This window comes from Prinia subflava (assembly GCF_021018805.1).
Source record: "Prinia subflava isolate CZ2003 ecotype Zambia chromosome W unlocalized genomic scaffold, Cam_Psub_1.2 scaffold_41_NEW, whole genome shotgun sequence".
Classification (NCBI taxonomy): domain Eukaryota; kingdom Metazoa; phylum Chordata; class Aves; order Passeriformes; family Cisticolidae; genus Prinia; species Prinia subflava.
This window is the reverse complement of record NW_026960614.1, coordinates 1,531,949-1,604,037: the sequence shown is the minus strand read 5'-3', so window position 1 is coordinate 1,604,037 and position 72,089 is coordinate 1,531,949.

Below are 72,089 nucleotides of genomic sequence, written 5' to 3'. Positions count from 1 at the left end.
GCTGTGAAAGTGGTCTGCCTGGAGATCCATTGCAATGTTGCTGTGAGGCAGCTCCGTTGTCACCGCCCTGCCGCTGCTGATGAGAGGGAATGGGTGGAGCGCTGCTTGCGTTTGCTGCGGGGGGGCGGTGCCCAGAGGGAAGTCCCCACAGTGGCCCCACCTAGCCCCTGTCTGCACTGGCATGGGGGCGTGGGAAGAAATGCCTCCGGTGTGGTCATGCCCTATCACCGCGAGCCTAGCTAGAAAAGGACACTCAGGAGACAGAGGTGTTGGTTCAAACAGAGCAGCAGGCAGGAGAGCCCACCTTAGTTTATTCTTCCTATTATTTACCTCTCACAAGGTGACCATGGATTGGAGGGTGGTTATTCCACATTGGTCAAGGAGGCTGTCATTCAACCTCCCCTTCTCTTGGAGAAGGAATCCATAACAAGGGCAGTATTTAAAAAACATGATCTTGTGTTTACATTTATGAGCGCAAGAAGCTGCACACTTCTACTTTAATATGTACGCTCAGCAAACTAGGAAAACTCAGGGCAACAATGCCACTTCTCCGCCTGCCTTTGAAAAGAACAGGGCATATGCCTTTATTAATAGTCAGCTCTTTATTAAAGTGATCAGCTCATTATTAAAATCATCAGCAGGATTGCAAAGTCTGATCGGAGTTTTCCACGCTGCTGCAGCCATCTGAAGGAGCAGGTGCTGTCCCAGTGGATGCTGAGTCCTTGTTCCCATAGAAACAGCTGGCAGTTCTCTCTGGTCAACCATCAGAAGGCAGAGCAGTGGCAGTCAGCTCTTTGCCCTCAGGGAAAAGCTTTAAGAGTTTTCCATTCTCTGTCTCAGTCAGCTCAGCTGGCCAGTTCCCATTCCATTCAGGCTCCTCACAGGTCATGGCCAATCTTCAAACCAGGCCAGGGGGTGCATCCACTCCCCGCTCAGCCAGGGCACTATCCAATTCTCTTCTGACGAATCCAGCTTCCTGTCCCGGGGTGCAGTTTCTCCCAAAAAAACCTCCCAGGATCCACGGGGGCGGCCCTATCTGCATATCCAAATGCATATGTATTTGTCCTGGTGGTAGCCGAGGTTACTCTTGCTAAATGAGGTCGTTACAAAGGACAATAGGGCTATCTAGGTGTGGGCAGCTTCTTTTCACATTTCAATTAGGTAGGGAAAAGTTGCCAGGCAACTTTCTTTCAGGGCAGCTCTCCCTTCTCAGATTGGCTGGGGTGTGGGGGGTGTTACTCTAGCCAGGAGAGGGTCAGTTGTGGGGTAGTTTTTTTGGGGTTTTTTTGTGGGGTTTTTTTGTTGGTTTTTTTTTGTTGTTGTTGTTTTTTGTTTTTTTTCTTTCGTTCCTAACACCTTGGCCTGGCAGAGCCCGAGGAGACACCCTCTCCCTGCTCTCTCCCAGGGTCTGCCCTGTCCTGATCCATGCTGGCGCTCGGTACGAATCCTGCCGGCCCCCCCCCCCGCATCCTGGATCCGTGCCACCTGTGCTGGACTGGTTCCCCTGGTCCCCGCCTGGCTTTCCACGGTCTGCATCATCACCGTGCGTCCTGCGCGGTGTCCGGGGTTGTCCCTCTTCTCCACCCACCGCTGTCCCTAGATCCGCAAACCGCGCTGCGTGTCCGCAAACAGTTCTTCCCCGAGGTCCGCGTCCAGCCAGCGCAGGGCGTCTCCCAACTGCCCCCGCATACGCTGTGTGGGGCTGCACGGCTTGGTTTGGTGCAGCTGATCAGCCCCGCACCCTATGCTCCCGCCCATGGTGGCCGCAAGCGGGATGATCGCTCCCTGCGATCCCTCCGCTGCCTCCCCCTTTGTCTCTGCCATTCAAACTGTGCAAGGGGGGGGGGGGGAAGTGGCGCAGCCCTTTTATGTGGCGTTTGTCCCTCCGTGTTCAATTTTCGGGGGGGGGGGGGGCTGAAGGGACATGGAGGCGGGGTCTGTGTCACGCTCCCAGCGTCTCCTTCCCGGGGCACGTGCATCATGGCAGGGGAGACAAGCCTCAAAAAAAGACAAGATACATGTCCTCCTACTCGGGACAGGTGATGGGGTGTGTGGGGACTCTGGGGAATCTGGAGAATGCTGCGCCTGTTGAGATTTCCCTCCCACATCTCCTGTAGGAGTCAAGTGTGCTGGCTGACAGTGGTCTGATGGTGCTCTGATGACCGTGTTCCGGTGTTCCCACGCTCTGATGACGGTGCTCTGATGGCTCTGCCACCCATCGGGGAAGGACTGATTGCTTATCTTAATGTGTCCTTTCTGATGCCAAAGAGAAGGCCAGGGTTTTCCAGTAAATCCTTTGTCTCCTTTCTAAATGGAAATTCCAGGGTGGTGCCTGCCTCTGTCTCAGTGAATTCCAAGGCAGACTGTTATAAACGCCAGGACAAATTTATTGCCAAATTCAATAATTTGGTTTATTAACATCCAAATCACAAAATTTAGAATCAAATTATAACAATTTTAAACAATAAAAACAAAACAGTACGAACCCCACGAACAGCGACACTTACTTGACAGAAGTTCTCCCGGGAAAAGTTGAGCCAAGGGTGACCCCAGAGACACAGGACCTGGCAGTCGGTGTATCTAACCGGGTTCACGCCTTTGCCCACCTAAAGGCCCAACTTAAATACCCTTAACTTCCCCCTCGGCAACCTTTCTCCCATTGTTTCACTAATCATCGGCCATTAACTTTGTTTACACTAAATCCCAAAAGGGTCCCCGGGCACATTCAAATGCTAATGTCCAGAGTTAGTCCTTGCTTTGAGTAACTGTCTTAGAAGTGTGTGATGATCCTGTTGGCACCTAGCATTTGATCCCTGCTGGCACGTAGCATTTGATCGGTGAAAGTCCCTGTTGGCACGTAGCATTTGATCGGTGAGAGTCCCGATGAGTTTAGCTGCACGTAGGCAGGGGTAAGTCATCAGTGCCTCGTGTTCTCACCTTCTATTTTTGGGACCCGGAAGATCAGGAGAGGTGCTTTACAGAAGTTCGTGAAACGTGCGGGTTGAGCAGACACACATACCTTTATACAATATATTACAGTTCCCAATCTATAATTATTTATAGAACATGAATTAAATAACCCTATTTCCCACAAGACTGAAACTTAAGACTGTATTCTCATACAACATATATACAGTGGTTTTTATAATTTCTAACATGCCATAACCCATAAGAACATGAATTAACATCCCATATTTTTCACACCGCTCATTCACCCATCGCGACCGTGCCTCCTGTTTCCCCCAGCACAGTGACAGCGCCTGCAGCCACTTTCACATCTGCTTTGAGCCGTGTGGGCATGCACGGCCCCTGAGCCTGCCCTGTGTTTCTTGGTGTAAGTTGTATTTCATGAAAATCACACAGAAATGATTCATTCTCTTCACTTTCCTGCTCTGACCTCTCCTAAGGGGACTGTGAAACCTCGCCTTCTTCCCATTTTATTTCTTTACTTTTTGTTTCGAATCCTTCCTCTTCCCTGCTAATGTTTTCTTCCCCGTGTAGGACGTCTGCTGATTGCCCTCCCCCGTGCCATGTGTGCTCGCGTGGATCACGGCAGGGCGGCTGGTGTTCCTTCTCCTGCCCTTCCCCCTCTTTCCCTTGTTGTTTTGCCGTGGGGGATGGGGAGGGCAGAGCGAGACGGCCGCGCACCACCTGCCTTGCTGTTCTTGCCGGGGTGCGGGGTAGGGTGCGGAATGGGGCACTCAAATGTCTATGCCTAGGTTTACACATGAATGCAGAGGACTCGATTTGGTAAAATATCATATCAAGGCGTTCCTGCGAAGCAGGATGAATGAGGAGCTGTAATTTTCCTGGAGTTGTTGAGGAGGTTTGTGGCAAGCTTATAGATTGTGGGGATGTCCGGGAAACTGTTAGAGACTGATTTTGAGTGTCCCCTCCCTTTTCTGGGGTTGCGGTCGGCATGTGGGCTCACTGTTGCTCAGAGGGCTGGGAATCTGATTCCTTTTCTCCTCTCTGCTGCTGCGGGAATTTTAATTCTTCCACGGTGTGCTGTGATATTTTTTCCAGCAATGCTCTTGCTGGTGCCAACAATTTGAGAGCTGCTTTATCTCTTGTTGTGGCTTTTTGATACAGCTTTCTGTTCACCTCTTTCCAAAACTCTGTTTGTAACAGTAGTTCCGTTTTACAGTGTGGATGTTTGAGGCGAACCCATTGCAGAAGAGCTGGTGGCTCCTTGTTAAAGAGAACTGCAGTCTGTGCAGTGATTAGGCTCTGCAGAGATGATATGTAATTGCTCCTTAGAGAGAGATGCAGGCTGTGTAGTGATCAGGCTCTGCAGAGATGATAAGGTATGCAATTTCTCTTGGGATACATTCCCACCAATGCTCTGGGTTTCCGACCGGTCTCACCTAGGTGCAAGTTCTGCCGTTCTGTTGAACTCGATGCGGTGTTGCCCCTTGCTGTCTAGCAGCTGTGGGATGACGGAGTCCAGGCTCCAGGGCCAAATTCAAGGGCAGCGTCTCTGCAGACATTTTCCTATGATTTTTTCAGGAGTTCAGCTTCTGGCTCATCACCGTCAGAGGGCTAGCTGTGTGCCCACTGGGCCAGGCCTGCTGGGCCATGCCCACCGAAGGGACCTTATCCCTGAGATTCGGTGGTGATGTGTCATTTGCCCTCTGAAACACCTCACGCCAGAAGCAGGAGAAGAGTCAGGAGTCGCCATCTCAGGTTTTCCAAGGTTGGAGATTTGCTGTCTTCTTTTTGTCTTCTAGTGTTGAAGTTCTGGCATCTGGCTTTCTGAGGGTCCATGGCTGTTGAGATAATTGGGTGCCACTCTCTCAGGGTAGCTTTTCCCTGAGATTCACCTCAGGGTTGCTGTTCCCTGAGGTATATAGAGTTTTCAAGCTTTTCTTGCCTGAAAGGTCCAGTGCCAGAGCCAGAGAAGACAAACTGAGTCTGCCAGTCGGTGTTTCCAAGGCTGTTTATTCTTTCATTATCTCTTAGTTCTTTCAACATGTCATTTCTACTCTAAACCAGTCCTTGTGATCCAACTCAGCAGAAAATGGGAGACGAGAACAAGAACAAGGAGGAGAGGACCACTCCCCAATTCCTCCACTTTACCTCTTCAAACCCATGTACTAAAAATCCTAGATTCTGCATTCACACTGTGATAAACTAACTACTACTTATTTAGAATTCTCTCGGCTTGTGATTCTTTGTACAATGTGGGCATTCACTCCCATGGCCAGGGATCAAAAGCAGTGTCCTCCTGGGCTCTATGTGAGGCTTTCTGGCCCCCTTGTACAGATCCCAGACCCCCCTGTCCGGTCTCCAAACCTTCCAGGCTGGCCAGAGGGATGTCCTGGACTTCGACCAGAAAGGAATATTGTTTACTTAGAAATGTTATGGGAAGAATAGTTATTTACACAAAGCTGCCTGGGAAAGGAGAAACTGCTCAAAAGTTTTTCTTGGGAAAGCTAGCAATTCTCAGGCTTCAGAAAATGGGGCCCACACTTAGGTGTTGTGAAAACCTGATAAAGCAGAACCAGTTGATAAAGAAACCAGCAAGAACCAGGCTCCTGGTTTTGGCTAGGAAAAACTGACCTGGGAATTTGCCAAGCCTTCACTATGTCTGCTGAGAGAAGGATGACAAATAACGAACACTGAGGAAGACTTCTTACTTCTTCAGAAGACCCCTGCCCATGACCACCAGAAAGCGTGGCATCACAAAAGACTAATTATAATATGAAGCACAAAAAGGCGGAGAATGAGTGGAAAATGGGTGGGCAGGGAGGTGTGGTTTTGTGGGCTCTAAGTGTATTTAAACCTGGAACCTGTCTTGACCAGGTACGCATATTTGGTGGAAATATCCCCTGAAAAACGAGGTTAGGAATTAGAGACACGGGGTTAGGAATTAGAGAGGGATTGATTAGAAATAGATATTTAGATGATGTATATTTGGATGATTGGGACAGCTAGGGAAAAGCAAAGCAAGTGGTATGAGTGAAATGTGCTGAAAAGCACAGCATGAGGGTGTGAGTGTAAGCAAAGAGACAGCAGGCTTTCGCTCTCTGAGACACCGCAGGGGCGGTAGCTGGCGGTAGCTTATTCAGATGGATCTTACCATCTAGGAGCTCCCTAACCCCAGTTTCTGGTCAATTTACAGTTCTATATAGAACTTGCAGGTTCCAGAATTTGCAGGGACCAAATAGAATTTCCTGTAACACAACTCGGTGCATGGGCTTAAGTGGCCCCTTTTCGCGAAACTCGAGGGCACTGGCATGGGAGGAGTCACGAGCCCTTTGTGCTTTTGCTTTGGTGATATTCCCTTTCGATCTGTGCAGTTTTTAGGGTTTGTTTTGTGCTTTTTTCTGCTGTGAGTGCTTTGAGGAAGGAGCAGAGGCATAGCTGTGGGATGGCGGTCGTCCTAACCATGGCCAGACAGGTGGAAGGAGACCCTCTCTCCCAGTGGTTTGGACTCGATCCCTGGGAATTTGTAAATCCTGTGAATAATTGGATAGTAAGTGAAAATGAACAGGTTTATTTAGGACTATATAGGACCTCTGCAGGGAGATTGATAGCCCTAGAGAGGGAACAGCCTGTGCCAAAAGATTTGAACATCCAGACGAGTGGAAGAGGCAAAACAATCTGCTTCTGCAGGCAAGGGCAGCATCTTGTGTGGGTATTCATAAAGTGTAGGACTGGCAGAAGACATTGGTACTGTTCCTCTGGTAGGAGGGAGAGTGCGTGTTCCCAGTGTTGGCTGTAGGGCCAGGAAGACCCTGACCCAGAAATTTTGGAGTATCTTTGTGGAAAGTAGCATTTAGTCCTGGATATTTGGAGTGTAAGGGAGGAGAATTGGGAAAAGACTGTGCAAGAGTTTGAAAAACAATTTGGGTGGAAGTGAGATGAGACAAGACAAAGAGGAGAAGATAATCGGATCAGGGCAAAGTACAGAAGTCCCTAAGGCTAGCCTGTTGGGCTGTATTTTGGCCCACTGGAAAGAAATTGCAGGGACGGGGGGCACAGAGACCAAATGTGCACTGGTAAAATACTGCACTCACTGGTGGTTCTTGTGTCAATTGGAGGATGGAGCAAAATGGCCACCTACTGGAACTTTAGAATATAACACCTTGTTGCAGCTGATGTTTTTGAGACGCAAAGGAAAATGGAGCGAGGTTTCATATGCGGATATGTTTTTCTCCCTCTGAAATCACCCTGAGCAGCAGAGAGATTTTGTAACTAGAGCCCCTTCTGATCCCTTGGTATTAGCCCTTGAAAAGGAAAACAAAGCTAATAGAGGGAAACCTAAGCGATGCTGCAGTACGTGCTCAATAACCAGCACTGTACGGGTCATGATAAGGTATATCAGAGACACAAAAGCAAGTTAGTGTACCTGTTTGGGCCACCTCCTGAAAGGCAAGAGGGACTAAGGGAAGAAGTTGTCACCATGAGATTTCCTAGTTTTCTGAGCATTCATATTAAAGTAGAAGTCTTTCACTTTCTCACACTCTTTCATGTAAACAGGAGATCCTGTTTTGTAAATATTGCCATTGCTTTCACATTCCTTCTCCAACAGAAGGGGAAGTTGAATGGCAGTCTTTTTGACCAATGTGGTTGAGAGGTGGGGATTCCACTCTCCAATCCATGGTCACCTTTCTGAAAGTATATAATAGGATGTAATAAACAAAGGGCAGATTTTCTCTGCTCTGCTCTCTCTCAGAAGTTCCAAGTCTCCGTGTGTGGTCATTTGAGCATGGCAAACAGGGACAAGAAGTAGATTCATTAACTCCAACCCCTACTTCAGCTCTCTTAGAAAAGAGATGAGTATAGCTGTCTGCTCCTCCACTTACTTCTGAATTACATAAACAAATTAAACCATTTAGCATTATATCCCCTATTACCTAATAGTGATAGTGAAGATTAGGAGCCTTCCCCAGTTGGTTCCATAGCATCCGGGACTTAACCCCCCGAGATTAGGGTGATAAATTGTCTCTGCCCTTTGATGAGTCACAAGCCGGGTGCAAAGAAACACACGGAGTCTTCAGGTTTCTTGTGTTCAAGGTCTCGCTCTTTGTTTATTATTTCTTATCTCACAAGCTCTTCTCGTGCCCTGCAGAGCTCCGTGCAGCAGCAGGGGCAACAACACTCTCCTCCCCTCTGGGAGGGTCTTGACCTCTTATACTATATATTACGTTTTTATTTTTTACAATTAATCACCAATACCCAACACCTATGCTAGATAGGTCATATCTACTCTGACCCTATCCAAACATGCCACCTTCACAGCAGAAATGTCGGACCAGAAGAAGAAGGACAGGACCACACCCTGAATCCTCCATCTTGTCCTCTCAAGTCCACATACCCAAAATACATGCACCCCCAGTGATAAACTGATTACTATCTATTTCACACCTTGGTGACTTGTAATTCCTCCTGCAATGTAGGTAGTCTCTCCCATGGACTGAAGTCAAAGCCTGCATCTCTCTGGGCTCTGTGCCAAGGCTTACAATGCCCCTGTACAGATCCCAGACCCCCCTGTACACGTTCCAGACTCCCCTGCCTGGGTGGCAGACCCCTTTGACCGGGTCCCTGACTTTCCAGGGCGACCAGAGGGATGCCCTGGAGTCCAACATTGGACTAGAAAACAAACAAGGGAAGTAATACAAGCACCTTTATGGGAGGCAGTAGGACTTGGGGGAAAGACAATGTTAGCTAAAATCCCTTTTTCTACTACTGATTTAGAGGCAGGGGAAATAGTTGCCAAGAACTATAGAAGTGATCTGATAGGAACTGCTAAAAGATAAAAATATATCATTAACAACATAATCCAGATTGGTCCAATATCCAGTTATTGTTGAATGTGTTAACTGAGACAGAAAAGCAGTTAGTTCTGAAAACAGAGGGAGACTGTTGGGGGTTAGATTTGCCTCTTTTTCACTTACAGATTTTTTTCCCCATAAGTTTCTAAGAAACCTTAACGACAGTACTTAGCCAGAACAAAGGGAGTAGTTGAAGGACATGGAAGCACAAGGCTACACCTATTGTTTTTGAGTCTCTGAGAGTTTCCCTCAGAGGGGAGAGATAATGCGAACTTTGGGAAAGGTGGGAAAGGTAAAAGACAGAGCTGGGGGGGGGGGGGGGGCAGTTGCTCACTCTTGCTCTCAGCATCGAGGAGGACAGTCAAGCTGCCCCTCCCTGCTGCAGGAAGAGTTCACGGCCATCACTCCGTCTCGTCCTGGGAAATCTACCATCATATGCTCGTGTACCCAGGAATCCTGAGCTCATTTTCTCCAGCCCTCCCCCCACCGCTGCTGCTTCTTCGGAGCTTTGAGGCTTTCCTGCTACTCTGTAGCCCTGCACTGCCCAGCCCTGCCGGGACACCCCCTGCTGCTCCAGTGTTATAAACGCCAGGACAAATTTATTGCCAAATTCAATAATTTGGTTTATTAAAATTCAAATCACAAAATTTGGAATCAAATTATAACAATTTTAAGCAATAAAAACAAAACAATACGAACCCCACAAACAGCGACACTTACTTGACAGAAGTTCTCCCGGGAAAAGTTGAGCCAAGGGTGACCCAGAGACACGGAACCTGGCAGTCGGTGTCTCTAACTGGGTTCACGCTTTGCCCACCTAAAGGCTTAACTTAAATACCCTTAACTTCCCCCTCGGCAACCTTTCTCCCATTGTTTCACTAAGCACCGGCCATTAACTTTGTTTATACTAAATCCCGAAAGGGTCCCCTGGCACATTCAAATGCTAATGTCCAGAGTTAGTCCTTGCTTTGAGTAATTTAACTGTCGTAGAAGTGTGTGATGATCCTGTTGGCACGTAGCATTTGATTGGTGAGAGTCCCTGCTCTGAGCCGTAGAGGTGTGTGATGATCCTGTTGGCACGTAGCATTTGATCGGTGAGAGTCCCTGTTGGCATGTAGCATTTGATCGGTGAGAGTCCCGGTGATTTTAGCTGCACGTAGGCGGGGTAGGTCATCAGTGCCTCGTGTTCTCACCTTCTATTTTTGGGACCAGGAAGATCAGGAAAGGTGCTTTACAGAAGTCCGTGAAACGTGCGGGTTGAGCAGACACACATACCTTTATACAATATATCACAGTTTCCAATCTATAATTATTTATAGAACATGAATTAAATAACCCTATTTTCCACATCCAGCAACCACGCAGAGCTCCTCATCTCATCCACCAGCCTGGGACTTTCCACTCTTCCAGCTTGGCCTCTCGGAGTCCTGCAGGGACTTTTTGTGAAAGAAAACCCTCAAGGTTCTTGGTTCTGTTTATTATTAATGCTGTAGTTGTTGTTTGTTTGTTGTTTTGTCATATATACTAGTAAAGAACTGTCATTCCTATCCCCATGCCTCTGCCTGAAAGCCCCTTTAATTTTCTAAATTAGAATAACTTGGAGGGAGGGGAGTTGAATTCTCCATCTCTAGGGAGGTCCTGCCCCCTTCCTAGAAGATACCTGTCTTTCAAACCAAGACAGAGACTTAGCAGAGAACTTGTGTAGAGTAACACAAGATGATGTCAAGGAATTTTTCCCTCTCCAAGATCCACACTGGGATCCAAATAAATAAGAGGAATTGGTGAAATTAGAGAACTATCAAGAATGGGTAGCAAAGGGAATGGAAAAAGCCATCCCCAAAATTTTAAATTGATCAGCTTTGTATGCAGTTAAGCAGAGCCCCTCTGAATCTCCATCTGAGTTTCTAGATTGCCTAAGAGGAGCGATGCACCACCATACACCACTAGATCCCAGATCTGAGGTAGGGATACAGCAGCCAGTAAATTTATTTTTAGGGCAATCCAAGGGAGACATCAGAAGGAAACTTCAGAAGCTCCGGGGACCAGATGGAAGGAACTTAGAGGCTTTATTAGATGAGGCATGGAAGGTCTTTAGCAACTGAGAAGAAGGATATAAGCAAGGGATGAGAAAGTTAGTAGCAGCAGTAAAAGAGGAAGGAAAAGGAAAACGCGGACAGGAACCATCTAGGCAGGGACAGCCCCAAATGGGCAAGGATCAGTGTGCAATTTGCAGAAAATCTGGACATTGGAAGAATGAATGCCCAGAACAGAAAAGGAATGGGAAAGGAAACCTGGGACAGGAGGTAGTGATCACACATGCAGAAAACGACTGAGGGGGACCAGGGGATTTTACCACAGGAAATGCACTGGTTATAAAAATGAAGCTGGGGAAGGAGGGGAAGGAGGTGAAACTTATGGAGGACACTGTAGCAACATATACAGTTTTAAATAAAGCCTTGGTACCAGTGAGAAATGACTATGTTATGGTGAAGGAGGCATCTGGCCAATCTGAAATAGCATATTTTTGTAAGCCATTAAAGTATAAATATGGAAAACAATGGGGCATCCATAAGTTTTTATATATGCCTAACTCTCCAGAGTCACTCCTAGGGAGAGACTTACTGGAAAAATTACAAGCAACCATTTCATTCAAAAATGGGGAAATTACTCTGGAGGTAAATGATCAAAAATATGTAGAAGTGTTGAGTTTAATATTAACAGCTATCGAGGCTAAAGAGGAAATTAGCGAGGAGATACTGAACCAAGTGTTTCCAGGAGTGTGGGCCTCCAATGTACCAGGAAGGGCAAAAAATGCACCTCCAATACAAATTTAACTTAAGGAAGGAAAGCAACCAGTTCGAATTAAACAGTATCCCCTGAGAAAGGAAGATAGAGAAGGAATTAGCCTGATATATGAAAATTTCCTACTGTTGGGGTTGCTGAAGGAGTGTCAATCTGATTTCAGCACTCCTATCCTACCTGTCCAAAAACCTGATGGGTCATATCGAGTCGTACAGGATCTGCAAGCTGTTAATAAGATAACTGAGGATCTCTACCCCATGGTGGCTAATCCATACACCTTAATGTGTTTAACACCAGAGATAACTTGGTTTACCATTTTAGATTTAAAGGATGCCTTCTTTTGCCTCCCTCTCCATGAAGCCAGCCAGAAAATTTTTGCATTTGAATGGAAAAACCCTAAAAGTGGAGGCAAAACTCAGCTCACATGGTCGGTGCTTCCTCAGGGGTTCAAAAATTTGCCCACCCTCTTTGTAGAACCATTTGCAAAGGACTTGGAATCCTGGGAAGCTGCACAAGGAGAAGGGAAATTGTTGCAGTATGTAGATGACATCCTAATAGCTACCCCGACAGAAGAAGGGTGCGTGGCCTGGACAGTAAGACTTTTAAACTATTTGGGGTTCCGAGGGTACAGAGTACAAAAGAAAAAGGCTCAGGTGGTAAAGCAGAAGGTGATCTACCTGGGTTATGAGGTCAGTGCTGGGCAATGGACTTTGGGGAAAGGGTGCATAGAAACAATATGCCAAATCCCGAAACCCCAGACAATAAATGAACTGAGAACCTTTTTTGGGAATGATGGGATGGTGCAGATTATAGATCTACAATTACAGATTACTTGTGAAACCTCTGTATTCGCTCATTGCAAATGGAAGCAGAAACTTCCAGTGGACAAAGGGAGCCATATGAACCTTTGATCAACTGAAAAAGGCCCTTATGTCAACTCCAGCTTTAGGACTTCCGGATGTGAGTAAACCACTCTTTCTCTTTTCCCATGAGAAACAGGGGATTGCCCTCAGAATACTATCACAGGACTTGGGCCCATATAGAAGGGCAATTGCTTATCTTTCTAAGCAGCTGGATGCAGCAGGTAAAGGATGACCAGGTTGCTTCAGAGCGATGGCAGCAATTGTGCTAAACATCCAAGAAGCACGCAAGTTCACCTTGGGCCAGAAAATGACTGTGCTAGTGTCTCATACAGTGTCCACAGTACTGGAAACAAAGGGTGGCCACTGGCTTTCCCCACAATGGTTCCTGAAATATCAAGCTGTCATGGTAGAACAAGATGATGTAGAGATAGTAACTAGCATTGTCAACCCAACTTCTTTCCTCAGCAGAAATCAAAGGGAGCCGATAGATCACAACTGCCTAGAGACTATTGAAGCCTCTTACTCCAGCCACCCAGATCTGAAGGATACCCCTTTGGATGATGCAGAAACCTGGTTCACCAATGGAAGCAGCTATGTCATCAGTGGAAAGCGACATACTGGGTATGCGGTTACCACATCCAGAGTCCTAATCGAATCAGGACCGTTACCAGCAGGTACCTCTGCACAAAAAGCCAAGATAAATGCTCTAACCCGTGCCTTAGAGTTATCAAAAGGAAAGAGAATAAACATTTATAGAGATTCAAGATATGCATTTGGGGTGGTGCATGCTAATGGAGCCATCTGGAAAGAAAGAGGACTGTAAAATTCACATGGGAAGAACATTAAACATGCGCAAGAAATAATACAACTGTTGGAAGCAGTCCAGATGCCTGAGAAAGTGGCAGTCATGCACATTAAGGCACATCAGAAGGTGAGCTCAGAACTGGAGAAATGAGCTGGCTGACAGAGAGTCAAAAGAAGCAGCAAAAGGTGAGGTCACGGTAGAGGGAGCCTTGATTCCTGATGGCTAGATCTCCCTAGGAGGTAAGCTGATGTATAATAAAAAGGACAGAAGGCCAATTAGAGGCCAAAAGGGAACATATAATCAGGAGGCTGTTACCGCAGAAGGGAAGCTGATTATCCCCTCCCATTTACTATGGTCACTAGTAAGAGAGAAACATGAGAAAACACACTGGGGAATTGATGCCTTGTATAATTATTTGATTGGAAAGATCGCTTCCAGGAACTTATATGCCACTATCACTCAAATAGCCTGGCAGTGTGAACTTTGCCTCCAGACTGACGTGGTTGAGGGGGAGGTGAATTTTCCAGGAAGTTGTGGGCAAACCAATCAGTGGTCAGGTTTTATGCTGGCACTTGGAGTAGCCACTGGGAGGTTTGGACACGCCTCTGAGAACACAAGGGGTTAAAAGCAAGGACTCCCAGAAGGTCTGCCTCTTTTGGGTTCCGGTTTCAGCAGAGAAACATATTTTCCTCCTCCCCTGCTCAGCTTTGGGCTGAGTGGGGGAGGGGAACCACACGGCTGGGCTGAAGTAAGCTGGTGCCCTGGGCCGGAAGAGAGTGGACAGGACTGGAGCTGAGCTGGCCTCATCCAGGATAGAAAGGTGGAAAACTGTGGAGGTGCCTTCTGTGTGTCCCCCCCCCCCCCCCCTCCGGGAGAAGGTGCCCAGCTGCGTGTGAGAGTTGTCGAGCCTGGGAGTGCATGAGCCTGCAGCCCTGCCAGGAGCCAGGAACTGTTAACCCTTTCTTGGCAGAAGGAAACTTTTTCCCCAGACATTGATTCTCATAGCTAGTGGTTTCAGAAGAGAAAGAGAAACAGCCTGGGACCGAGATGATAAAGTTAGAAGATGAAAAGAACCCTAGATGGGCAAAGACTGAAGAGGAGTGGCTTCTGAGCTGGACTTTTCTTGCATAATGTTAGCCATAGACTGAACTCAAGTCTCTTTTGAACATAAACTGCATTTGGGTGTATGCAGCTGCCTCTGCTTTTGCTACAGTAACTGGCACTTTAAGAGTGGAGCGAACAGAGAAGAGAGGGAGAGGGTGTGGTGGCGACCTCTGCCCTCAGGGAGACCTGCTCTTGGAACCCTCGACCCCAGGGGAAAGATGGGGAGAGCTCGGCATGCAAGCATCCTTAAAAGAGCCCTATATGCAGCTTTGGCCCATAGACAGTGGTGAAAGCACTGGACATGGAAAAGAGGGTGTCACCCCGGCAGACTTCTCCAGGCGGTGCCACGGGTGACATGGAAACACATAAAGGGTGGACCTGTGTTTTCTAAGGAGCAGTCTGTGGTGCGAGAGAGACTCCTCTCTCCCTTGCTGAATTGAAGATTAGTTTTTTTGAGTGGTGATTGATTTAAAACCCAAGGTTTTGGTCTATGGAGGGTAACATGTAGGGGGTGGAAACTGGGGAAGGAGAAGAAATGTTCTGGGAAGTTTTCATTTCTGGTTTTGTGTGTGTTTAGTGTTTTCCTTTCTATTTCTGTTCTTATGTAATGTAATAAAGTTTTGTTCTCTGTTTTCAAGTTTTAGGCCTGCTCTGCTCTGTTCTTGACCACATCTCACAGTAGTTCATTAGGAAAAACATACACTCATGGGTGCATTAACATCTGGCCAGTGCTAACCCATGACACAGACTAACCCCAAGAATACCCCCAAACCAAAACTTGGCCAAACTGGAAAGGGCCATGGACCTGGCCAGCAGTGGCAAATTGACTTCTCAGAATTACCAAGAAAAGGGAGGTATCGGTATTTGTTGGTACTAACAGATATCTTTTCAGGATGGCCAGACGGTTTCCCCACTAGGACTGCTGTTACACTGCACCCCCAACAACCAGGTAGATGTTTCAAAATAAGGAAAAGGGGTTTCAGTTTTACCCCTGACTTTTATGGAAAAGCACCAGAACTTTCTTTGCTTCTCTCACTGTGGGTAGCTCAGTGCCAGGATAGGGGCACCTATTGGGCATTGGAAATGTTTCTCAAAACCTGTAGCTTTTTCTATTGGCAGTTTGCCAAAAGAACCCTCGTTGATCGTTGTGTACTTGAGAAGGAGCACAGAGGTTCTCAGGGCTTTTGGGGGTGCCTTAGCAGGTGCAAAAGGGCTTTCTTGCACTGTGCTCAGCTTTTGCTTTTTGTTTTTGTATAATTTGTTATTTTTCCATTTAGTAAAACCTTTTGATTTTCAAAGCACACCTGATCATCTGTCTCGCAATTATTCTAAGCCATTCTGAGAAGTGCTGCACACCCTCAGGACTTGATACATCTTCATGGGGCTAATTACACCCTGGCCCCATGTAAGATTGTTTCAGACTGCCAAAGCTTGGGAGGTAACCAAGGTGCTGTTGCAAGAAATAATACCATGCTTTGGCATACTAGCCACAATATCCTCAGATACAGGGCCACATTTTATTTCAAAAGTAGCACAGCAGATCTGTCAGCATTTGGGTACAGACTGGGAACTCCACACTCCATAACGTCCTCAGTCAAGTGGTCAAGTCGAGAAAATGAACCATTTGTTTAAACAACAAATTGTGAGACCAGGGCAAGAGGTTAATTTGACCTGGCCTCAGTCTCTCCTGCTAGCATTGATGTGAATTCGGACCAAATCCAGAACTAAAGAAAAGCTAAGCACCTTTGAAATGCTCTATGGGAGACCATATGGTGTGCACAAAAGGATATCCACCCAAATTGGGGAGGAGAGGCTGACCACCTATATGGTGGCCTTAGGTAAAACAACTCAGAGAAACTGAAAAACATGTGGCTGGAACTCAGAGCAGAGGGCTGGATGGATCAGTGCACGACATACAGTCTGGAGATGATGTCTATGTCAAGTCTTTTGAAGAGAAGACCTTGGAGCCGCAGTGGGAAGGACTGTTCCAAGTGCTTCTCACCACTTTCACCACGATTAAGACCAAAGAACAGGGTGCTTGGATTCACCACTCTCGAGTGAAGAAAGCTCCAGAGGCCCCTTGGAAAGCAACACCAGGTGATAATGAACTGAAATTAAAACTTAATCAAGCAAAATTAGTACATTGGGGCTGAGGATGTTTAGCAATTTAGCTCACAGAAAATTGATCAAGATACTTGTTTTATTTGTAATCACAATTGGAGCCCAAAGGTTAAGAGGAGACAAAAGGGCTTCTATGATAATAGAGAATGGCAAGCAGCCTTGGTCTGAAGCCTTAACCACTGGAAATAGCAGTATTATTGGAAAGCTGGCAGTTGTAGTCATGTGGTGAACAAATGATGACCATTCATATGCATTATGAAAATGGCAAAAGTTGGAAAGGGAATGGGCACTCCGAAGAACCACAGGAGACGAGATTAAAATAGGGTGTCAAATGATTAATTGAACACCAAATGAAAAGGTAACTGGGATTTTAATAAAGCCAACCTCCAAAAGTGGGCATCAAGGAAATTGTGTTTCCCCAGATAAACTAGATTGTCAACATGATTTTGGTTGCATTTGACCAGGAAAATTAGATTGCTGGTATCTAAGAGCCAGACGAGAGAGATGCAGAGATGACAGGCAAATCTTTTCCAAAATCCTGTTTATTGCAGCAGTCCTAGGTCATGGGTGACAGAGACAAGCGTAAAAGCTGACAGCTACATCTTACAGGCAAGCCTGCAGCCACCTTAGTTCTAGATACAGTGCATTATATATTTTTTTACTGAGCATCTTAATACATAACAACCAATCAGCATCTTGCACAATAACTTTACAACAACTTCTAGCCTATCCTATTATCATTACCATATTATGATCACTACTATCCAATCACATGAGTTAGTATTTTACAGTTTAAGTTTAAAGTTGTTTTTCTTTTTTCTTGCAGTGAAAAATTCTCCTTACTTGGTAAAAATATGGGGTTTTTTTGCCTTTGCTTTTCCTGAGATTTCTCTTTACTTGGTAAAAACATGTTTTTGTTTGTAGACAACTCATCCTTTGCTCTTAGCCATAAAAGTCTCCTTCCAACTCATCTCAACCTTTGTCCAGTAACAATGAACTCAGCAATCCCTAACTTAAACATCTTTTATTTTTCTATATCAAAACTTGCCTTCATTTCTAGACAACCTTCTGCTAAGCATTCATATCTGTAAAACTTTCCTGTTAAATTTTTCATCTTCCCCAACACTGGTATAATTTAATATTACTGGTATAATTTAATATTACTGGTATAATTTAATATTGACACAGACTGTTGCGGTTAGCTGTTTTTGGACCAATAATCTGGGGTTGGGTCAGGAGCTTAAAATAGATGAAGGCCTCATACCAAACTTCAAGACAGAGGCTAGACCCTTTACAACGGTGCAGCCTCTTACAACCCACACCAGTACTCAGCCAGCCCAACCCCAAACCAAAACTGGACCCAAAATTTATGATAGGTCCATATGTAGTAAGGAATACAGGACAACAACAACTGTTGTTTAACCCAGAATGGTCTCTTAAGCGTGTTGAGCTAACAATGCAAATTAATATCTCAGAGATTCAACTGGCTTGCGCCTCCTTTCTAAGGACATCCTTTGAGGGCTGGACAACATGGTTGCAGAAGCAATTACACTTCAGGGGCAGAAAGCGAAGAGATTTAACTGAAATATTTGGAACAGGGCTAGGAGTTCTAAATGGAATTGATTCAGAAATATTAATGAATAAGCTGGCCTCCACAACAAGGGATTTAATGAAATTAGAGCAACCCTTACAGTCATCTTTATTGACTTTAGGAAACAGTCAATGGCAAATTTTCCAGGTACTATCAAGATGGGAAAAAGTGGAAGACGAAGACGATAGTCTAATCATAGATGCACTTAGTATGGCTCAGAGTAATGTGTCTTTGGCTTTTAGTTGTATACAAGCACAATTATGGCTGCAATCAACAGCTGCCTTAATTATAAGAGAAAGAAATGAAGGAGGTTTTCCAACTCAAATTAGAAAAGCTGTTTGGCACAATGCTACTGATTTTGAAAGAAAATTTCAGTCTTGGAGCACTCTGGTAAATTTTACCTATGATCCTATTACTAACATGGCTACTGTCTTCGTGCTTACTATACGTAATGCCACGGTTTATGTTATTCACCCCATTATAGCATCAGGATTAAACTATGAAAGACTGGTGCTCTATCCTTTGGAACACAGAGCATGGGCAAGGAGAGTGAATGAGAAATGGCAAACTGTAAATCTAGAATCTTGTGTTACCCGGGAACAACAGGGATTTATTTGTGAAAACAACATAATTGATGCTCAAGACATATGTCTTGACACTGAACAACACGTTTGCCACTTCGAGATTCATCCGGATACTCATCAAAGGACTGTGCTTGTATATATTGGTCAAGGTTGTGTGTGTTTAAGAACTGCTTGTGCTTTTGTAGAAATAGACAAGGATAATGTAACTTTGCTTTGTAAGAATCATTCTAACTTTTGTATTTTTAATTTTGTTAAGATTGTAGGGTGTGACTTTCTGTATTTAGCACCAGTTGTATCCCACCAGCTAATTAAGTCTAATAACTCAATGTATCACAGGTTATTATCCACACCTTTTGGGATGAACCTCACCTTAGTGAGGCAACTAATTAAGCACCAAGACCTGGTCAAAATTTTAAAAGACATTCAAGAAATTGGAGAGAAAACACTAATTACTGTCCATCATGACACAGAAGATATAAACAAGGTTTTGCAGAGACTCAAACAAGACGCAAGTCACAACTGGTGGGATGCACTTTTTGGATGGTCGCTGACTGCAACTGGGATTCTAAATACGTTATGTCACCCCATTACTGTTTTACTGATATCAGTTGGTATAAGTTTAGCACTGTCTCTTGTAATACTTATTTGGAACTGGAAAATGTTGCAACGAATGCCAGTATTAACTTCTCTGTCTGAAGTACATGGCAAGGCATTGAGGGACACATATTGTAGAGACCGGAAAGAAGAATTTTTTGTATTAAGTAAAAGAATTTACTAACCCTTTTGAAAAGGGGGGATTGAGACATGGGGTTAGGAATTAGAGAGGGATTGATTAGAAATAGATATTTAGATGATGTATATTGCTTAATATTTGCTGCATTTGCAATGTACTGTGCTGACTGCTTGTGAAGAAAAGACAGTGTACAACAAAAGCAACATGAAAGAATGCAAGGATGTGTGATGAGGAGGACTGCTTGCAGAAGCAGGACAAAGAATGCTAAACTTGCAAGGCTACTGAGATAACAAGGCTCCTTGAACCCCTAGAACCAGATTAGACCAGCCTTATGGTTTGGACTGTGACTAGGGGATGAGAGAGCATGCGCAAAGAGGCGAGGTGAAAAAGTTCATCCTTGATGAAGACAACTTACTTCATCCCATACGACCAATGAAGGACTATAAGAGAGAAGTCTGCAGGCGCAGAAGGACTGATAAGGTAATTATCATACAAAGAGGGGCTAGGCGGAGCTAGGAAATGAATATGCATAGATGTATTGCTAAACTTAATGCATATGTAACATTTTAGAGTATAACAGAGAATGCAGGGAGCGAGTGGGCGCGCATGCCCTTTGGAGGAGCTATCCCCCTTGCACCCAGTGCTGAATAAACGACATACCTACTTTATAACTCTGTCTTTGAGTTGTAGAGTCTTTCACTGTATCACCCTATGCGTCCCAGCTGGAATAAAACATACCCATTTTACAATTTTGAATTGTGAAGTCCTTATTGGCAACTCATGGCCTCCCATCCTTCTCCTCCAGATGAGATGTCCAAATCTCTGGGGCTTCAGAGACCTTGACCCAAGTGTGATGGTTCCACCTGTGTTCAGCTGTCTTGAGGGTTGTTTCTGTGGTCAGTAACACTTGGAAAGGTCCATGCCACTTTGCCACCAGTGGTGCTTCTTTCCATTCCATAACTAGGAGCCAATCTCCTGGTTGGATGTTGTGAACAGCAAAGTGCAAAGGCAGGGGCCATGCCAGTTGAGCTTCCTGTCAGAGATTTTACAAGAGACAGTATTCTGACCACATATTGTTTTAAATATTCATCACTTATTTCCTCCCTCCCCTCACTAGGTTGGGAAGTACAAGGTGAGAGAAACTATGTTCACTTTTAAAATTTAAAAGGTTTATTAAACCTTAACAAAATACAACAAGAGACTGAGTAAGGAGAAAGAGCAGCCCTGGGAGTCTCCATGACCAGCAGCCACATGGTTGTCTACAAAATGGATGTTCTACTTTTTATACCCTTGACCCCTCCCAAAGTCTTGTCAGTCAACTTCTTCTCTGCCATCTATTGGTGGAGATCACTTTCTTACAACTCGATTGGAGGTCAGATGTTGCCATGCTGCGCCTCCTAGTAATGAGCCTGCCCTCCCCCAACTGCCCTCACCAGTGACATCAATACAAGGGGAAAGGGAAAGAGGACTATGGGGAGAACATGCAGAAATGACATAATTATACATCTATAAAACTTCTCTAAACATACACATAATATTCATATCTTAATTGTGAGAGCCAACCATCTTATTACTCATCTATAACAAAGGGTAAGGAATTCCAAACATCAATTAAAAGAGAGATAATCTAATATCTCCTCTGGGTTGTGCCCTTATTCTAGCCAAAGGCAAAAGACGTACCCATGACATCTTAGTTTTTATCACCAGCTTCAAAAGGTGCTTTTTTATTTCTCCATTCATTCTTTCTACTTGACCTGAATTCGTAGGGTGCCAGGAGGTATGGAGGTCCCACTGAATTCTCAAAGCAGCCATAATTCCTTGAAGGATCCCCCTACAAAATGAGTTCCCCTGTCCAAATCCACTGCCTTCACAATCCCATATTCAGAAATCATTTAACTGATCAAATAGTTGCTGACGTGGCTAAAAATGCCTCTGGCCACCCTGCCAGCCAACATACCACTACCAGAAGATATTTAAGCCTTCTTGCCTAGGGCATCTCAGCAAAATACACCCGACATCCCTGGAAAGGACATATAGCCCAAGGTAATTTCCCTGCCTTGCAATCTCCTCTGCAGGCTGACTGTTAACTTTAGCCAGGCACCCCTCAAAAAACTCATTTTGCTAAAACAAAATGATTCAAGGCAGTCCTTGAGAGTCCCAATGACTTCCTCCATGGAGCTGTCCCAATATTTGCAGGCTCAAATTTCTTGGCATCTACTGTTTACTGTCCTTTGTAAATCAGTGTGGTGGTTTTGACCAGGAATTGAGTTTTCAGTAAGTTACAGAAAAGAACCATTTAAGAACAGATACGTCTCCATGGACCTACAGGGTTAAATATCGAGAGATCCTGAGAAACTTGCATTTTTCCTCCCTGCTTCAGAAGAGGTAAGCTGGCCTGACTTCTGGCTCCCGGAGGGCCAGGCATGCCCAGCCTGCCCGGGCTGGGGCCTTTATTGGAGGCCCATCTGCCCCAGTGACTCCCAGGCCAGGGGAGGGGAGGAGAATATGTCCCCAGCCCGGATCAGATTTCCAGCAGCTGTAAAACACCCTGCTGCTTTGGTGCAAGAGCCAAGCCCCCCCTCCCCCCTCTGGTGAATCCCAGGCAGAGGAAGAAAAGGAGGGGGAGGAAAGCCCAGCCTGCTTGAGAGATCATGCAGCTGAGACCAAAAGTGGCACTGCAGCTGGTCAGGTGGACCCCTGCAGTAATGAGAACCCAAAGACTCTGGCCCAGCCCAGTGAGGCCTGACCCTACCACCTTCAGTCACCTCCGGGAAGAACCATAATGCCCTCTGTAGACCTGAGCAAGAGTTAACTCTTGGCCCGGATTGAGACTTTTTAAACTCCAGTCCTCCTTTTGAGTAGAAGGAAAGGACAAAGTGATGAAATGTAGAGAAGATACAGCATGACAGTGAAGAGAGAGTGAAAAGACTATTTAAAGAAGGGAGTGAGGAGTTGCTTTGTTGGCTGGAATTCCCTAGTGACTTATGGAGACTGGACTATTTCCTGTAACTTATTAATGGTGTTTGGGGGAAGGCTGGTTCTAGACAAAAGTTGTGGACTGATATAATTGAGAGTTAATTGGGAATTTTGAACAGAATAAGCCCTTCGCTCCTAGTGTAAAAAAGGCGTTCTCTATTTCTTTTGAGATAGAGATGATTTTAGAGATAGAAGAAGAGAATCTTTGTTTTATACTAGAAGAAGCATTCTTAAATGGTACCCCTGATTTATTAAAATATGAATATCGATCTAATATCCACATCCAACTGTGACGGACAAAAATCTCTAACAGTTAAAGTTAGAAAGTGTGTTTATTGCGATGCCAGGCAGTGCGTGGGATAGCTCCCTAATTCACACTGTCAAGATCACAGGTAATTACAAAGCCTTTTATTTACAAAAATGTTGAATACACAAACTACAAATGCATATTCATACCCCTGTCACTTCCTCTTCTCCACTTTGTGATAAATAATGTGAGATAATTCATGTTTATAATGTATGTATAATATAAATCAAGTTGTGCCCTTTGAAATAAATGGTAAAATCATACGAGACTGGGGGTGGACAAATTTGGGAATCAGAGAACGACCCTTGCCGAGAACTGGGGAATGACCGAATTTACAAGAGAAAAGGAGAGAGGATCCGAAGAAGTTGGGTCCTCTCCGGAGATGGGATTGCAAATGACCAAACCCTTACCACCGAGATGGGCCTTGCTCCGCCATCGGGGACAGGCATCTTAATACGTGATTCCCAGAAGTCGCATCCAATATTCATCTCCCCGTGGAAGAACTATTCAACTGACTGAACGGCAAAGATGAACCTCCATGAATATGAAGGAAAACTGATTCAACCGATCAAACAGCAAAGATGAATCTCCATGAATATGAAGGAAAACTGAAGAAACAAAGAAAGCATGAAGTAATGTTCGGCCCCACTAAAGAAACTGTGTAAAAACTGGACTCACAGAACCAAAAGTGTGAACAGTGGGAGCTATGGCACGATAGAGGCTGTAGCTAGGGTTTACCCAGTGCCGATCCTGGGACTCAACACTGATTCTTTGATTGTTGGCTAACCTGAAATTCTGGTCATTGATTTTTCTAAAGTTAATAAAATAATTTATTAATTTGCAACTGGCTCGGCATTTATTACAGCTTCCTATGCTAATTGACAAAAAGGCTATTAAGCATGAGTAGTTTGTTCCGTGAACTGGGTCGGTGGTCCTTTTGTGAGGAGTGATCACCAAAAGGAGGAAGTAAAATGAGTCTTCCTTGTTCTTAACTTTCAACCTTTTCAATGCAGATGTGATTGATGGATGGTAGAACTCCTTGTTTCCTGTTTTCCAGGACTATTTCAATGTGTTTCTGGAAACAGGAGGTTTGCAATTGTCTTGTCTTCTATTGATTAGTTTCTCTGTTTTTCATAATACACCAACATAAAGTTGACAAGCAATGAGTTACTAGATCTGGGGTAGCTTATCTTAAATCCGGTTTCTTTTAACCATCCTCTAACATTTAACTGATTTCAGCATAGTTTATCTATTCATTTCAGCTAAATCAGCAACATCTATTGTTAACTATAACCATAGCTTTTCTAAAATCTTCAAAATTAGTGTCTCACCCCAAAAAAGCTGAAAGGCCCATGAGTAGCCAGGAGAAAGGCTGCTAATGGATGGGACTGCACAATCTGCAGAAATGACGAGCGGTTGCAGATTTGGGACATTGGGAGCCACCACACTGCTTTTTTCTTGTGGTGAATGTCTCCATGGGACTCTAGAGAGACTCCTCTACCAAAGTGATGAAAGATTATGTTTAAATGGTGAAACTGACTGAAAATCACAAGTTGTCTCTCTATGTTGTTTGTGGGAAAGTGAACAGTTTGTGGGGGCAAGAGAAGGGTTTTGAAACTATTTTTTTCTTCTTTTAGTGTGTGTTAATAAAATCTGTTTATCTCGAGTTAGGCCTGTTTTGTCTTTTCCTCCCTAATCCTATCTCAGAGAAGAAAAGATATTTAGATCACTACACTAAATTTAGTAAACAGAAGCAGAGGTGAACATGAAACCACTACAATCAGTTCTCCCTTCTTTCTTCTGCCCCAACACCTTCAATTATCTCCAGCTCCTTTGGTGGAAAAGACACCACCATTTCCCCCCCCCCCCCAATTCCCCTCCTTCCCCTCCCCACCCAGCAACAGCTGAGCCCCAGGGAGCAAAGGGAGGATCCCAGAGACCTCTGGCAAAAGTGCTGCTTTTTGAACATCTCCACTGACCAGTTGATTACCTGTTGTCTCTTCTGAGCACTCTGCCCGATGTCCCTTAACAGCTCTTATTTGTACCTCTTTTGGTAAATTCACCACCTCCAACAAGTGAGTCACTGAGCTTTCATGAGCAGACATTTTTTCCTGCAGGTTAACAAACCTCTCTCCTCCCAGCTTTCCAAACACATGTACCACCACACATGCATACTTTTGTCCTGGTTTGAGAGGAAATGAGTTTTTTCAGGAAGCTGAGGTCAAACCAATCAGTGGTCAGTGTACCACATCCCCTTTATTGGCACCTTCGGTGGCCACTGAGAGGTTGGACACGCCTCTGAGGACACAAGGGGTTAAAAGCGAGGCCTCCCAGACAGACTTCCTGTTTTCTGGCTTCGCTTTCGGAGAGGAGCATCCTTCTCCTCTCCCCTGCCCAGCCTGGCCAGGTGGCCCTGGCTGAGGTAGGCCTCGGGCCCCGGGGGGGGGGGGGGAAAGAGAGAGAACGGGACTGGAATTGAGCTAGCTCCATCTAGGGTGGAGGGGTGGAGAACTTCAGAGCTGCCTTCCATCCCCCCGTCCCATCCCAGTGTGTCCCCCCCCCCTCATCCCGTCTCCCCCCCCCCTCCCCCAGGGAGAAGGTGCTGAGCTGCTGCTGCGTGTGGGAGCTGCTGGAGCCTGCCAGTGCCTGAGCCTGTGGCCTTGCTGGGAGATAGAAGCTTTTAACTCTTTCTAAGGCAGAGGAGAACTGTTCCCAGACATTGATTCTCATGGCTGGTAGTTTCAGAAGAGAGAGAGAAGACAGCCTGGGACCAAGATGATAAAGGAAGATGAAAAGAACCCCTCTTGATGGCTAGGGATGAAGAGGAGTGGTCTTTCAGGCTGGACTTTTCTTGTGTAATGTTAGCCATAGATGGACTCGGACTCTCCTGAACATAAATAAGACTGTATTTGGGTGGATGCTTTTTGGCTCAAAACCAAAGATTTTGTGGCCTATTCTTGGAACCCTCGGCCCCAGGGGTAAATGTTAGGGGGGACTGCTTGTCCCAATATGAGAAGATGGCTGGTTTTTGGTACTTGTCCAAACATCCTTAAAAGAGCCCTATATGCGGTTTTGGTCCATGGACGGTGGTGAGAGCACTGGACATGGAAAGGAGGGTGTCACCCTGGCAGACTGCTCCAGGCAGGGCCATGGGTGACATGGGAACACAGGAAGGTGGACCTGTGTTTCCTGTGGGGGGTCTGTGGTGTGAGACTCCTCTCTCCCTGGATGGATTGAAGATTGGTTTTTTTAAGGGATGATGACTTGGATAGGGAACCCAGGGTTGTGGAAAGTTTAAGCAAGTAGATGAGGGTAATGTGCTAGTGTTAACTGTTAGAGCATGCAAGGGATGGAAATTGGGGGGAGAAGAAGTGTTCTGGGAGGTTTTCTTTTCTGCTTTTGGGTGTCTGGGTTTTCTTTTCTTGTCTATTGTCTGTTGTTATGTATGTTAATAAAATTTTCTTTCTATTTCAAGTTTTAGGCCTGCTCTGCTCTGTTCTTGACCACATCTCACAGTAGTTCATTAGGAAAAATATACACTCATGGGTGCACTGGCATTTTGGCCAGCTTCAACCCATGACAACTTTGAATCTAAATATTTGCTACCTTTCCTTAATACACTTTGCAGGCTTTTATTAAGGCATACAATTCTGTGGTTTGTGCTGAACATGTGCATGGTAGCATGTCCCCTTCCTGTAATTCTCTCCCCTTTACTATAGTATATTTGATAACTCGTTTTCTTCCCACCATCCCTGAAGACCCATTAATAACCATCCTTTTCCCATTCAGCAGAGGGATCCTGCAAATCCTCCTCAGCTCGAGTCTGGAGATCTGTTACCTAGAGTCAGAGCCTCCTTGAGGGGGTCTTTTCTTGGAACCAGTTAAAGAGGAGGCTGAGTTCTCAACTCCAGATCCTCCTGTTCCATTTCAGACCATAACAGTCTAGTGCCAGTTATCCACCCAGAACTTGGTGCCAGACGTTAACATTCCTGCCATCAGTTATCATCAAAGCAGTGGCTGCACACCTCTGCAGACAACAGAGCCTCCGTTACCCTTAGAACAAACAATGAAACCATCCCCTTTGCAAACATCCCAGCACCAGAATTCCCCCCAGCACAGCCCCATATCAGAGGACCAGGCTGCCCACTACAAATCTGGGTACCTTCAGCACAACCTAAAGTTTGTAGAAATAGCCTATGCACTTTTTCTGTTCAACAAATTCCCTCACCATTCCTGAATTTGGGAACGGAATCACCCAAAGAGCATTTCCACATTCATCAATGATTCACACAGGAGAAATCAGTCTTGGCAACCAGTCCACTTAGAATTTCAATTCCTTTTCTGGGCCTGGGAGAGCAAAAGCTGAGACATTAATCAATCTCTTCACTAATTTTCTGAAGTTCTGCTTTCCTACTGGAGTCTATACAACAACATGGGGACTATGCTGGGTTAAAAAGCCACAGAATAAAAAGTCCTTAATCCAGGTCTTGTAAAACCCTAGTAATCCAAAAAATTGTTACTGCTCCCCTTCAGACCTGGCAAATGGCACCTCCAAGATTCCCTTGACTCCCTCTGGGCCAACACACCTGTCGTGGTTGGGGGGGGAGGTGAATTCCTCCAGGGGGATGTGGGCAGTCTAATCAGTGATCAGCTTTTCTGCTGGCACCTGGGTTGGTCACTCGGAAGTTTGGACACGCCTCTGAGGACACAAAGAGTTAAAAGCAGGAGTCTGAGGGGCTCGGTCTCTTTTCAGATCCGGGTGTCAGCAGAGAGATGTCTCAGGTCTCCTTCCCCCGCCTGGCCACGAGGCTGGGTGGGGGAGGGGAAACACGTGGTCGGCTCAGGTAAGCCGGAGCCCCCCCGGGGGTGGGGAGAAGAGAAGGGACAGAACTGGAACTGAGCTGCCCCGTCCAGGATGGAGGGGTGGAAAACTGTGGAAGTGCCTTCTGTGTGTGCTCACCCCCCTCCTCCCCCCCCCAAACTCCGGGAGAAGGTGCTCAGCCATGTGGGGGGTTGCCGAGCCTGGGAGTGCCTCGCCTGCAGCACCCTGCCGAGAAGAAACTGTTAACCCTTGCTTGGCAGAAAGAAACTTTTCTTAGACATTGATTCTCATGACTGGTAGTTTTCGGAGAGAGGGAAGCGGCCTGGGACCGAGATGATAAAGCATGATTAGAAGGAACTCGATAGAAGAATGAGAGGAGTAGCCTTGGAGCTGGACTTTTCTTGCATAATGTCAGCCATGGACTAAACTTGAGTCTCTTTTGAACATAAACTGCATTTTTGGGTAGATGCAGCTGCCCCTTGCTTTTGCTACAGTGACTGGCACTTGAAGAATTGGAGCGAGCAGAGAAAAGAGGGGGAGGGTGAGGTGGTGCTCTCTGCCCTCAGGGCAGACCTGCTCCTGGAACCCCGGCCCCTGGGTGAAAAGGGGAGAGCTCGGCATGCAGCATCCTTAAAAAAGCCCTGTATGTAGTTTTGGCCTATGAGACAGCGGTGAGAGCGCTGGACATAGGAAAAAGAGAGTGTCACCTTAGCAGACTTCTCCGGGCGGTGCTATAAGTGACATGGAAACACATAAGGGGTGGACCCGTGTTTTCTGAGGAACAGTCTGTGGTGCGAGAGAGACTCCTCTCTCCCTTGCTGAATTGAAGATTAGTTTGTTTTTGAGTAGTGATTGTTTGATCTAAAACCCAGGGGTTAGTCTGTGAAGAGTGATAGGTGGGGAGGTAGAAACTGGGAGAAGAAATGTTCTAAGAAGTTTTTATTTCTGTCTCTGTGTGTGTTTAAGAGTATTTCTGTCCCTGTTCTTATGTAATTAATAAAGTTTTGGTGGGTTTTTTTTTGTTTTCAAGATTTACGCCTGCTCTGCTCTGTTCCTGATCACATCCCACAGGAGTTGTTAGAGAAAAAACATATTCATGAGTGCACTAACATCTGGCCAGTGCTAACCCATGACAACACCCCAAGCTTTAAGTCAAAATGTGCCCCAAACATTTAACCTTTCTCTCTATCACCTGTGATTTCCCTTCTGATACTCCAAGCCTCTCCTCCAGCCAGAAAACAGAACAATTTCACAGGGGCTTCCCTTTTCACCTCCTCCCATTCTCTTGATAGGAGCAAGCCTTTATTATATTGCAATAACCTCATTCCTAGGGATGGAGTAACTCAACCTCTTGTCCCTCTTGTTTCCACTCAAAGGCAAAATACTGTTTATTATCTTCTGTAAGAGGGCATCCCCAGGAAGCATCCCTTCAATCAAGTACTGAACAGCACCAGTGTGAGGAGGGAACCCAGCTCAAGATGGTACAAGGATCTAGGACCATGGATGTTACATTCTCCTGTGGGAATGGTTTCTTCCCCCTCAGGGACCCGTAGAGTTTATAACCATGTAGTTTAACCCTTCATCCCCTTTCTGACCCTTTTGGCTGTGTCCCAAACTACCCCTCCCTGGCAGGAGCTAAGAAAACATCCTCTCCCTCTGTACACGTCCTCTTTCCCTCCAGACACCACCTGGAATAAACGTCTTGAACTGCAGCTGGGGGTCAGAGCCTCTTTTGGGGTCCTTTATCCTGTCCATGAAATATTCCTCCAAAGCCTTCTAAGGCCTGAGCTAGCATTGGAACTTCAGAGGGGTTAAAGGAGGATTTATTTCAGTTGGAACCCAAGTGGTTTTTATGAATTTCTAGAAACCCATGTGTGAGCTGGAGACCCCCAACTAGGGTCTCAAAAGTTCTTGGGAAGATCAACTCCCCTACAGCATTTTTGGCCACATTCTGTAGCTATAAGTGTTTAGGGATTAAGCCCGTAGCTTGTGTTTTGCATCCAATCATGAGTAGACTTAGGACAGGAACCTCAGATGCCCTTGGCTTGGCACCACACTCTCTCAGGACAGGTAAGTTCCTCCGTTTGGCTGTTACCCTGGGAATAACCTCCAAACTGGGAGGGAGTAATTTCTTACCACTGGGATTGTGACAGACGGGTTCTAGGACCCTGCGGCTGAAACAGCGGGGTTTGTTTTTTTTTTCTGCCTGTCAGAGCTCCATGGGCTCAGCGGCCGCCCGCCCCAGGGAGCCGTGTTTTTCGGGGAACCCCTGGCATGGGCACGTCCCGCACAAGCCAGGCAAGGCTGCTGGACACCCCCAGTGCCACCGGAGCTGGGAAAAAAGCGGCACGAAAAGTGCTCCCAGGCCCTGGGTTTGCCCCGCCTGTACCCTCTGTAACTCAGAGACACAGGACTGTAGACCCAGCTTTACTGCATCCGAGGGGTGGATTTTGAACAAATAGCTTTCAGAAATATCAAAAAATGGGCGTTCAGTTATCTGTTCACCAAAAGAGTGTATTAAAACAGCTTCAAGATCTTTTAATTAATGTTAGAATTTCCAAAAAGCTGCAGAAAAAATTTGTTCGCTGGCTAGTAAATGAGTTACCAGAAGATGACCTCCAGAATATAGATACTGTCTCATTTTGGGATGAAATTGGGCACGTTCTTACAGAAAAGGCAGAGAAAAATTATGAAGTTGCTTCTCTATTTATTCCCATATTTCTGCAAGCTCATAAACAGCTCCTAGAGTTACAAAAAACCAGCCAGCCACAGAAAACCTCCCCATGTAACCCCCTCTCTGACCCCCCCGACCCTCCCTTATATCCTGGTTTAGATATTGTACCATCCTCCCAGTACCCTTTTAACACACCGGGTTTTTTTCGGGCTGACTCATCCAGGGGTGGGATTCCTCCCCAGGGCTCTGGCCATGCTGCAGGTCCCCTGGGACCCACACTCCACATGCCGGAGAACAATGGCGCTGACCATGTGCTGATTCCTTCTTCCCATAACCCTTTCTTCCCCCTGATCCCTGCCCCTACTCCATATCCCTTCCCCAATCCCTTTGTCCATTCGGCAGCCCCGCCCCACCCCTCCTCCCCCTGCCTCCCTCCCGGCTGCCATGGCAACAGTGAAGGAAGTGGGCCCGCCTCACCTTACAGCCACAGCGGGGGGTGTGATTGCCTCACAGCGGGGGGGGGGGGTGGGGGGGGCAAATGCCTCACAGCAGGAGGAATGGAGCAGCCTCTGCCGTGGACCCAGAACAAAGGGAGAGAGCCTCCTCTTCACAACCCCCAAGGGACTGCAAACGCTGTACCTCCTATATCCCCAGACACTGGGAGACCAGCAGAAAGTTTAAGACCTCTAGCAAATGTGAATAAAAGCATTTTCTCTGTAGAACCTGTCACATATGTCGGTAGGAAGCATGGAACCAAACTATATCAGCTACTCTCCAACCAGGACAAGAAAAAACTTTGCAAAATACAACACCCTAGTTTGGCAGATCTAGCTCAATCTCTAAGGGCATGTTTCAAGCCACATTTAATTCCAATGAGATGGTGCCCAGTGACATCACAGACTTAGTTAGATGTCTGTTATCTCCCTCAGAGTATGATCTGTGGGAAAGCATGTGGAAAAGAGCCTTAAGAACATTATTACATGAGATTCATCAAACCCCTAATGCAGCTAAAGACACAGAGGGACATGATATTACACTTGAACACCTGTGTGGGGAAGGTGTCTGGCATTGTCCAGAAAAACAAACTTGAGTGTTATCCAAGCCAATTTTACTTCGGATTACTGCTGTTGCAGAGAAAATGTTTTATCAGCTACCAACAACGGAAGGGAAGGGCAGTTATGTCAATATGAAACAATTTGCTACAGAGAATTTCTTGCAGTTTGTTGATCGTCTGAGAACACAGGTGGAACAACAAGTACAAGACCCCATGGTGCAGGCAGAACTGATTAAGGAGATGGCTCAAAGGAATGCTAACGAGACCTGTCGTAGAATTATTCTTAACCTTCCCCTAGAACCTCCGCCTAATCTGTCCCAGATGATAGAGGCTTGTTCAAGGAGGGCGGAAATGTTCTGCACACCTGAAAGAAATCCAGGACCTGCACACCCACAGCGTACAGCACCTGCAGTACCAAACCTAAAGAGGCAACCAATGCCACCAGACCAGCAGCAGCGCATCATCTGCCTCCGCTGAGAGAAACCAGGACACTTTGCCAGAACCTGCCCTCAGAACCAGAAGCACAAGAAATCCAACAAACAAAAAAACTGAATTTACAGTGCGTACCCGCTGTTGATACTACAACGCGCAAAGATATAAATATAGCGGGACTCACATTGGCAAAAGCCTCTCTCAAAAAAAAGGGGGGAGGGAGGGTCACACGGTGTGGGGGTGAAAAAAAAGGTAAATGTTAAATGTTCAACTAACAAGGTCTGGCAGCCTCTAGGCCGATTCAGACTTGTGACTACCAAAGATTTTAATTTCAGATCTACTGACTGGATGGTCATCACAGTGGACCTGTCAAACATCTCACAGGACCTGATGGTTTACTACATGGGATTGGACAGTGAGTATTTTGTTATTGGGGACACAGCACACGCACCCTTGGAGATTGAGATAGCTCCCATGACCATTAAGGGAAAAATAAAAGGCCTCACGTTGTTGGCATGCACCCACCCTTTTATCTCGTAGAGGGGCAAATTCTTGCCCAAGTCATTCCAGTTCCAGCAGAGATCACAGCAGACGGTAAATCACCAGAGGTCTACTGGGCAGAAGTGGTGGGAGAGCATAAACCCTCTATGGCATAAACATACCTTGTGGGTCAGAGCGCCTCCTAGTGGCAGGAGTTTTAGACACAGGCACAGCCATAAGAATTTTCCCTCAAAGCATGTGGCCATCAAACTGGGAATGGCCTGTGGCTGGCAAATTTCAGGGCATAGGAGAAATCACATTGGCAAGGATTTCAAAAAACGTAGTGCAAATTGAGGGACCTGACGGAAAGGTGGCAAATGTCCGTCCTTTCATAGCAGATTATAAGGCCTCTCTGTGTGGGAGAGACACCATGTCCCAGTGGGGAGTCCAATTGGTCATTCCTAAGACACCCCAGGATTTCTGCAAATAGCCAATGGGGAGCGCCCTACCCAAAAGTTAGTGGTTGGAAAACACCCCCAGATGGGTAGCACAGTGGCCTTTGAGTAAAGAAAAACTCAAGGTGCTGGAAAACCTCGTGGAAGAGCAGTTGGCTCAGGGACACATCGTAGAGACAACAAGCGCCTGGAATTTCCCGATCTTTGTAATAAAGAAACCGGAAGGACAAGTAGAGGTTGCTCCATGATCTACGAGAAATTATTAAAATAGTAGAAGACATGGGACCTCTCCAACCAGGGATGCCCACTCCAACAATGCTCCCTCGAGATTGGAAATTGGCTGTCCTAGACATCAAGGACTGTTTCTTCCAAATTCCATTGCACCCTGAAGATGCCCCACGGTTTGCATTCTCAGTTCCCACTGTTAATAGACAAGCCCCAATGAAGCGTTATCACTGGAGGGTCCTTCCCCAGGGTCTCAAATCGAGTCCTTTCATATGCCAACAATATGTAGCCTCCTTACTGTCTCTGGTACACGCCGAGAGAAAAGAAGCCATCATCCTTCACTACATGGATGATGTGCTAGTGTGTGGCCCCAATGACTCTATACTCCAACACACGCTTGACCTAGTGGTTAAAGTTTTAACCTCTGCTGGATTTCAATTTCAGGAAGACAAGGTTCAAAGGATGCCACCTTGGAAGTACCTGGGTTTGCAAATCAGTGCAAGGACTGTTGTTCTGCAGAGCCTAGAAATTGGTTGCAATCCAAAAACCCTAGCGGATCTCCACTCCCTGTGTGGGTCTTTGAATTGGGTAAGACCCTGTCTAGGCCTCACAAATCAAGATCTAGAACCCCTCTTCAATTTATTGAAGGGGGAGAAGGAGCTGATGTCTCCCAGGGAGCTGACCCCAGAGGCAAAGACAGCAATCGAAAAGGTACAAAAAGCCTTATCAGAGAGGCAGGGTCACCGATGTGAGCCAAAGATGCCTTTCCATTTCCTTGTTCAAGGAAAGCTGCCACATCTGCATGGTTTGATTTTCCAGTGGATCCAGGAGCAGAGAGATTCACTCTTGATCATAGAGTGGGTCTTCCTCTCTCACCAAAAATCCAAGACCATCACAGAGCCACAGGAGTTGATAGCTCAGCTGATTTGGAAGGCCAGGGTGAGATGGCGTGAATTGGCGGGTTGTGACTTTGCATGTATTCACCTCCTGGTCAGACTTTTAGAGGAGGGAAAGAACTCTCCTGAGAGATTGACCAAAGAGATGTTTGAGCATTTGCTGCAGAGTAATGCCAGTCTCCAATTATCTCTGGACAGCTACAAGGGACAAATATCAGTCCATGCCCCGTCCCACAAGTTGTTCAATGAGGAATTCCACCTCATTCCTCATGAGAAGAAGAGTCGGAGACCACTCAAAGCTCTCACGGTCTTCAAAGACGCATCGGGGGCTTCCAACAAGTCGGTGATTGTAGCAAGAGCAAGATGACTTACAGAATAAAGGTTGAGCTATCCCAAACTAGGCCTCAGATTTAGGCCTGCCTAAAAGTAGATAAACCTGTGACGCAGTTAGAAATTCACTTAAGGTGTGTACATGCTTTAGCTAGGATAGTTAAGATGGAAATACAGTCGCTGCCTTAAACTGTGATAGCTTACATACTTGTTCACACTGCATGCCAATAGAAATGCACCTGTTACTGTAAATTATTCTGTACCATATATAACCGGCCATTTCGTGAATAAAGAGGAGAACGTATGTTATAACGATATTGGTCGGACCTGCGTTGCTCTGTCTCCAACCCCAAATACAGAGTCCCAATATTTAGGTGATGACTTGGAGGAACCCACGGACTCAGCATTGGGAAGCTGATGTTGAGTTTGTGGAGGGATCCCCCCAAGTGGCTGAACTGGCCACAGTGGTAAGAGCTTTTGAGAAGTTCTCAGAACCAATCAACTTGGTAACCGACTCTGCCTATGTGGCGGGAGTAGTGTCCAGAGCGGAGCAGGCAGTGCTCAAAGAAATAGAGAATGAACATCTCTTCAGGTTGCTTTCAAAGCTACTCTATTTGGTTTCTCATTGACAGCACCCGTTTTATGTGATGCATGTGAGGTCACACACTGATTTGCCAGGTGAAATCGCAGAGGGGAATCGTCAGGCAGACACCCTTGCTGCACCAGTTGAAAAGGCACATCTCCCTGATGTCTTCCAACAGGCAAAACTGAGTCCCCAACACTACCATCAAAATGTGCCGGCTCTGATCCGACAATTCCAGCTAACACGGAGCCAGGCTCGAGCCATCGTGGGTACCTGTCCAAACTGCCAGCTCCAGGCCATGCCATCAATGGGCATGGGGGTTAACCCCAGGGGCCTGGGCAGCTGTGAGGTATGGCAGACAGACATCACACACATTCCTAGTTTTGGTCGCCTCAAATATGTTCATGTGAGCATTGACACATATTCACGTGCAGTGTATGCCTCTGCCCACGCAGGAGAAAAGTCTGTACATGCCAAGCAGCACCTAGTGCAAGCTTTTGCAGTGTTGGGAATTCCAAAAATAATCAAAACTCATAACAGCCCAGCGTATGTGTCCAAGGAGTTCCTAGAATTTATCCAGCAGTGGGGAGTGGAGCATAAAACTGGCATCCCTCACTCCCCCACAGGTCAAGCTGTGATTGAGCGTGCACACCAAACGCTCAAGCAGGTTTTGGCTAGGCAGAACACCTCGGCTTTGTGGATGACTCCACAGCAGAAGCTCTGCAAAGCCATGTTTACCATCAATTTTCTGAACTGTTCGTTTGAAAACATGAGTCCACCTGTGGTAAGTCATTTTAACAGTGGTATTCAGTTTAAATTGTCTCAGCGTCCACCGGTTTTGATTAGGGATCCAGAAACTTGGGAAACCAGAGGTCCCTATGAGCTTGTGACCTGGGATCGTGGCTATGCATGTGTGGTTACTCCCTCAGGCCCTCGGCGGTTTCCCCAGAAATGGGTGAAACCTTTTGTCCCCAAAAATCCGGCTCCAGCAGAAGGGGATGAGAAGCAAGTGACTGATGCTTCAAAGAGAAGACGCCACTGGATGGAAGAGAAAGAATCTCCCTAGGTGTGGATTCCTTCTGGCAGAAACAGGAACCTTTTAACATGTTTTAAAAATGTTTACTTTTCCCTTCTAGAGAAAACCTACCTCCCACTCAACCCTATGATGAACCCCATCCAAGTTGTCATCCTGCTAATACTGAACAGTCTGGCAGCTGCATGGATCGTCCCTCAGCCGCGTCAGAACATCTGGGTGACCCTGGCACAGACACTTCAGCAAGAAAAACATATGTTTGTCCACTGCAGCAGCTAAGAACCCTATGTCCACCTGTCTGGTAGGAATTCCTTTGCAGGCTGGAGAATTTCCAGCATGTTTGGACAAATACAGGTCCAACGAAATTCCAGAGGCACACACCTCCCAACCACACAAGGATCATCAAAAGCAAGATGTGTTTGCCATGAACCCCTTAGCGGAATGGGTCCGGGGTTTTCCCAAAGTAGCTCAGGAACCCCAAGAGTTAGAACTATTGGGTTCCTCCCCTGCAACATACTGCATCCATTTTTCTGTCATCCCAAAACCCTCTAGCACTGACGAGTACCACCTTATAAGACAGCTCCGGGGAGAGTTTACTGCAAAAAGGTGGTGTCATAATATAAGCCACATTGCAGCAGACAACCCATCTCACTCTAGCCCCAGAAGCCTCCCTAGGGGATTGTTCTTGGTTTGTGGGGATCGGGCATGGGCAGGAATTCCATCGCGGCTTTTAGGAGGGCCATGTACCGTAGGGCGATTGTCCGTATTGACACCCAACCAAACTTTAATTCGCGAATGGACTCACAAAAACAAATCGGCAGACAAGATTCAAAAGAGGAGTGTTGACAATTTGGACCCAAATTGTAATTCAGAAAATTTTCATTGGGCAAAGTCAAAAAGGGTTGCTGTATCCCTGTTCCTTCCATGGGTAGCAGCAGCCAAAGCTCTAGGTGAATTGGGCCATGTAGAGTGTTGGGTGGTCAAACAGGCAAACTTAACATCCACTGCCATCAGCTCTCTCCTAGAAGACGAGGAAATTGCCAGAGAGGCTACCATCCAAAACTGCCCCGCAACAGATTTTCTTCTATTATTACATGGACATGAATGCCAGGAATTTGAAGGACTCTGTTGCATGAATCTGTCCTCAAAAGCTCCAAACATCCATGCTGCCCTCCGAAGCATAAACAACATGATCGGACAAGTGAAGCAAGAGTCTGGAGATTGGATCAAAGAACTGTTCAGGCGCTGGTGATTCACAGAGTGGTGGACTTCTATGGTTAAAACAATTTTGTTACTTCTTGTTATTCTTTTCCTAGTAACAATAGCATTCGGGATCCTACGCTGCTTGATTTTCAAGGCTATTAACAGCCTCATACCTTCTACCTCACAAGTCAACCACATAGAGTTGGCAAACCTGAAGCGGTCTGATTTCCCTACCAATCATAAATGGTGGGAAAACCCACACTCAGTGTCAAAATGAACTTGATGGTTTTTCTTGTTACCTTTTTAAACAAAAAAAGGAGCAGATGTTACATTCCCCTGTGGGAATGATTTCTCCCCCTTCAGGGACCCGTAGAGTTTATAACCATATAGTTTAACCCTTCCTCCCATTTCTGACCCTTTTGGCTGGGTCCCAAACTGCCCCTCCCTGGCAGGAGCTAAGAAAAGACCCTCTTCTTCTGTACATGTCCTCTTTCCCTCCAGACACCACCTGGAATAAACGTCTTGAACTGCAGCTGGGGGTCAGAGCCTCTTTTGGGGTCCTTTATCCTGTCCATGAAATATTCCTCTAAAGCCTTCTAAGGCCTGAGCAGGCATTGAAACATAGGAGGGGTTAAAGGAGGATTTTTTTCAGAGAAGAACCAAGGGAACTGATTTTGCAGACCATCAGCAGCCAGGGGCCAATATATGTAAAGGTTCCATACTCCTTTCTCAAGTTAGAGCAGTGGAAGACTGCTGTGGAAAAATACTAAGAGAATCCACAAAATTAGTAGAAAAGGCAATTAACACACAAACAGAATACATAATACATAATACATAATACAGAATACAGAATACAGAATACAGAATACAGAATACAGAATACAGAATACAGAATACAGAATACAGAATACAGAATGACTAGGTTGGAAGAGACCTCTAAGATCATTGAGTCCAACCCATGCCCTAACACCGCAACTAGGCTATGGCACTGAGTGCCATATCCAGTCTTTTTTAACACACCAAGGGATGGTGACTCCACCACCTCCCCAGGCAGACCATTCCAGTACTTTATTATTCTCTAAGTGAAATCTTCTTCCTAATATCCAACCTATATTTCCCTTAGCGCAATTTGAGACTGTGTCCTCTCGTTCTGTCAGTTGCTGCCTGAAGAAAGAGACCAGCCCCCACCTGACTACAATCACCTTTCAGGAAGTTGTAGAGAGTTATAAGGTCACCTCCGAGTCTCCTTTTCTCCACATGAAACAACCCCAGCTCCCTCAGCCGCTCCTCATAGGGCTTCTGTTCCAAGACCCTCACCAGCTTAGCTGCCCTCCTCTGGACACGCTCAAGTGTCTCAACATCCTTCCTAAATGGAGGGGCCCAGAACTGGAAACAGAACTCAAGGTGCGGCCTCACCAGTGCCGAGTACAGGGGAAGAATGACTTCCCTGGTCCTGCTGGACACACTATTCCTGACACAGACCAGGATGTCCTTGGCCTTCTTGGTCACCAGGGCACACTGCTGCCTCATGTTCAGCCAGTTGTCGAGCAGTACCCCCAGGTCCCTTTCTGCCTGGGCACTGTCCAGCCACACCAACCCCAGTCTTTAGTGCTGCAGGGGGTTATTGTGGCCAAAATGGAGGACTTGGTACTTGGACTTATTAAACTGCATCTTATTGGACTCTGGCCATCCATCCAACTGTTCCAGGTCTCTCTGCAGACCCCTCCTACTTTCCAATAGATTGACACATGCTGCCAGCTTAATGTTGTCTGCAAATTTACTAATGACAGACTCAATACCCTCATCCATGTCATCAATAAAAATATTGAACAGAACTGGCCCCAGCACAGACTCCTGAGGGACACCGCTAGTGACTGGCTGCCAGCTGGATGCAGCACCATTCACCACCACTCTCTGGGCCTGGCCATGCTGCCAGCTGGCAACCCAGCAGTGCTCCTGTCCAAGCCGTGAGCTGCCAGCTTTTCCAGGAGTATGCTGTGGTAGACAGTGTCAAAGGCCTTGCTGAAGTCCAAATAGACAACATCCACAGGCTTTCCTGCATCCACCAGAAAGTCACCTGGTCATAAAAGGAGATCAGGTTGGTCAAACACGACCTACCCCTCCTAAACCCATGCTGGTTGGGTCTGATACCCTGGCCATCCTGTATGTGCTGCATGATGACACTCAGTGTAAACTGCTCCATTACCTTACTGGGTCCTGAGGTCAGGCTAACTGGCCTATAATTACCAGGATCCTCCTTCCTACCCTTCTTGTGAATGGGGGTCACATTGGCCAGCTTCCGGTCATCTGGAATCTCACCAGTGAGCCAAGATTGTTGGTAAATGATGGAGAGAGCCTTTGCAAGCTCATTTGCCGGCTCCCTCATCACCCTGGGATGGATCCCATCTGGGCCCATAGATTTATGAATATCCAAGCAGCTCAGCAGTTCTCTGATTGCTTCCTCCTGGATAACAGGGGCACCATTCTGCTCCCTGACACCATCTACCAGTCCAGGAAGACAGTTATCCTGAAGACAAGCTGTCTTCCCACTAAAGACTGAGGCAAAGAAGGCATTAAGCACTTCTACCTTCTCCTCATCTGCAGTTACTAAGTTCTCTCCCTTATCCAGTAAGGATCAAAGGTTGATCTTACCCTTCCTTTTACCATTAATATATTTGTAAAAACATTTTTTATTGTCCTTTACAGAAGTGGCCAATTTAAGTTTGAACTGAGTGTTGGCCTCCCTATTTTTTTTCCTGCATGCCCTAGTAGCCCCCTTAAATATTTCCTGTGAGACCTGACCCTCCTTCCAAAGATTATACATCCTGTTTTTATTCCCAAGTTCCTTCAAAACCTTGTTGCCTGTCCAGGCTGGACTTTTGCCTTGTCGACTCATCTTTTGGCACACGGGGACAGTCTGTTCCTGTACCCTCAAGACCTCTGTTTTGAAGCATGCCCATTGTCACAGATGACACGAAAAGAACCACACGAGGACACCCTGGCGAGCGAAGCAGGAAAAGGGACGAGTTTATTTACAAAACTCAATTTTATACATTTCCTATGGGGCCTGTGGATTGGAGGATGGAATTCCACCTCTCAAACCACATTGGTCAAGCCAACTGTCAATCAACTTTCTCCTCCCACCTAGAAATATGTAAACAATGAAAGAGTTAGCAAAACATGGCCATTGTTTATAGTACAAACTGTGAGAAAGTAAAATTTCTAACTCCAATATGAAGAACATTACTGAAGGCTTAGAAAAGTCTTCAAAAACGGTGACAGCCCATCTTTCCTGAACTCCTTTATTTTTAAGGGCTGTTTCCCAAAGAACTCTCTAAATAAGTCTCCTAAATAGGCCAATGTTGTCATTGTTGATTAGGAATGGCGGTAGTAACAACACACAGACTTCTGATCTCCAAGATGAGAGAGAGCGATCTTTATTTTTCAGCATCCTTTATATGCAGTTTCGAGAAAGAAACACTATTGGAAACTCAGAACAACATCTCTGGACTGTTATTTCCAAGTAAATAACAAGTCAGAAAAAACACCACTTGCTAAAGGTTTTCTACTTTAATGGTTTTCCACCTTAATGGTTTTTCACCTTCCAAGGATTGTTTTTGATTCCTCCTTGCAATTTCTCAGGCCAGTGTGAGAAAGTTATGTGATTTAATTTCGCACAGACTCAGACTCTACTGTTGCTGTCTGATATCTCACTTTCAGTATCCACACAATGTCTTCCCTCCGGAAGGCCAGTGTAAAAGTCTTATTGATGTTTCTCCTGATTTCACCAAATATCAGGAATTCTAGAATTTCATGATTACTGTGCCCCAAGTGGCCTCCAACCTCCACATCACCCACCAGCCCATCTCTATTTGCGAACAACAGGTCTAACATAGTCCCTCCCATGGTGGGCTCACTCACCAGCTGCGATAAAAAGTTATCCTCCATACACTCTAAGGACTTCCTGGACTGCCTCTTTTCTGCTGTATTAAGTTCCCTGCAGATGTCTGGTAGGTTAAAGTCACCTACAAGAACAAGGGCTGGTGATCCTGAAACATTCTCCAGCTGCTTATAGAATAAGTTGTCTACCTCTTCTTCCTGGTAGAATGGACGATAACAGACTCCCAGTAGTATGTCAGCCTTGTTGCCCTTCCCCTTAATTCTTACCCATAGGCATTCAACTCCATCATCATTAGTTTCAATACCTATGGCATCAAAACCTCCCTAATGTAAAGGGCCACCCCTTCAACTCTTCTCCCTTTCCTGTCTCTTCTGAAGAGCTTGTAGCCATCCAGTGCAGTGCTCCAGCTATTTGAGTCATCCCACCACATTTCCATGATGGTGACTACATCATAACTCTGCTGTTGCACCATGGCCTCCAGCTCTTCTTGTTTGTTACCCATGCTGCGTGCATTAGTATACATGCACCTCAACTGGGCTACTGATTTCACCCCTACCTCTGGCTTACCATCCTTGGGCCTGCTTCCAGACAGCCCAGCTGAACCCCCTTCTCCCTTCAAACCTAGTTTAAAGCCCTTTCAATGAGTTCTTCTGCCAGTTCATGAGCTAAAATCCTTCTGCCCTTAACAGAGAGATGCAGCCCATCCAGTTTCAGCAGGCCAGGAGCCGTAAAAGTTGCCCCATGGTCAAAGAACCCAAAATTCTGCTGATGACACCAACCCTTGAGCCACCTGTTGATAATGTGGGCTCTCCTATTCCTTTCATTGTTTTTCTCTGCCACCAAAGGGACTGAGCAGAATCCTACTTGTGCTCCTGCCCTATCAGCCACTTTACCCAGTGCCCTAAAGTCCCTTTTAATTGCCCTGACACTCCTCTTTTCAGTCTCATCACTGCCAGCCTAGAGTATCAGCAGTGGGTAATAATCAGAGGGCTGAATCTGCCCAGGGAATCTCTCTGTAATATCCTGTACCCGGGCCCCAGGGAATGCAACAGACCTCCCTGTGGGATGGGTCCGGTTGACATATGGGGCCCTCTGTTCCCTTCAGAAGGGAGTCACCCACTACAACTACTCTTCTTTTTAATGTTAGAGGTAGTGATCTGTCTGACAGATGAAGCGTAATAGGAAGGCCCACTGGACTGATCATTTTCTTCTACGTCATCTGGCTGACCCTCTAGATCCAAGGCTTCATACCTATTCTGAAGTGGCACCTGGGTAGGTGATGGGGGTGGGGAGGAATTTTTATTATTACCGCTCTGAGCAGGGACCCATTTCCACTCCATCAACCAGGAGTCCTCCTGTTGCCTGACAGTGGGAGGCATGGGAGTCCTCTGACTCCTGGTGGGCCTCCCTCAAGGATGGAAGGGTGGAACTCCACCAATCTATTTCCCTTTCAGTTTCCCTGATGCTCCTTAGACTTTCAACTTCCTCCCTAAGCTCGGCCACCAGTGAAAGGAGATCATTCACTTGTTCACACCGCAGACAGGCTTCTTCTGCAACAGCCCCTGGAACCACTGATAAGCTCAAACACTCCGCACAGGAATGGGTCCGTCAAAACCCTGACTGGGCTGATTTGAACTCTGTGTTAGACACATTACTTGATCCCACTGAGAGATGAATGGTCAATAAAGCTATTGGAACATCAGTAGAGGCTAGCATAGCAAATGGCTTGCTTCAAGGCACTGTTACACAGATATTTCTCTAGAAGACCTGGGGTGGGATTCAAACGTACTAGAACATATGGCGAGGTTAAAGGGATATGAAATCATTGTGGGATGTGGGTTAAAACATGGTGTCCCTAAAGCTATAAATTGGTAAAAGCTTTACAAAGTAAGGCTAAATTATGATGAATCACCCACTGATTTTTTTAACAGGCTAAGAGAAACTGCCATCAAATATACAGATGTAGATCCTGAATCATCTGATGAGAAGGCACATCTAGTTCTCCCTTTTATTCGTCAGGCTACAAATCATATAAGGAAAAAACTGCAAAAGATAGAGTGAGTTCAAGACATACATAAACTGCTAGAAGTTGCCAGGGAGATATTTCGAGACAGGGGCCCAGCTAAAAGAGTTAAACCCCAACCTAGGAAGAAGACAACTCAATAAAAGTCATCCAAGAAAACTTCCCCTACAGAGAAAGATCAGTGTGCATATTGTAAAAAATGGGGACATTAGAAGAATGACTGTCCAGGACTGAAAGAAAAAACCTCAGTTACCCAATTCCCAGTAGTACAAACCTCAAGCAGCTCAAGTTCCAAGTGATGGGAACCGAAGGCAACACCCCCCCTCCCCCCCCCCCCCCCTTCGCCCCCAGCAGAACCTTCAGTTATAGCTAAGCTAGGGAAAGAGGACATTGAATTTCTGGTAGGTATGGAAATGCATATTCTGTGTTAAATGCCTTAGAAGGGAAACTGAGTCACGATACTGTACATGTTGTTGGGGCAACTGGGGTAAGCGAAACTCAGTCTTTCTTCCAACCTTTAAAATTTAAACTGGGAAACCACTAGGTAACTGTGAAAAATAGGGTTACTTAATTCATGTTCTATAGATAATTATAAACTGGAAACTGTAATGAATGTATGGTAGATGTGTACGTGCTCCACCCGCGTGCCTCACAGATTTCCGTGGAGCACCTCTCCTCATCTTCCCGGTCCAGAAATAGAAGGTGAAAAATACAAGGCACAAACGCTGTCAGAAGAAGACAATGAACATTGACCAACCTACACCCTGACTACTTGCAACAAGCCATCCACGAAATCACCTCAAAGCAAGGACTTACTCTGGACATTAGCATTTGAATATAGATCGAGGGACTCTTTCAGGGCTTAATGTAAACACTCTTAATTGCCGGTGCTTAACAGAAACAATGAGGAGAGTACTGCCGAAGGGGAAATAAAGTGTATTTAAACTGAGTCCCTAAGCGGGAAAATTGGTGTACCCAGCTAGAGACCAGACTGCCAGGCTCTGTGTCTAAGGGTCACCCTTGGCTATTTTTCCCGGGAGAAACTCTGTCAAGTAGGTATCGCTGTTTGTGGGGTTTTTTTTTTTTTTTGTTGCTTAAAATTCTGTGATTTGGTTCCAAATTTTGTGATTTGAATTTTTAATAAACCAAATTATTGAATTTGGAAATAAATTGTGCTGGTATTTATAACAGTAACCCATTATTTCCTCTATATGTTTAAATCCCTTAAATCATTCCTGGAGAGGGATTTGTTAGAAAAATTGAAAGCAGAAAGTAAATTTTAAAAGGGGAAGGGTGTACAAGTTGTAATTCCTGAATCTAAATTTGTCCAAGTTGCTGCACTTTTTATACAGGAAAAAATGTACTTAATTTCCATTGAAGTGTAAAATGCAGTTGTCTAGGTTTAAAAAACAGGTATTTGCTAGGGAGGGGCAGGACCTCCCTAGAGATGGAAAATTCAAATCCCCTCCCTCCAAATTATTCTAATTTAGAAAATTTAAGGGGCTTTCAGGCAGAGGTACAGGGATAGGAATAACAGTTCTTTACTGGTATATATGACAAAGCAAACAAACAACAACAACTACAGTATTAATCATAAAAAGAACCAGGAACCTCGAGGGCTTTCTTTCACAAAGCCCGGGGCAGTTTGATCTCGGTGCCCCTGCGGGACTCTAAGAGCACCAAGCTGGAATGGTGGAAAATCCTGGTCTGGTGGATGAGATCAGAAGCTCCACGATGGTAGCTGGAACGGCAGGGATGTCTCCACAGAGCAGGGGCAGTGAGGGGCCACAAAGTAGCAGAAAGCCTCAAAGCAGTGCCGAAGAAATGGTGGAGGTAGGGCAGGGCCGGCCCAGCAGGGCAGGAGGAGGCAAGCTCAGAACTCCTGGGCACAAGAGCAGATGATGGTAGATTTCCCAGGACAGGATGGGGTGGTGACAGTGAACTCTTCCAGCAGCAAGCAGCAGCCTGACCATCCTCTCCAATGCCAAGAGCAAGAGAGAGAAACTGCCCCAAAAACTCGTGTTATCTTCCCCCTCCGAGAGAAAACTCCCAGAGACCCAAAAACAAAAGGTGTAGCCTGGTGCTACCTTCTCCTTTGGCCACTTCTTTGTTTTGGTCAAGCACTCACAAGTACCCAGTAGTTAGTCTCCTAGCATCTTATGGGGAAAAATTTCTATGAGTAAAAAGAAACAAAACAAATCTAACCCCCAACAGCAGTAAATCCAATAGTGTGGGCCAGTGATATCCCAGGAAGATCCAAATGGGAAAAAACAGCGAGTATTGCACTCAAACCAGGAGCCACATTGGTCAGGCAAAAACAATACCCTTTGAAATTAGAGAACTGTAAGGGATTGGCACCTATAATTGAAAAATTCCTAATCTATGGTTTATTAGTGCAATGTGAATCCAAATACAACACCCCCATTTTAGCTGTTAAGAAAGCAGATGGTAAGAGTTATCGATTAGTACAAGATTTAAGAGCGATTAGCAAAATTACAGAGGACATACACCCAGTGGTAGCCAATCCCTACACCCTTTTGACCACACTGACATGAATTCGGGTGGTTCACTGTTGTAGACCTGAAGGATGACTTTTTCTGCATTCCTGTGCATAAAAACAGCCAAGAGCTTTTTGCTTTTGAGTGGGAAAATCCCAAGACAGGGAGGAAAAGTCAACTTAAGTGGACAGTTTCACCCCAAAGTTTCAAGAATAGCCCAACAATATTTAGAAACCAGCTAGCAAAGGAATTAGAAGACTGGAAAAGACAGGAGCCAGAAAGAGTTATTCTTCAATATGTAGATGACATCCTGATGGTGGCTAGAATGAGAGATGACTTCATATTATTAAATGTCTTGGGACTGAATCGGTACAAAGTTCCTAAAGACAAAGCACAGATTGCCAAAGAACCAGTAGTTTACTTGGAGCTTGAGATCTTCCTTGGACACAGACAGCTCAACAAAGAATGGAAAGAAGCCATCTGTTGACTCCCAGAGCCCCATACTGGGAGAGAGATTCAAGCTTTCCTGAGAATGGTAAGTTAGTGTCGTTTGCGGATAGCAAATTATGGGCTGCTAGTAAAACCTCTAAACAGAAAATTAAAAGCTGGGGAAATCAAGGCAGAGGAAATTCTCAAAACCTTGTGCCTAAAGGCCCAGACTTAGAAATGAATACAAGGTTTGATCTGAGACCTTGGAAAAAGGCTTCCAGATTTAGACTAGAAGCAAGAATGTGTATTTGTAGTTTAAGTAGAAACGTGTTAAGCTAGGTAGTGGAAAGTTTAAAGCTTAAAGTTTAAGATATAGAAGTAGTTATAAAGGTATTAAGAAGTTTTAAGGTGTAGTTCTGTAAGTTTGTGTCATTATATGATTGGTTAAGAAAGTCTGCACTGTGGTAAAAAAAAAAAAAGTAAAACAAAATAGTTAACGATTGGGTTAAAGACAAACTTTCATTGTGGCAGCAGTTTATTGGTTAATAAATCTTTAAGACATTGTAACTAGAGATCTTGTGACTACTGGCTTATGCTGTGAGGATGGTCTCACTCTTCATGAGACTGTAGAAGATAAAAGCAATAAATCATGCTTTAAGATGTCTCTCAGTGGTCCCATCTCTCCCACACAATCCCTATAAAAAGCAACTGGAAAAGGAATTATCATATGGACTGAAAACACTAGAGCAGCTTTTAAACAGCTGAAACACTCTCTAATGTCAGCTCCAGCACTGAGACTGCCAAATTTAAGTAAACCTTTTGAACTCTTTACATATGAGAGACTAAATGTGGCTATGTAGCTTTGGGGGTACTAGGACAGTGCCTCAGGAACCAACAGAAGACTGTAGCCTACTTTTCCAAGCAGCTAGATAATGTTGCCCAAGGCTGGCCAGAGTGCCTAAAAGCTGTGGCAGCCACTGTTATTTTGATCCAGGAGACCCAAAAACTCATCCTTGGGCCACACATTATAGTGTATGTACCCTATGCTGTAGCAGCCGAACTTGAATAAAAGGGAGGGCATTGGCTGTCCAGTAACAGGATGCTTAAATATCAATCACTGTTATTAGAACAAGATGATGTTGCCCTGAAAACAATTTCTGTTGTTAAACCTGCCATGTTTCTGTCCTCCACCTTAATTGACAATGAGCCTGAGCATGACTGTTTACAGCCAATCTAAGAGGTCTATTCCAGCTGACCAAACCTGAAAGACATGCCCCAAGAAAATCCAGATTGGGAGCTTTTTACATATGGGAACAGCTTCATTAAAAATGGCATAAGAATGACAGGCTATGTAGTGACCACGGAAGACAAGGTAATTGAGGCAAAGGCCCTGCCAGCAGATGTGTCATCACAGAAAGCTGAACTAATTGCACTGATGAGCGCCCTAGACCTGAGGGAAGGAAAGAAGGTAAGTATATGGACTGACACTAAATATGCATTTAGTGTTGTCCATGCCCATAGAGCCATCTCAAAGGAGAGAAGACTTCTGAACGCTCAAGGTAATTGTCTTGGTTTAGGGGAAATTTGTGAGAAAACCTTTGAATGGGGTCTCTCTGTTGAGCAAACCTAAATGACCTCTTTCCTGATTGGTTTCAGAAAATATTTTTTTAGAGAAAAGTGGAAAAAACTATTTAAAAAACAAAGTGCCCACAAGCAAAAAAATGAATAATATGAAACAATAAAACCTCTCATTGTTCTGAAGTGAGATGGCAAACTCAGAACATCCTTGTGATGGGTTGCAGCTTAGCTCACCCAGTCTCTTATCAGTCTTAGTCTTTTCGGTGCTGGAAAATGTTGTCCTGGGCCTCGGTGGGCCGCAGGTGTGAGATCTAGGTGTCTTTCTGGGTTTTTTTAGTCTAGGACAGGTTTAAATAGTCTCAAGAAAAGAAGGAAAAAACAGTCTAGGGAACTTGTCTGCCTCAGGTAGTTAAACTAATTAAAAGTGCAGGAGATCTCTCTTCCACTGCCTGTTCGTGCTTCAGACGAACAGAGTCTAGGAGCTGGAATGTGTAGGAGTGTTGGAGTCCAGAGGATCCCTCTGACAGCCCTGGAGAATAAGGGGGCTGTACAGGGGGGTCTGGGATCTGTACAGGGGGGTCAGCCAGCCTCCCACAGAGCCCAGAAGGACTCTGATTCGAGCTTCTATCCATGGAAGTGAATGCTCACATGAAGAAAGAATCACAAATCCTAAGAATTTGAAATAAGTAGTGGATGGTTTGTTGTAGAATGTAAATATAGAAATTAGGATTCTTAGCATATGGGGCTGAAGAGACAAGATGGAGGAATTGGGGAGTGGCCCCTGTCTTCCTTGTTCTTGTTCTCGTCCCCCACCTTGTGCTGAGTTGGGTTTTAGAGATTGGTTTAGAGTAGAACTGACATGTTAGTATAGGTAATAGGCATTGGTAAAATTTTGTAAATAAAAAATACGTCTCGGACAGTGGTTGGGTCAAGGGGACTGTACATAAGGTACGGGACTCTCTGATCCGCCCAGTCTGTCGCGTGTCCTGCTCTGCTGAAGATGCCTTGCAGAGCTGAGAAAGAACTAAGATAAGGTACCCTGCCAGGGAGGCCTGGCAGAGCTGTAAAAAGACTGAGATAATGAAAAATAAACAACCTTGGAAATGGATACCGGCGGACTCAGTTTGTCGTCTCTGCCTCTGGCTTCAGTGTGTAACACCCAGGGCAAAGAGAAGACAGAAAACCGTATTACCTCTGGGAACAGCAACCCAGGGGAAAGTCCCAGGGAACAGCAACCTTGGGACGACCCTTATTACCTTGTGGGCCAGCAACCCCAAGGAAAAATCTCAGGGAAAAAGCAACCTTGAGAAGTGGCGCCCGAACTTATCCGAACAGCCACGGACCCTCAGAAGAAGACAAAAACTCTACCCTTAGAAGATAAGAACAGACTCAGCAGTTGCCGACTTTGGAACGTCAGCCGGACAGACGAGGACCCAGGGCCCAGGGCCAGCGTCACCCTACAGCTGCAGGACAGCAGGGACAACACCGGTTCAAGTTCCACAGCCAGCAAAGACTTCACCTAGGTGAGACCGGTCAAAAACCCAGAACACGGGGGGAATGCATTCCAGAAATAGCTACGTATCTTATCAACTTGGCAAAGCATCACTGCTGCATAACTTGCAGCTTTAATTAACAAAGAGCCAGCAGCTCTCTAATAATCAGTTTGCCTCGAGATCCCAAATGCAGATCGGAACTAAAGTTCCAGACAGAATTTTGGAAAGAGGTGAACAAAGAACAAAAAAACTATATCAAAAAGCAATAAGGAGAGATAAAGAAGCTCTCAAATTATTGGCAAGAGCACTGCTGCAAATGATATTACACAAAATTCCGGGGAAGAATTAAAACTCCCACGGCAACAGAGAGGCAAAGGGGAATTAGATTCCCAGCCCTCTGAGCAAGTGAGCCCACATGTCGATCGCAACCCCAGAAAGGGAGGGGACGCTCAAAAGCATTCCCTAACAGCTCCTCGGGCATCCCCCACTCCGCACCCTACCCCGCACCCCGGGAAGGACACTGAGGCGGGCGGCGCGCGGCCGTGCGGTGCAGTTCCCCCATCCCCCACTGCAAAACAGCACGGGAAAGAGGGGAAAGGGCACAAGGAATGCCAGCCGTGCCGCCAGGGCGGGGGGAGAACAGAACGCGCGGGGGAGGGCGGCCCGCAGACGCCCTGCGCTGGGAAGGAAACAGCCGAGAAGAGGGGTTGGAAACAGGGCAGGTTTAGTGGCCGTGCTTGCTCGCACAGCTCAGAGCTGGAGCGAAAGTGGCGGTGGGCGGTGCCGCCGTGCAGGGGGAAGACGGGACAGGTGGCAGAGGCTGCTGCCTCCCCAGCAGGGAGGCGGAGACGGGGCAGTGCCGCGGCAGCGCGCGTGGAGGGACGGAAACAGACCCATGGCACCGCGCGAGCAAAAGGAGGCTGGTCCCCTCTCCCCCCCAGCCACGACCCGCGTTCCCCGAGAAGGAGGCGCGGGGAGTCCAACACAGACCCCGCCTCCATGTCCCCAAAGCTCCCTCCCTCCAAACATCGAACACGGAGGGACGAAGCACTGCCCCCCCCCACACCCCCCCCCCCCCGTTCCCCCCCACACACAGCGGAACGGGGAGAGACGAAGGGGAAAAAGTACAGAGATCGCAGGCAGCGGTCACCGAGCGCGGGGATGCGGAAACGCGGGCAGGGCGCACGCTGATGTCGCGGACGGTGAAAACCGAGCAGTGACTGGGGGCACCACTCCAGCACAAGCTGCGGGGATGCAGGAAGCACGAGCGCCGGCGGCATTTGTAAGGAGCGCCAGCGCAGATTAGGGCGGGGCGGACCCCGGGAGAGAGCAGGGAGAGTGCGTCTTTTCGGGCTTTGCCACGCCAAGTCAGGCAGAGAAGGGGCATGGCCACGCTGGAGGCGTTTCGTTCCACGCCCCCATGCCGGTGCAGACAGAGGCAAGGCGGGGCCAGGGTGGGACCTCCCTCTAGGCACCCTCCCCCTGCCCCACCCCCTTGCAGCAACTGCAAGCAGCGTTCGGCCCATTCCCTCCCACAGCAGCAGTGCTCAGGCAGCGGGAGCTCTCGCAGCAACCCCGGTGCACAATCAAAATTAAAAGCAATTATGCAGCAATGCCAAGGCATTGAAATTATTAAAACTACACAGCAAATATGCTGGCAGCACCCAGCCGGTGCTTCGCAAGTGACAAAATTGTGGAAGTGCAGCTTTTTAAAGCATGCTTCACAAGAATTGTAAGTCCCCATCCTCAGAAAGGAGAGGGGGAAGATGATGTTGCATGATGGCAACGTATCACATTTAAGATTTATAAGAAACACGCAGCAACATCCAAAAGCTGCAGTGATCAGGGCAAAAAATTTTTCACAAATATGCCCGTTGTATCACAACATTGGCACGGAGTTGGCCGTGCCAGGGACCTCTCAATGTTTTTTATCAAGCCCAAATCCCTCAGCTCAGTCAGAACGGCCTGGCCAGCCGGACAAGCTGAAACTGAACCCAGCCGGTTCAGCATCACCACCATGCATGGTGGAACAGAAGCATTGCAACAGTTTCTAAGCAGATTGCACAGCTTCAACAACAAAAATAGTAGCAAAGGAAGCTTCCATTAACTCCTGAAGACAACAAAGTTCAAAATATGCTAGCTCAGAAACAGCAGCAAATATTCACCGTTGGTGACAGCAAGTCAGTTCAAACTCCACATGATTTTTGGACTGTAGCCCAAGCTTCTTTTGCCACTCAATCACAATCATCTTTATTTTCAAAAGATTTTTTTTATAAGAAAAAGCAATTATTTCTTCAGTTGAAAGACTGTGCTCTGGAATTTTATCCGAATTTAGCAATGCATTTCCCTCAGTTACCCCTTCCAGCATAAGGTAGTCACACCCTTTCTGAATCCTCTGCAGACAATTTCTACACATTTATATCAAGGCTACCTGCTGGGTCAGCGGCAAGTTCAGCCGTGATTTCCCTTCACCGTGCCACATAGGTATTATGTGCAGCACACAGAAAAAGTAATACCCCAGTCCTCAAAGAGGAGGGGGAAAATGATTTACAATATCCACTCCTCATCCAGGAGAAGGAGAAAAGTTAGAAATGTTAGCAAGCTCCAAAATGGAAGAAAGAGCATCATGGTGACAGCAGCTGAATCACATTCCTGCAAATTTACAGGATGAAAGAATTATAACAGACTGTAAAGAAATCAAGAAGAGAACATTGAAAGAGAAGAACCGTGATATAGTGAGACATGGAAAGTATTGTGTTGCCAACTACTTATGATCTACAGGATGCAAACTCGAGATAGGGACAATTGTATCACGATGTGCTCAGAGACTGAAAGAAAGTCATGCGAGAAAAGGGTTTGAAATTTCTGTACTGCAAACAGTTTTTGAAGGAATGTTAAATGGAGGAAAGCCCTCGATGAACTAAAGAACAAATAGCAAGGAGTGAATGCAACCCTCACCATGTTGCAGGTGGCAGGGGACATATCACATGACAGAGCCAAAATTCAAGCCAGGGATTTGCCACAACAGGTGTAAGCAGACATCAGAAATACATCACAAAAAACAATTTTGTAAGTTCCATCGATTGAAACACCTGAAAACATTTGTACACACATATATATATATACACATATATAATAATCCAGCAAGGACCTTCAAAGTCTTTCATGTCATTCCCTGGTTGCCTCACCAAGACAATGAACAGGCAAGTAAACAATGAAATAGCAAAACTACACCTGCTTCAATTCCTTGCGTTTGGAAATGCCAATGCAGAATGCAGATGCATCATCAATGTAATGCCTGGTCGACTGTCTCAGGCAGAGATGGTGGAGGCAGAGATGGTGAAGGCAGAGATGGTGGAGGCAGAGATGGTGGAGGCAGAGATGGTGGAGGCAGAGATGGTTGAGGCAGAGATGGTAGAGGCATGCAGTGAAGTGGACACACCTCAGCACAGCACATCAGTGCAGGCAGGCATCTGAAGAAACCAGCTTGAAAGGATCCTCCAAGTCCGGGATGAAGGAATTCCCACAGCACTTCAACAAGTGATTCAACAGAACAGCATGTGAACATTGTAAGAAAAGATCAGAGGAAGAAAATACAATCATTTGTCCCTTTGTTGTGAAGCAATCCGTCATTGTGTGAGAAAGACAAAATGTGAGAAAGGGACATCCTATCATAAAGAAGAAAAATAGAAAATGAAATGGAAATGAGTTTTTAGCCAGAATTATTCATTGTGTGTTAGAGTTATGTTTCCACATTTCGCTGTTGTTGAAATTCTTGTGTGATTTGGTTTGAGTTTAAGTTACATATTTTTAAATATATAATTCTAAAGTTTATTTCAAGTTTGGGCCCTGATGAGTTTAAGTTTATATATAAGTTTCATGAAGTTTAATTAGTAATTAATTTATATTTTATTGATTTATTATATATGGATTTTATAAGGTTACTGCAAGTTGTAGATTTTTTATCAAGATTTATTTGTGTTGAATTCAAGTGTTGGTTGATTTAAAAAGTGATTTACAGTTTATAGAAGGCATGTTTGTTTAATTTGCAAAGTTTAGTTATTTGTTTTTCTTCAACAAAGAAACAGTTTCAACTGAAATGATGATGATGGGACGTTGATAAATAAGATTCGAGGAGAAGATACAATTTGTTAGATTCCTGATTTTATTGTTGGTTGTGAATTGTTTCAGTCTTTTGTGTTTCATTTTAAATTAATAAGTGTATGAGAGTTTTGAAATGCGGTTTAACATGTTAAGTATTGATACATTGATTATATAGTATGAAAATATATATAAAAATTGATAGTACTTGTAAGTTGATATTACAGTTAAGCTTTTATGCTTTGTCATTTATTTATAGGGTTTTTCAAAAGGCATTTGTAATTTTGAATCTTTTCTATTTGTTTTTTAAACATTTAAGTATTTTGTAAATGCTATTGTTGAAAAATGTAGTTGTATTATTAAGTGCAAGTCAGAATTTTTTCGTAAGTTTCATTTTAAGTATATAGTTTGTCTCTTTTATAATCAATCTTGTATGTTTTATGCAATGTTTTAGCATGTCCTTTTGAAGTTTCATTTGAATTTTTAACTGTGTTATGCAGTCGCTTGAAATGAAATTTTAGGCTTGTTTTGGTACTTCTTGAGTGAGCAGAGACACTGCATTTCAGTTTGTTAAACCTTTAAGTGTTTTTCAGAAAGTCTCGGAGAGAGATACCTGAAGCATCATTGATGATTTTTCCATCAGCTGTTGATCCTGTAATTGTTCCAATTGGTATTCAACTGTTTTTAAGAAAAGTTCCAGAAAAGATGAGTTCCTGAATGATCTGATCAATTTTTAATCTTAAATTTTAAATGTCTTTTTTATGTAAAAATGTTATAACAGTTTGTTGTATTTGAGGCATTTGATGCTCATTGTTGTTAGAGGATTTATTTGGAGAATGTGCTAAAGAGCATCACTCCAACTTGAAGTTTGAGTTCTGGCCAAACTCTGATTTTAACTTGGACGGATGCTGTTTGCCAACAAAGCCCAGAGATTTCTGCTCCAAAAAATAATATGCAAGTTATTTTGACTTGGCAATTTGATCTTATTAATATAACAGCTGAATCAACTTTGTCGTGAGACCTGATGTCTTGCCCGGGAAAGAACATCGGGATCTCCGTTGAAGGAAAGTGTTTCAGCAGTTTGCAGTCTCTGAGGTGATGGCACAAATGATTTGATAATCACTTTCATTTTCATTGGTATGCCGAATTTTTCCTTTGTGTTGAGCATTTCTTTATAGAATTCTTTTATCATGCTTTATAGTACTCATGTCATGTTTTATATCTCCAAAAAATTGAAATAACCTTCATGATGCAAAAGGAGAGGGGAGGAATGCTGAGTGTAAATTTAAGCAGAATGTTGAGGGAAAAAATAGTACGTTTTAAACTTTTGATAAGTTCTTTTGTAGAGTCTACTTCACCGAGCAGCAAGTGGAACGGGAAGAGAAATGTGAAGAGAATCCTTTAGTCTTGAGCAGAAACCCAGAGACAGGATGGATTGGAAAATCATTTAAATTTAAGGTTTGGGGCAGGGATTGTGCTTGTGTTTTCACAGGAGCCGAAAATGAGCATCAGCAAGGCATGAGAACTTCTGCCAAAGTCAACAGCATCAGGCGTCGGTCCAGAAATGGAAAAGCGAGCACGCAGACATGGCTGTCAAGACTGTGGACATCTCTTCGTTTGGAATGCAAAAGATTTTGGGACTTGGGATTTCTCTTGGGACTTGAGTGGTGTTGCATTTCAGAGATTCCCACAGAGAGTGAGGCCTCTGAACAAGCAGTTCAATTAAGTGTTATACCTGTGCCTTGTGTTCTCACCGATTGTCTTGGGCAGTGGGACAGTTTCGCCCATGATTCAGTCAGGGAAGAATGGTTGGGAAACTCTGGCCAATGCATCAGAGTTGAACATCTTTCATTTGACATACTCAAGATCAGGGAAATTCTTTTCATCATGTTTTATGAGTTTGTTAGTAGGCAGGTGATTGAACAAGTAGTCGATCCCAGAGAACATCCCTCCAGCAATTTCACAGTTCATTTCCAACCTAGTGGACAAATGGGATGTTCAAATGAAATTCTTTTCTATGGTTCTTTGTGAACCTCGGGAATGAAAACTTTTGGCTCAGCAGAAGAGAATTTTTGCAAAAGATTTGGTCTTTCCTGGAGTGACACAAAAAAGATAATATCGTAGAAGTCACTCCAAATCATATGATTTGTAAAAGTGCATCACCTTGGTGTAACTACACTGAGATGTCAGATAAACTAGCAAATCAGGTTTCAATGTTATTCCCGAAATGAATCTTTTTCATTTGTGAAGATAGGATTCGGTCTGTACTCCCTGCAGATGTCAAGGATGGTCCATGCAGCAACAAGAGATGTTTTTTGTTAACACCCAGCATGACATTGATAAAAGAGCAAGAGAGGAAAGATCTGTTGAACAATATGATCCAAGTTGTGATGGCAATGCAGACAGTATCAGGGATGATTTTAATACTATTGGATCAAAGGGGCTGTTGTTAGAACAAGTATGCCCATGCCATTTCTCTTACACTGAATGATTTGTTAACTGATATTGACAGTGTAAGACGAAAACAGAACAGCAATTGATTATTCATTGCTGATGCTGCGACACGAGTAGATAAGTTTGAAAAGATATTATGAGAACATAAGACAATGGAAAAAGGCTGTGAACCAACTTATTATGAGAACTGAGCCTTGGATGGATGGAATGTTCAATGTGTTTAACCTTTTATCATGGTAGAGGGAACTTTTGAGAATATGTGTGTATTTCCTATTGAAGCTTGTGATTCTTCTGATGTAGGTGCCGTGTTTGCTTCAATGCATGCGGCGCGCCATGGATGGAGCTGCCAGAAGGGTGTTTTTGGTGCAAACAGGAGGGGGAGATGTTGGAGTCCAGAGGATCCCTCTGACAGCCCTGGAGAATAAGGGGGCTGTACAGGGGGGTCTGGGATCTGTACAGGGGGGTCAGCCAGCCTCCCACAGAGCCCAGAAGGACTCTGATTCGAGCTTCTATCCATGGAAGTGAATGCTCACATGAAGAAAGAATCACAAATCCTAAGAATTTGAAATAAGTAGTGGATGGTTTGTTGTAGAATGTAAATATAGAAATTAGGATTCTTAGCATATGGGGCTGAAGAGACAAGATGGAGGAATTGGGGAGTGGCCCCTGTCTTCCTTGTTCTTGTTCTCGTCCCCCACCTTGTGCTGAGTTGGGTTTTAGAGATTGGTTTAGAGTAGAACTGACATGTTAGTATAGGTAATAGGCATTGGTAAAATTTTGTAAATAAAAAATACGTCTCGGACAGTGGTTGGGTCAAGGGGACTGTACATAAGGTACGGGACTCTCTGATCCGCCCAGTCTGTCGCGTGTCCTGCTCTGCTGAAGATGCCTTGCAGAGCTGAGAAAGAACTAAGATAAGGTACCCTGCCAGGGAGGCCTGGCAGAGCTGTAAAAAGACTGAGATAATGAAAAATAAACAACCTTGGAAATGGATACCGGCGGACTCAGTTTGTCGTCTCTGCCTCTGGCTTCAGTGTGTAACACCCAGGGCAAAGAGAAGACAGAAAACCGTATTACCTCTGGGAACAGCAACCCAGGGGAAAGTCCCAGGGAACAGCAACCTTGGGACGACCCTTATTACCTTGTGGGCCAGCAACCCCAAGGAAAAATCTCAGGGAAAAAGCAACCTTGAGATAGGAGGGAGTGCAGTTTTGCAGTTTTTGCAAACAAACTCCGTGCTGCTTCTTTCTTCCCTTTTGCTCTTGGAACCAGTCTTAAAGGTAGAGAACACAATACCTAACATAAACAGAACAGATGATTGGGGATACAAGCATCACAAAGTCAACCTGGGACAGTAATCAAATCAAAAATGCTGTACAAATACTCGCCATCTTAGAAAGCATTAAAAACCTCACAGAAGTAGCTATCATGAATTGTAGAGGTCACCAAAAAGGGAAAACCACTCCAGAATTGGGAAATGGCTTTGCTGATAAAGCAGCAAGAGGGATTGCAGAAAAAGGTATTCTTGCAGTAATTCCACAAAAATAGATGAATTTGTCTGGGTTCACCCCCAAATATTACCAAGCAGACCACAAACTAATCAAGTTTCTTAAAGCTGAGATCACAGCAAGTGGGTCGGCTGTTACACCACAAAATCAGGTTGTAGTTCCACCCCTGATCCTTTGGGAGCTAGCTCAAAGAGAACACGAAAGCACACATTTTGGGGTTGAAAAATCTTTTGAAACATCTAAAAAAGGCAGTAATTGGAAAGAGAATGACTGACATTATACAATCAGTAGTGAGTAAATGTGAAATCTGCTGTAAAAACAACCCTGATACAAGAAAAAGAGTTGTGTTAATAGTAACAAAGGCAAGAGATCTTCCTGGAGATTACTGGCTGTCCTACGGTGACTTTATGATGCTTGTATCCCCAATCGTCTGTTCTGTCTGTGCTGTATATTGAGTTCTGTGCCTTTAAGACTGGCTCTGAGAGCAAAGCAGGGAAAGAAGCAGCACCAAGTTTGTTTTGAAAACAGCTCTCCTCCTGCACATTCCTCTCTGGACTGTGTTCGTCTGAAGCACATGCTGGCGCATGTGACAGAGATCTTTTTTGCTTTTTAGTTAGTTTGAGTAAGCTAGGGCAGAGAAGTTCCCTGGACAGTTTTTTTTTTCCTTTTTCTTGAGACTCTTTGAATCTGCTGGAGACTGAAAACCCCAGAGAAGCACCGAGGGCTCACACCTGTGGCCCACCGGGCCTAGACCTCCAGAAAGACAGATGTAGCAAGAGCATGATGCGTTATGGAATGAAGTTTGAGCTATCCCAAACTGGGCCTCAGATTTGGGCCTGCTAGGCCTCAGATTTGGGCCCATGTAGAAGTAGATAAACCTGTGGCGCAGTTAGAATTTATGTTAAGGTGTGTGCATGCTTTAACTAGAACAGTTAGAATAGAAACACAGTGGCTGCCTTAAGCTAAGATTGTTTGCATTCTTTCTCATGCTGAATACCAATAGAAATGCACCTGCAACTGTAAACTATCTGACACTGTATAAAACCAGCCATTTCGGGAATAAAGGGGAGAAGGAATATTATAACCACATTGGTCGTATCGTACGTTGCTTTGTTCCAGCCCCATATAGAGACCCTGGCTTCACTGAGACTGATAAAGAACTGAGTGAGCTGAGCCACCCACAGCAAGGATTTTCTCAGGTTTACCATCTCTGTTCAGAGCAGCAAGAGGCTTTATTGTTTCATATTATTCATTCCTTATGCTTGTGAGCATTTTGTTGTTAAATAAATAAGGTTTTTCCACTTTTCTCCAAGGAAGTTCTTTTCCCAGAACGGCTGGGGGGAAGGGCCTTTTAGGTTTGCTTTCAAGAAAGACCCTATTCAGAGGTTTCCTCCCAAATTTGCCCTAAACAAGACAATACATTTTGTTATCGATGCCCAGCTCTGGGGCTTGAGACAGTGAAAAAAACTTGTCCTGATTATTGATTGCATTTTGGTTGTACTTTGTGTAGAGATAAAACAGTCAGTAGCCATGTTGCTCTTTGAATTCATAATGTCTCTAGGAATGAAGTCCGTCTTGTGTTTCTGTTCCCTAGGTTTTTTTGAGGTTTTAATACCTCTCTGGTCCCTTGGTTTGTTTTCTTATCCAGAAATAGCTCCAATGTTGTCTGTAACCCACAGCTTTTACACTAGAAGTGCATGAATTAAGATTGCTATTTTGTTACGCTCGGTGATCATGATTTATAGAAAGTTTATAAAAGTACGACAGTTTGTTCCAGGTATGTTTAGTTTGCAGTTTCTTCGTCCTACCCTGCATCCTAGTTCCAGCAGCATGTTTTGGAAATTTATTAGTAATTGTACCCAGTTTGTTAGAAGAAGAATAGGAGATGAAGCTTTGCAGCCTTTCCTTTCCTTCTTCTCTTTTGAATCTGTTTCATCACTTTTGGAGAATGTTCAGTGTCCCCTGAACGTTAAAGATACCACCTTCCTGGTATTTCATCTGGTAATCTTCCTCTATATGGATTGTAGCTTGTCTAGAGTGAGGTCTAAGATTTCCAGAGGGGCTGATGAGACCCCTGACCCAGAAATAGACCCAGAAGTAGACCCAGGCATAGAAAATCCTGAGTAGTGTAGAGAATGGGCCAAACCTTGAAAGAATTTTCTGATCACCCAGCTTGGGAATTTTCACGTGAACAAATTCAGAACCCAGACGAGGTAGAAAAATATCTGGAGGAGTACTGCCATGATGACTCTAAGGAGAAAAAGCTCATTGTAATAAGCTGGGCCCTAGCATATGCTTATCGAATGCTGCTAAATACTGTAGGGCAGAATATAGAAGCAGGAGGGCAGGGAGATAAATCAGCAGCTACCCCAGCCCCTCAGACTGCAGCCCACACCCCAACTACTCAGGCAGCGGCTAAACCAGATAGTGAGCCTAAAACTGGCACTTGCTGCGGGAAAGAAGAGAAAGAAGCACACACTCAAAACTAACCGACCAGTGGACAGTGATCCAGTTGAAGGACCCTCAACACTTCCCGACACACAATCAAAAGCTGAACCAACTGGCACCGAATCAGAAGCCGAAGCAACTGATACACAATCAGAAGCTGACCCAACTGACACAAAACCAGAAGCTAAACCAACTGACACAAAACCAGAAGTCCAACGATCTGGCCCAAGATCAAGAGTCCAACCAATTCACACGAGATCAGAAGGCCAATCAACTGGTACAAGATCAGGAGCCTGAACACCTAGCACAAGATCAAAAGCCCCACAGACTGACACAAGATCAGGAGCCACTATTGAGTCCTTTTCCCTAAAGGACCTTCGTGGCCTTAGAAAAGATTACACTCGACGACCTGATGAATCTATAATTAGTTAGTTAGTCCATCTTTAAGATGCTGCAGGTGAGGCTACAATTCTAGATGGCACTGAGGCAAGACATTTAAGATCCCTGTCATGTTATTGACCAAGAAATGATGAGAGAAGATCACCCTTGAAGTCTCTGGGAACGGGTCCTGAGAACTTCAGCACAAAGAGATCTGTGTGCAGATGACCTCTATATGCAGCAAACCCAGTGGAAGACCATAGAACAAAGGATTCAACGCTTAAGAGAAATAGCAGTAGCAGAGATTGCCTTCTCAGATGACCTAAACATTAGGAACCCAGACTTAGTGCCATGTACACCCGTGATGTAGCGAAAACTTGTACGACTTAGGCCACACAAATACTCTTCTGCTTTAGCAATAATGAAGTGGGATGACACAAAAGAGACCGTGCTAGATATGGCAAAGAAGCTCCGAGAGTATGCAGATGCTGTGCTTGGTCCAACACACTCTAGAATGGGAGCTGTAGAAACACGTCTGCAGAAATTAGAAGACAAGATAAAAGAGAGCCACAAGAAGCTCAGGGAAGAGATGAAAGAGGGCTTTGTCCAAATCTCGGCAGTACAGATCAGAGATTCTGGCACCGAACGCAGACGTTCCCCAGATAGGGAGAGAAGGGACACTCTACGAGCTGAGCTGTAGTCGTTCTTGTGTGATTGTAGAGAAAACCTGAGGAGATGAGATAGAAAACCTACTGCTGCTCTGGCACGATGGGTGTCTGAATTAGAAGACAGCAAGACTCAAAGAGAAAGTTCCACCAAAAAAGAAGCAGCTCCAGTTACCCAAAAAAAGAAAGATAACCAAGCTTAGAGGGGCCCTGCCTCTAGCCAGGTAGAGGCTAGAGAAAACAGTGTTTTTTGGATTGTGTAGATGTGTTTGCCTGGCACATCTGAACCACAAGAGTATGAGGCCTTGGTTGACACTGGTGCGCAGTGCATGTTAATCCCATCAAAATATGTAAGGGAAAAATCTGTTTCTATTGCTGGCGTGACAAGGAGATCACAAGATTTTACTTTAGTAGAAGCTGATGTGAGTCTGACTAGAAATGAGTAGAAGAAACACCCTATTGTGACTGGCCCAGAAGCCCCATGGATTTTGGGCATAGATTTCCTCCGAAATGGTTATTTCAAAGACCCAAAGGGACTCAAGTGAGCATTTGGAATAGTGGCTGTAGAGACAGGAGTTAAGCAATTGAACACCTTGCCTGGACTATCAGACAACCCATCTACAGTTGGACTTCGGAAGGCAGAAGAGCAACAGGTGCCAATTGCCACTTCGACAGTGCATCGCCGACAGTACAGAACAACTCCAGATGCCGTGATTCCCATTCAGAAGATGATCCGTGAGCTAGAGAGCCAAGGGGTGGTCACCAAAACCCGCTCCCCCTTCAACAGCCCCATTTGGCCTGTGTGCAAGTCTAATAGACACTGACTGTAGACTATCGTGGCTTGAATAAAGTGACTCCACTGCTGAGCGCTGCTGTGCCAGACATGTTAGAGCTCCAGAACGAGCTGGAGTCCAAGGCAGCCAAGTGGTACGCCACTATTCACACTGCCAATGCTTTTTTATCCATTCCCTTGGCAGCAGAATGCAGGCCTCAGTTTGCTTTCACATAGAGGGGAGTGCACTATACCTAGAACCAACTGCCCCAGGGGTGGAAGCATAGTCCTACCATTTGCCATGGACTGATACAGACTGCACTAGAAAAGGGTGAGGCTCCAGAACATCTACAGTACATCGATGACATAGTTGTGTGGGGGAACACTGCAGCTGAAGTGTTTGAAAAAGGAGCAAAGATCATCCAGATTCTCCTGAAAGCCTATTTCACTATCAAGAGGAGCAAAGTTAAGAGACCTGCTCGTAAGATCCAGGTCCTGAGAATAAAGTGGGAAAATAAACGGAGTCAGAATCCCACTGATGTCATCAACAAGATCACAGCAATGTCTCCACCAACCAACAAGAAGGAAAAACAAGCTTCCCTAAGTGCCATAAGCTTTTAGAGAATGCACATTCCTGAGTATAGCCAGATTGTGAGCCCTCTCTACCTGGTTTACGTGCAGGAAAAATGATTTCCACTGGGGCCCTGAACAGTAACATGCCTTTGCCCAGATCAAGCAAGAGATCGCTCATGCAGTAGCCCTTGGCCCAGTTAGGTTGGGATCAGATGTAATGAACGTGCTCTACTCTGCGGCTGGGAACCACGGTCTGTCCTAGAGCCTTTAGCAGAAAATGCCTGGTGAAACTTAAGGCCGACCACTGAGATTCTGGAGCTGAAGTTACAGAGCGTCCGAAGTCAACTACACGCCAACAGAGAAGGAAATCTTGGCCACCTATGAAGGAGTTCAAGCTGCCTCGCAAGTGATTGGCAGAGAAGCACAACTCCTCCTGGCATCCCAACTACCAGTGCTGAAGTGAATGTTCAAAGCAGAAGTTCCCTCTAGCCACCATGTCACCAATGCCACATGGGGCAAATGGATTGCTCTCATCACACAGTGGGCCCTTATTGAAAAACTAAATCGCCCTGAGATTTTGGAGAGAATTACAAACTGGATTGAAGGTAAAAACTTTAGTCTCAATAATGAAGAGGGACAAGAGCGAGTGACGTGCTGAAGAAGCTCCACCATACAACCAATTGCCAGCAGAAAAAACACGCTATGCTCTTTTTGCAGATGGTTCCTATCGTATCGTAGAGATGAGAAGAAAGTAGAAAGCAGCCGTATGGAGCCCCACATGGCAAGTTGCACAAGCCACTGAAGGAGAAGGTAGATCAAGCCAATTCGCTGAACTCAAAGCCGTCCAATTGGCCCTAGACATTGCTGAAAGAGAGAAGTGGTCAAAACTCTACCTCTACACTGATTTGTAGATGGTAGACAGTGCTCTGTGGGGTTGGCTAGGAAGGTAAAAAAAAGTCAGCTGGCAGCATAAGAGAAAACCAATCTGGGCTACTAATCAGTAGAAAAATATCGCTACTAGAGTAGAGAAACTACCTGTGAAGGTCCACCATGTAGATGCTCATGTCCCCAAGGGTAGAGCTACTGAAGAGCACCAAAACAACGAGCAAGTAAATCAAACTGCCAAGATAAAGGTGTCAAAGATAGACCTAGATTGGCAACATAAGGAAGAGCTGTTCCTAGCTCGATAGGCCCATGATGCCTGAGGTCATCAGGGCAGAGATGCCACCTATAAGTGGGCGCGAGACCGAGGAGTAGATCTAACTATAGACAGCATTTCTCAAGTTATCCATGACTGTGAGATGTGTACTGCGATCAAGCAGGCCAAGCGGGTGAAGCCCCTATAGTATGGCGGGCAGTGGTCCAAGTATAAGTATGGGGAGCCCTGGCAGATTGATTATATTACACTACCTCAGACAGGCCAAAGTAAACACTATGTGCTCACAATAGTAAAAGTCACCACGGGATGGCTAGAAACCTACCCTGTGCCTCACGCTATGGCCCATAACACCATTTTAGGCCTTGAAAAGTACGCTCTTTAGAGGCATAGTACCCCTGAGAGGATTAAGTCAGACAATGAGACTCATTTCAAGAATAGCCTTATAAACACCTGGGCTAGGGAACATAATATTGAGTAGTTGTACCATATCCCCTACCATGCACCAGCTGCTGAAATAGTAGAGAGATACTGCCTAGGTCGTTGTACGGGTATAAAGTCTTTATAAGGTCTTACAGCATTTTAGTATCTAAGCAGAGTGGTTTATTTACAAAGCATGTATCTGAAGGTGCGAGAGTTCTAAGAGCGGCTTTACAATATGATCAATTATAAACATAAACAAGCAAAGTTTAAATAAAACAATAACCAAAGCATAGAAATCTTAACACACAGAGTTCTAATGAAACAGCAAACAAAGCATAGAATTCCTAACAAGCAAAACTCTAGTAAGACTATAAGCAAAGCATAAATCTGACATTACAGCCTCTAGGTAAATCAGCCTCCTATCTGACCCCAAGCAGGATTTTCCAACCGTGGGGTCACAATCACAGAAAGGGAACACAAGATCACAGATCCCAGACAGGGGTCTCGGCCGCAGGGATCACAGTGGCAATGGGGGGGGGTCCCCAACTCGGCAGAGTTCCCGAACGCAGGGTCGCAGGGACAAGGAGGGGTCCCGGGGTCCCAAACCCATACAGTTCCCGGTTGCAGAGACAGGAAGGAGGTCCCGGGGTCCCGGACCCTCCCAGACTTCCCAGCAGCCCCGAACAGATTCCTGGGGCAAACGCCTCAGGGGGAAAGGGAAGGGATGGAATCGCAGGGGCAAGGAGGGGCCCCTGGGGTCCCGCACCCTTGCAGGGGGAAGGGACGGGACCCCAGGGCCCAGATGCCAGGCAACAATAGATGGTACCTTTAGAATCCCATTTGGCTCCCTAGCAAGGCTCCTTCCTCAGGCTGCAGGAGGTGGAGGTTGGATCAATAGATCGGATTGATCAATCAATCAATCGACCGACCGACTAACCCAGAGGCTTTTTATCCCAAATTACAAAATGCATATTCATATTTTTTTATCTACACACTAACCAATCTAGGTACAATTCTAAAGTTCGTAAAACTACGAAAATCAGTATCAAAACCTATGCACATAGCATATCTATTAATGCAAAACTCTATCTTACTAGCATAAAGTTCTATTTTGTTATGTAGAAAACTTCTATCTTAGCATATATGAAAAACTCTGTCTTCCCTACATAAAGTTCATACAAATTACAAACAGCACTCTACCCTATTTTTGTTATGTCTATACTCTATCACTAGGCCTGAAGCTGTGTCCTTCTACACTGACAACTAGGACTTAGGGCATGTAAAACTTAAAGCTAAAGGTTAGATTTCTACTTTATGCATTTAAAGCTTTTATATATTCTAATTTTTCTAAGAGTTTTATTTCTATCTCTGTACTTTTCACTCTCTGTGGAGGATCCATGGAAACATGGACTCCAACATCTCCCCCTCTTTGTTTCCACATGTAGACTTTCTCAACAACCTTATTAATCATTTGTATTAGTTTTAGGTTTGGCTAACTAGGAAAAAATCTGTGCTACTAAAAGCAAGCAAAGCAAAAGGCAAAAGGATAACATACGATTGTTCCCCACAACTACTAACAGAAATTCTACATTACTACAGATTCCCACATTAAAATCCCCAAAGTCCAAAGTCTTTTGTGACTGAAGCACATGATGGCAGGTGCAAATCGGAATCTCTGCGCAGTTCACGTCTGCGTGCTTGTTCGTCTGTTCATGGAGTGGTAAGCGTGCTTCTGTCACCACAATCAGAATTGCTGCTAAAAGGACCCTGGATTCACTACTCCAGACTTAGGAAAGCTTCTGCTCCTGAAACAACTGTAAAAGCAGAGACTGATGCAGATGAAAACATGTTTTAAATGATTCCTCTTCTGTGCCTTAAGAGCTGTTCATAATATTCATTATTCTTCTTTTCATGATACCCAACTTTGCAACACATTACTACTGTTAGATATTTACCACTGTTTATTATTGTTTATCATTATTATAGTTAGTTATTTACTATTGTTAGATATTTATCTATTATTAGGTATTTACTGTCATTAAATATTTATTTTTATGTATTTTGTCTTGGTTTGGAAAGACAGGTATCTGTCAGGGAAAACTGGAGTTTCCTTTGGAATGGAGAATGTAAAGCTCCCTCGCTCCAAATTATTACAATTTTGCAATTAGGAGCTTTCAGGCAAAAATAAGGGAATAAGAATAACAGCTGTTTACTAGGAATATATAAAAAAAATACAAATGCAGTAGTACAAAAAACAAACAAGCAAACAAAAAAAAGTCCTAGAAAACCCTGACAGAGTCAGAGATATGACCTGACACCCTGTTGTCAGGGTTGGAAGCAGTCCAAATTAGTCCTCCTGGAGTAACAGATGTTGTTCTGAGAATTAGAGATGATCCTGTTTAAAAAAGGTCCAGTGCTGGCGAGATGGGTCTGGTCTTTACGCCAAGGATTCAGTGGAAAACCAGCTGCATTAGTGTTTGGGATTGCAGGTTTTATGATGGTGGAAAGGCTTTGGCTCCTCCCACTGAGTGGAGCATCTCACAATGGAATGAGGTAATGTTATCAGTCATGTGAGAGGCCTTAAATGGCCCATTCACAGGTGATGTCCCTCAGAGGAGGATGGGTGCAGGCGTAGGATGGGTGCAGGAGGAGAGAAGAACAATATCTTCCAATGGGTTTCAACAGATGAAAATAGAATACACATTTTTGGTTACATTTTTCAACCCAAGACAATTGATTTACTATTAGATATTTATTTTTTGTTAGATGCTTATTATTGTTAGTTGTTTACTATTGTTGTTTGCTATTGTTGTTTACTTTTGTTGTTATTAAATACCTATTATTAGTAGATATTTAGAATAGAGACTTGACAAGGTAAAGGCCTTGTCAAGTCTCTAAAGGGGGGAAATTACCCTTAAGTTTTAGCTTTCATATTTTTTCGATTCTATACTGTCTTAATGTGTAACACTGAACTTCATATTAAGTGCTAGTAAGTTCTCTTCACAGGGTAGTTAGACAAAACAATCCTTTTCCAGCTTGAGAACCAAGGACAACTGTTACAGCCTCAGGCCCAAAAGCATAAACAACAGGAAATTGAAGAGAGCAAACTGGGAAGATGGGACTTCATAACCTGAAGCTGTAATTAACAATTAACCCCAGTGTGTAAATGGACCAAAACTTTTAAAAGTGTGAAAATTTGAGACCGGTTGTCCATCTTGCGTCCATCTTGAGCATTGCCGGGGCCAGGCTCTTGTACTGCCCTGGGTGTATCCTTGGAAGGCCTTTTAATAAATACCTACTTTATTCCTCTAACTCTTTCTAATCTCTGTTCCAGGTCATCCTCTCAAGGCATCAATAACACCTCTGTGATAACATATTTAAGAAGGGGAAAAACTGCTGCATGACATCAGCCAGAACTGAGGCTCAAGAGTACATAAGAAAAACAACTCTACAGACACCAAGGTCAGTGAAGAAGGAGAGGGAGGGGGTGTTCCAGGTGCTGGAGCTGAGACTCACCCGCAGCCCATGGAGGTTAACAATGTGATGAATATCTACCTGCAGCCTGTGGAGGTGTCATGGGAAGAATGGGAACTTCAGACAAAGTTTATTAAAGAAGCCTTGCTGTTGAGTCTGAGGGGTAAAAAGAACTCTTTTGTGTATTTAAACTCCTTCTCAGAAAGCTGTTTAAATCAAGATAAATCCTTCCTTAGCCTGAGAATTTAGAAACAGTTTAAATTTAAGGAAGTTATAGAGGTATAATGGAATCATTTAGTCCTACTAGTTCTAATGATGGCAAATCATATATATATATATAAAAATGAATTATTAAGACAAATGAAGAGACAAAATATAACAGATGAAAGATCTTAATCAGAATTACTTACTACACAGTATAAAACTGAAGAACTACTAGTAGATTGTAGCATAACATAAAACAGTGAAAGATATCAAGGTACTTGCAAAAGAAACAGTATTGATTAGGAGTCAAATGTAACTTAGCACCAAAATGCCAGTAATGTTCACTTAATCCCTGGGATGTAACCGTGAAATAGGCATCCCCACTGAAAGGAATGAGGGACTTGTCTTTACAAACAGTAGGTCTGCTGGTAGATAAAACTAGCACTGAGAGATAAAAGAAAAAATGGGAAGGATTCCACTGATTAATTAATGGAATGAGAGAGATTTGTCTTTACAAACAACTGTAAATCTGCTGATAAATAAAATTGGATACTGAGACAAAAAAACAATGGGAAAAAACATAAATTCCATAAGGAATTCTACTGAGTGACACAAGGAAAAGACAAAAGAGGGGGAGTATACATTAGAAGGGGGTAGTAGGTATTAGAGGTTTTCAGAAGTCTGTACCTCTCAAGTACCTCAGCCAATGGGGAAAGAGAGAGGGACATGTGACCAGGAAATTAGGATAAAAAGGAGGCTGTGTCCTTTAAAAATTTTAGAGACCCCATGGGAAATGCCCCATGGCCTCTCTCTTTATTAAAACAAAGTTACAAGACTCCTCTGTCTCCTTTTTAGACATAAACCTCTGGTGTTTGTGGATTAATTTTCCTGACAATTTGGGGGCTCTTGTCCAGGATATTTCCACCATCCAGGGGTGGTGGGCAGCGAGTGGAGCTGAAGGCACACCTCACCCAGTTTTGGTGATCAGCTCCCCTTGCTGGTGGCTCGCACTGGGTGATTGATGGAGTTACCAAGACTGTCCAGGAGACAGCTGAGTGGCAGACTAGGGGGGTCCATGAAGAGTCCACAGGGAAGTACCACTGAAAATCTCACTGGTGAGTTAAATGAGATCTTTGGGGAGTAAACCTGGGAGGGTACCCATGGAGAGTAGCACAGGAAAAACAAGACACCCATGGAAGGTTGCAATGGCAAAGCTGGGAAGGGACCCTGGCAAAAGGGATGATGATCCCAAAAATATCTCAGAATCTCTTGAAAGAATGTGGAGTTGGTTTACACATTCTCACAGAGGTAATTAAGGACATAGATGCCCAAAGGGGGCAATAAGGGAAAGTAGAGAAGGGATCTTGACAACAGGGGATGGATGGATAGTGTTTGTGTATTGGAACAGAATTGGTTGAAGGGAAATGTGGAGACAAATGGTTGAGGCAAGGAGCAGCAGGACAGAGCACAGAGATGCAGGACCAGGAGCACGGGCTGGGGGCCTGTGGGGCCTGTGGGGCTTGTGGGAGCTGTGGGGCAGCTGGGGCTCAGCTCTGCACAGTGCCTGACCCCGCCACCCCCGGGCAGGAGTGGCAGTGGCCGCTGGCCCCCATGAGGTTGTGGGAGGCTCCAGCCACCTGTGCTGCTGCTGGCTGTCCCCACTGGGAGTGCCAGGGGGGATAATCGTGTCTGGACACTGTGGCAGGACAGAGACCAGCTGTGGTATACAGTGAATAATAAAGAGAGCGAGAACAAGGAAGAAGAAATGCGTATTGTACATGGAAAGATTAAGATTTTCTTTTAAGGATTTTGTTTGGTTCACTGGAGAAACTAAGGATTTTGAGCTATGGGAGAATGAATACCCATAGGCAGTAGTGGGGGGGACTAGAGGAAGGACAGAATAAGCCCCTGGATGAACTGGTTAAGAAGCATATGTAGGAAGGGATGAGGAAAAGGTGAAAGCAAAGGCAAAGGTGATGGCAGAGATTTTACAATCCCTGATGGGAAAAAGTGCAGGGAGCCCCAGGACCAAAGGGAAGGGGGTGGCCACCAGAACAGCAGTTGGGAAGGAATGAAATATTAGAAATGGGTTATTCAGTGTGTCGGGATCTGCTATCGTACCGGAGGCTCAACCAAGAACTGTGCTTCCCAGTAGACACAGGAACTTCTCTATCTATGCCAAAGGGGGAATACTTGTTCAAATGTTCTTTTCATGAGTGAGAAAGATGTGTGTGTTAATTTGACTTTTGCCGGCAAATAAAAGTAACACAGAGACGTATCGCTGTGAGCCTAGCCAGAAAGACACACTTGGAGCCGGAGTTCTGGTGGATCAGAGCAGCAGGGCAGAAGATCCCTGCCTTGTTTATTCCTTCCTGTTTTATACTTCTAACAAGGTGACCACGGATTGGAGAGTGCATTCCCACCTCTTACCCACATTGGTCAAGGAGGTTGTCATTCAACCTCCCTTCTCTTGGAGAAGGAATTCATAACAATGGCAATATTTACAAAACACGATCTTCTATTTACATTAACGAGTGTGAGAAGCTGCAAACTTCTACTTTAGTATGAGCGCTCAACAAACTAGGAAGATCTCATGGTGACATCTCACCCTTTTAACTACTACAAAAAAGAAAACAAAAAAAGGAAAAATGAACAATTGTACAACAGGAAAAAAACCAGGAAAAAAACAGTACAAAGTTCACCAACCTTCATTTTGGTCATGGTGTAAGGGTTGCTTGTTGGCCAGATTCTGCCTTTGATGTGCAGGGTTTTACCCTGAATCCCTTTGCAGTAACCTGCTCAAATTACCTCGGGCATATTCTACAATAATTCGACCAAACAACCCTCATTTTCCAAATTTCTATATGATGCAAAGGCAATATGATGCAAAGGCAGGAGCATTCCAAGAAAAAAAAAATCACTCAAATCAAAAGTTCTGTCCCAAACCGCAACCCCAAACCACATGCACATTCCCCACAAAGGTCACAATGGCTACAGTACATAAAACTGAACCATGGCAAACAGTTCCTCTGAGTCCACGATTAGCACAGCCTGCTGGCTCACACAGCATCACGCTGTTCTACCCTGTCCTGCAACAGGCAGTTCCACAGGATCCAAAACCACTATGGAGGCCATACAGGAAAGGAGAGGATGGGCCAATTCCATGTCCACGTCAATCAGATCTTGAAGAGGCTTCTCTGATGGGTGGCACAGAGTACACAAGGTTTCAGGATCAGACAGGATCACAGTCCAGTGCACTTGAGGCAGCTCAGCAGACTTCCAGTGGCTGCCTTCATGGCATTGATCCCCAAACCTGTGGACAGAAAACTTAAAAAACAAGTTCAGCAATTTGAATTTTTCAAAGAATGCCACATGGGACATGGGTGTGGGAACCACTGCACAAGTGTGCACTTCGCAAAAGTCTAAAAATGACCATTGCTACTGTGGTGACATCAACACCTCCTGAACTACAGATTCTGGCTGCAAACCAGCCAAACAAATATGCTTGTTGGCCGGGGAATCAGCCAGAGTCAAGACAGCACTCAATATGAGTTAAAAATCTTGCTCGTTTATTCAGCTATTTGGCTTACATTTATACTGCGCTAAGCATATTATGCACCTAACTCTGAACATCATTGGTTAAACCATAGTGTTCACACGTCCTTGCAGTATACGATTGGCTTAGAAGCTCTGTCCACGTGGCTGGATGCTGTGAGCCTTCTCCAACTTATGGTCAAGGCATCCTGACTAGCATCCTGTTACAACTATTGCTCCAAACTTTACTTCCTCCTTATCCCATCTAAGGAATGGTTCAAGGACGTTTCAGCTTCTACTCATCCTTTAGGCTAAAAGCAGGATTGTGCACATGTCCCTGCTGTTCCAGCCATGCATCCACATTTGCTCTTGCTCCAGAGCTTGGGAAGCTGTTTCGTTCCCCAGACGTCTTTGGCGCTTTCTCTGCTTCCAACTTTTCAGGCTTGGCAAGGGCTCACCATCATGAACCACTGCTTTGCATATCTCTGCAGTATAGTCTGGCCCGCCACATTGTGGGCAGAAAAACAAGGGAGTCACTTTCTGTGCCTCCTTTCCCTGTTTTCTACTGGCCTGAACATTCACCTGTGTCTTATGTTCACTTTTCAGCCCCTTATCAGATGGCTGTGGGGTAGCAGCCAGGGCAGACACCGTAAGATCAGAGGTGTCCAGAACAGCACAGGCCTGGATCATATCCAGAATATTAGAAGTCTCAGGGATGCTTCCAAGGAGCTTCTGGCAAGCAGAATTAGCATTGCTCCTTGCTAATTGTTCTAACAAAATTTCTTGCAGAATGCCATCCTCAACTTGCTTCTCTAAAGAATGCATCAGACGCCCTACAAATTGAACAAAGGTTTCGTCTGGCTTCTGTACTATATCCGAGAAGTCTTGCTTTAGAGAGGAGGATAACATAGTTTTTACCAGTTCAGATATACCTATGTGTCTGCACAGATTCAGAACAGTCTGAAGAAGGCCAAATTGCACATCAGGGTAAGCATAATCGCTTGTCCCAGTAAGCAAATTAGCTCTGACCCCAAACAAGGGATCTTCTTGAGACAATTGACTATTTTGGACAGCCACTTCTGCGGCCAGTTGTTCCCAATTGTCTTCAAAGGTTGAAACCTGAACAGGTCCAAATAATGCCAAAGCCAGGCGTCTAATTTCATATGGAAGGATCAGATCCTCAAATTCCACACTGATCCATTGTATGACTTCAGAAAAACTGACATCACTTTTTGCCACATCCCTTCGGAAGGGAGGCAGATCTGCCCAGGACAGGGCAGCATGGCCATGAGGCTGTGAAAACACGCCCACAGCTCTCTGGACCGGCTCAAGCACTGCTGCATATTCAGACAGCGGCTCCGCCAGTTCAGCAGCCAGATTTGGCTGCGATGCATGACCAAGAATTACATCCCAATTCAGGGCAGGGCGAGTGTGCACAAATGACAACGCTCCAGACTCACTTGCCCCTCCCACAGCCGGCTCAGTCCGGCTGGGGGAGCGGGGGGACAACAAAGACCCTGCCTCACTCAGCCTCCGCTCCGTGCAGAGGCGTGTACGTTGCGCTGGGCAGGGGGGCGTGGCAGATCGGCCACGACACTTGGCCCTCTGCCAGTTCGGGGACGCC